Below are 72089 nucleotides of genomic sequence, written 5' to 3' on the forward strand. Positions count from 1 at the left end.
AACTGGGGACACCTGTAAGAGTATCAACAACAAATGTACACATGCTTCCTTTCCAGAACAGTGAATCTCTGAAAAAGATTCATTGTGAACACTCACTCCAGCCCTCAAACACTGGATCCCTTCTCAGCTACCTTCCATGAAGCTTTGGAGACAACATTCAAATATTCAAGTTTGATTATGTTATCTCTAAAATTAAGACATGAAATATAGATCACTTTTCATTATCAACAATAAGGAAATGATTTTTTTAAAAGATTCAAAATATTCTTCAATTGCCTTCAGCATTGATCCTCAATCTTTTGTATTATCTTTCTTTGATTTTGTTGTTATTTTAATAAATTTATTTTTTCTTTTGAGGAAAAATAAACCCAATCTTTCTATTGTCATGGAACAGGGGCATAGGCATATTTATAATTTTTGGCTATAATGCATATAAAATACATACAATTCCAGACCTTCTACTTACAACAAATCCAATCTCATAACTGATGAAAACACAACAGAGTTTTTTCACTTCCCTCAGGAGAGCATGTGATAGTAACATGCATTAGCATGGAATAAAAATTGAATTACTATCTGGCCTTAATCTTCCTATTCCAACTTATCTTCACACCCTTCAAATTCTCCATTTGACTTCTCCCTTGTTGCTTTTGTTTCAAAACTTTTTCATCTAGTCACACCGAATTTTGTTCTTATCTTTTAAACCTTTATCTCCTAGCCCAAGGTGCTCTTTATTTCAGAAATATCTTTACATCTTTTTTATTGTGTTAAGACACTTAGCATAACATCTATTCCCACAATAAGTTTTAAAAATTTTATTATAATAAGAACACAACATGAGATCTACCCTTTACTTTTTAATGTACAATACCGTGTTGTTCACTGGAAGGACAAGGTCACATAGAGGATACCTAGAACTTACCATCTGTAACTAAAACTTGAACAGCAACTTGTCACTTGTCATTTTTTTGATGATTAGCCATCCTAACTGATGTGAGATGATATATCATTGTGTTTTGATTTGCATTTCAATGGTGATTAGTAAAATTATGCCTTTGGAGAAATGTCTATTCAAGTCCTTAGTCCATTTTCCCTTCCCCCTGCTCCTAGCAACCACATTCCGCTAAACTTGTTCCTACAAGTTTAACTATCTTAGATTCTTCAAATAAGTGGAAATATACAGTTCTTGTTCTCTGACTGACTTATTTCACTTAGCATAATATCTCCTAGGTTCATCTATGTTGTTTATAACAACAGCTTCCTTCTGTTTTAAAGGCTGCATAATTGTCCATTGTATGTATACACCATATTTTCTTTATTCCTTCATCTGTTGATGGACATTTAGGTTGTTTCCACATCTTGGCTGTTGTAGATAGTGCTGTAATGAAATGGGAATGCAGATCTCAAGATCCTGATTTCCATTCTTTTGGGTAAATGTGAAGAACTGGATTGTTGATCATCTGTTTGTTCTGTTTTTCACTTTTTCATTGCCACCAATTATGTGAAAGGGTTCCAACTTCTCCACACCCTTGTCACTTGTCATTTTTTTTGATGATTAGTCATCCTAACCCATGTGAGATGATTTATCATTGTGTTTTGATTTGCATTTCAATGATGATTAGTAAAATTATGTCTTTGGAGAAATGTCTATTCAAGTCCTTAGTCCATTTAAATTTTTTTTTTCTATTTAGCTGTAGGTCTTTCTTATACATTTTGGAATTATTAACTCATTATCAGTAGTATAGTTCTAGATACTACCTTTAAATACTTAAATATTTTAATTAAGTTTTTGTATATGATGCAAGATAAGTGTCCTATTTCATTCTCTTGCATGTGGATATCCAGTTTTCTCTACATCATTTTTTGAATAGACTAACTTTTCCCCATTATGTGCTCTTGCCATCCTTCTGAGGATGGATATGCTGCACATGTGTGGATACATTTCTGATCTCTGTATTCTGCTCCCTTGGTGTATATATCTGATCTTTATCATAATGGTTTGGTACTCGAGTTTCGTAATGTCTTGAGATCAGAAAGTGACATGCCTAGAATTTTGTTCTTTTTCAAGTTTGTTTTGGATATTTAAGGTCCATTATGGTTCTATATGAATTTCAGGGTTTTTTTCTATTTTTTTTGTAAAATAACAATTTTGATGATGGTTACATTGACTCTATATTGCTTTGAGTAGTATGAACATTTTAAGAATGTGAAGTCTACCAAGTCATGAACATGAGATCTTTCTATTTGTTAATGATTTCGATTTCATTCATCAATGTTTTGTAGTTTTCAAGGTACAAGTCTTTCTCACCTTTTTAGTTAAGCTTATTCTTCTTTTATTCTTTTTGATGCTATTTTAAATGTGATCGTTTTCTTAATTTCCTTTTTATAGATATTTCTTTGTTCTTATAAAGAAATACAAATGGTTTTGGTACGCTGCTTTTATATCCTGCAACTTTACTGAATTTATTAAGTTCTTACAATTGTTTTTGTAGTTCTTTAGGGTTTTTTACTTATAAAGTCATGACCTCTGCCAACCGAGGCTACTTCTTCCTATCTGATATGAAGGCCTCTCATTTCTTTTCCTGCTTACTTGCTCTGACTAGGGCTTTAGTACTATATTTAATAGAATTGACCAGAGTGGGCATCCTGGTCTTGTTGCTAATGTTAGAGGAACATTTTTGAGTTTTCACCCTTGAGTATGGTGTGAAATGTGGGCTTGCCATATATGGTCTTATTTTAAGGTAATTTCCTTTAATCTCTGTTTAGAGTTTTTATCATGTTGAATTTTGTCAAATGCTTTTCTGCATCTAATGAAATGATCGTGTGATTTTTAAATTTCATTCTGTTAATATGGTGTATCACTTTTAGTTGATTTTCATGCGGAGTCATTCTTTCATCCTAGGGATAAATCACTCTTGGTCATGGTGAATGATCCTTTTGTCGTGCTGTTGAATTCTTCCTCCTGTGTTTTGTTAAGGACTTTTGCATCTGATTTTATCTGGGATAAAGGAGAGTAGTTTTTCTTTCTTGTGATATCTTTATCTTGCTTTGGTTCTAGGATATTGACCTCACAAAGTATGCTTGCAAATGTTTCCTCCTCTCCAATATTTGGAAGAGTTTGAAAGTAATTGGCTTTAATTCTTAAAAGTCTCCAGCACTTTCTTTTTATATGAAAATGTGTGTTTCCATCATTCTAACAGAATTCAGTAACTGTGCATAATGAAAAAGGTGGGTCAGCTGGTTGCCTTTCATAAAGCAATAGCACCTCCAAGGCTTCAAAATACTTGCTTTATAAACTACCCTCAGACTGTCACTTACAATTTCTGTTTTCATTATAAATAAGCAGCAAAATGTGCAGACTGTCTGTGTTGCAGTAAAACACAGCTGTTTCCATTTGCTCTCCCATCAGTTTCATTTTCACATCATTCTGCAGTGGAATTGAATTGAATCATTTCATCTCTGGTACAATGAGTATTCTGCAGCTTAGTAGCAGGAACCCTTAATCCTTCATTTCACTTCCTTATGTGTTTCCCAACAGCCTAGAAATGGGACTTCAGTTTCCAGCTGTGGTATTTTTAGTGTAGAATATGTAGTCTTGGACACAAATAAACACCTGACCCTGACTCACTCCCATACAATATTAAAAGAACCTTTGCCAAACTCCGAGTATCAAAATGTAGCAAGATTCTTTCAATTTCGGTTAATTATAGAAAGGAATGTGTTTCCATGACTAGGAAAAAAAGTGACTTGTATGTGTATTACACAAGTTAGGAAAGACAAAAGTTAGATGTGAATTGTGTTTGTATCACAATAAAGTAAGAGTTGGTATTATTTAATAACTACCATGTGAATAAGGCATACTTTTCAAATGTTGACAATATTATATTAATACTTCTTTGACTTAGGTAAGCAATTATTATTAACCTTGTAAATGATGAAAGTGAATATTAGAGAGATTAGTAATATCAGTTCAAAATCATATATACTATGGCTGGAACTATAAATATGTTTTTTGAATGAATGAATAAGTAGAAGCATCAATTATTAAGTTTGGGGGCTGGGATTTCAATCCAGGTACAGTTCCTTACCCATAGTTATACCACCCATTTTTAGTTATTTTCTGCTCCATGCAGAATTGGTTATGTTCTGTGAGTTCTCACCTAGGTCCTGTGCTGTTTCTTTACCTGGTATCTGTATTCTCATAGACAGTAACAAGTGCTCTAGCATTCTCAGGTATACTCCCACCAAAAGATATGGACCCTGTCACTGATTACTCATGGATGCCATTGACCTTACACTTGCCTTTATACTTACCAGAGCATAGGGTCTCAGGGGTTGGTGGATAGTTACAGAGTAAGGCTGTGTGACATAAGTCTCAGTTGCGGGGGAGCTAATAATTGGGTGAGAGCCCTGGGTAGTGTGGTTACTCTGGTTTACATATTGAACAAAGGTCTGGTTAGAACTTTGATTTTAATACCTCTTAGGATTTCAAAATATTGCTGAACATGGGAATATTTTAGCATTCTTACTCAACCCGACTTAGGTAAAGATGTCTTGCTATATTGGGCAATCTTCTCGCTCAGAAACCTTTTTTTTCTTTTTGGTTTCCTTCACTGTCTTTCTACCTGTATGCCCTGGCTTCTTGCCCACATTATTCCTTATACTGAAGATTTATTGCACTATTCAAAACATTTTTTGCCACAGTAACTTAAAGGTATAGCAGCAAAAGACCAATTGCCCATTAAAACCAACATCCAAGTAATAACAGAAAATTCAGAACCCCTTTTTGAGATTAGAGATGGGAAAGGCTTCCTAAACTCTGAAAGAAGATCCATGGCTATGTCTGTCTCAGAGAAAAATAAAAATCTCGTCCTACCAATGAATGGGCCAAATGATGCTTTCTAATATAACAATTGAAAAAAATAAACACATATTTTTATAAAAGTCTAACATTTTTAGTTTACTAAGCTGGTCACAACATTTTTACAGAATTTTTAAAAAATGCATGTTATTTTTAGAGAAGATTTAGGTACAGAGTAAAATTGAGTGGAAAGCACAGAGAGCTTCCATATATCCCCTGCTCCCCGCTCCCCACTGTCAACATCCTCCATCAGAATGGTACATTTATTACAATCCGTGAATCTTCACGGACTTACCATTGTCATTCAAAGTCCATAGAGTTTCCATGGGGGTCACTCTTGGTGTTGTACAGGGTGGGACAAAAGTAGGTTTACAGTTGTGAGTACAGAAAACACAGTTTATTCTTGTATGATTATTTATTAATTATTGTATTCGTTTTCATGCAAACAACTATAAACCCACTATACTGCACTCTGTGTATTTTATGAGTTCTGACCAATATTTAATGGCATATATTCACCATTACAGTGACATACAGAATACTTTCACTGCCTTAAAGATATTTCTTGCTTTGCGTATTCACTCCTCCTTTTCCCTAATCTCTGCCAGCCACTGACTTTTCTACTGTCTGCATAGTTTCACCTTCTCTAGAATGTCATGGGGTTGGAATTGTAGGCAACAATCTGTAGCATCAGATTGCCTTCTTTCGCTTAGTACTATGCATTAAAGTTTCTTTGTATTTTTCATTGGCTTCATAACTCACTGCTTTTTAAGACTCTATAATATTCCACGCTCTCAATGGGCCACAGTTTATTTATACATTCACAAACTGAAGGATATCTTGGTGGATTGTGAGTCTTGGTAAGTATAAACAAAGGTGCTATAAACATTTGCATGTAGGTTTTTGTGTGGACATACATTTTCATCTCATTTGGATAATTCCCAAGAAGTGTGACTGCTGTATTGTTTGGTAAGAGTATGTTTCCTTTTGTAGGAAACTACCAAACTGCCTTCCGAAATGGCTATACTGTTTTGTATTCCAATGAGTAGTGAATGAGAGTTCTTGTTCCACATCCTCATCTGTAATTGTTGTTTTCATTGTTTTGTATTTTGGCCATTCTGCTATGTGTGTAGTAGTATTTAATTATTTTTTTAATTTTCAATTTTTGTTGATATATGATGTGATCATTTTTCCCTTCCTTGTGTGTCCCCACACATGGTGTCTGGCACAGATAATACCCTTTTTATTACAAAATCATTAGATATAATTCTGTAACATAACAATATCACACCCAAGCACACCATATGACATTTTAGGTGAAATCATCAAATTAAAATTATAAATTATTATACCCATATCATTACCCTACCAACCACACTCAGGCAGGTGTTACTTCTGCTGGACCCTGTGTGCAATGATGTGCACAGTTTCTTTGAGCAGATCTAACTGTTGATCTTATATAAGGATTCAGGGAAGCATGGTGTTGAGAGATTTGCTAACTTTACTTCTAAAGGTATAACCAGGTAGGCATAATCTGTGATCATATGATGTGATATATGATGGGATATATGATGTGATATATGTTGATATATGACCTTGATTCACATGATTTGCTTGTTTTAAAATTGTTATTGTAAAGATTTCTTTGTTCTTTATAGCTAGGTCTCTTGCAAATATTTTTCTCAGTCTATTGTCTTATCTTTTCATTTTCTTGACAGTGTCTTTTGCAGAACAGAAGGTCTTAATTTTAATAAAGTTCACCTATCAATTATTTATTTCAAAGATTGTGCCTTTGATGTGGTATCTAAGAATTCATTGCCAAAACCAAGGCCATCTATATATTTTTGTTATCTTGTAAGGTTCTTATAGTTTTGATTTTTACATTTAGGTGTACAATCCATTTTGAGTTGATTTTATGAAAGGTCTGTGTCTAGATTTATTTATATTCTTTGCATGTTCATGTCCAGTTTTTTTAGCATCTTTTGTTGAAAAGGCTATCTTTTCTCCATTATATAGGGTGAAGCAAAAGTACATTTACAGTTGTGAGTATGGGAAACAAGGTTTATTCTCGCATTATTTCTTGATTATTATATTATTTTCCATATAAACAACTGTAATCCTACTTTTGCCCCACCTTGTGTTGCTCTTACTTCATTGCTAAAGATCAGGTAACTATACTATAAGGGTCTATATTGAGGCTTTTTACTCTGTTCCATTGACCTTTTTCCAGGAATTTTATGCTTATCTCATGCAATTCTAATAGCCCTCATCATATTCATTTTGCAGATGAGAAAATGTTGGCTTTTAGGGGATAATTACGCCTGGTATTGAGCTAAACTATGTTTAAATTCAGCTTTGTGCTGTCCCATAGTTTCTGTTCATTCCACTAAGCCAAATCCAACACTTACATAAAAGATTTTGGGTAGAGGACACACACACACACACACACACACACACAAAGGATAAACAGAATGAGTTCAATGTTACTTTAATAACAAGTACAGTTGTTCTTCCTTTCTCTATTAATCTATTGTGCTCTTTTATGCTCTCTTATTTTAAATATTTATCCGGTTCTGGACCAGAGGAATAGGTGATTAAAATTTTCCATTTATACCCTGAGTATTTAAATCATAAAAGTGGCCACACCTGAAATTTTTCCATTTTTTAGGGTAAAAATTGTGTGAATAACTTCTCACATTAGCACACTTTCCCACCTCCTTCCTTAGGAGTGAGCCCAAAGAAGGGACTAATGCTCTTAAGAAATTCAAAAAGTATAAGACTAATTATTCACTTTTATAAAGCTCTTTAAAAGCCACAAGATCAAGGGAGGAAGACAAGTTAGTTAATAGAAACTCAGTTTGCAAAAAAAAAAAAAAAGGTATTGCTTGTGCTTTGACTTCTGATCTATTTTAAAGTATTCAATGTACATGCTGTCATTGGGGATACTGTTTGACAGATGAATCTGTCACAAAGAAATAAGATAATCATGTTTTTTTTTAAACTATCCTAAGAGAAATCAGAAAACTCTTTCCAAGTAACGGGAATTTATCTGAAATAAGATCTAGTAGAGACCCATTAATGTTTTTTGAGATAAGTTCTTATTTCCTTATCCTAAATTACACAACAATAGAGGTTTAAAGGACATGCTATTTATTTTCAAATAGTATTTTTCCCAATGCCATGGGAGTAAGCTAACAGGAACATGGTTTCTGTGGCACAGAAAGTCAAATGGTAAGGTAGCTTTATTATTCACATGCTACATAATGTTAATTGAGACTATTATGATTGCAGATAAATTAAAACATTTAATAATTTAATTGGGCATTTAAAAAATTTGCCTCTTCTTTAGATACTAAATTAGTTTCTGTTTTGTGCTATTTGCAGGTCTATTCAATATACATATTCAGTAACATTACAAATGAACCAAAGACTAAATAGATCAAAATAAAACTGTTGACTCCTGAACTTGAATAGAATATTGATGAATCTTAATTGAAGTCATTTACCTTCTAAACACTTTAGTCTCCTTAAGTGTGATTGTGGTTTGAAAAGTGATTGTAAAATGGTGTACTAGAATTTTGTAGTGATTTTCTGAAGTGTCTCCCACATTATATACTTTCTTAGGAAGTAGGTGGATACATTTCTTTCATTGCCAAGTTGAAAATTCTGTTTGGAATTTAAAGCTATTTTGACAACCTTCTTAAGTAAGTTTATTTTTTAAAATGTTTATTCCTTTTCTTTCTCTCTTCTTGTTACTGTGAAAGGGAATGTTCTCAATGAATTTTCTGACAAAAGTAGGTATATAGTATTTTGCTTCACAAAAAGATATTTATGTGAGTGGCTATATGAGGAGACACCGATGGCCAAATATTTTCTGTGAATCCACTTAACCAGATGTACACTAGATTTTGTTTCAAATGAATTTCTTTTAAAAAGTCTTAAAATAGGTAAAGTTAAAATTTAATCATGTAAAAAAACAGAACATTTATGGGCAACTAATGAAGTAGGATGCAATCTAGGCAATATGAAGCTGCCTTGGGCTACCCATGCAGATGATAAGAACTGTCTGGATTTTGAAAATATTTTTATGTCTTGTGATGTTTCACTTTGTGTGTCCACTGGACTGGACTAAATAAAACATTATTTCTGGGTACGTCCATGAGGATATTTCTGGGAGGGATTAGCATTTGAATTGGTTGACTGGATAGAAAATAAGGGGGAGGGAGAACATTATTTGCTTTCCACATGAGCTGAGACATTGATCTTCTGCTCTGGGACATCATTGCTCCTGGTTGTTAGGTCTTCATCTTGAACCCAGGTCTTACACTATTGGGCTCCCCAGGTCCCCATGCCTTTGGACTCAGAATGAATTATACCACTAGATTTCCAGCTTCCATAGGGCAGATCATGGTACTTATTGACCTCCATAATGAACAGGCCTGAGCAGACTCTGAAGGCAAGTTAGTCACATGAAGAAGTGACCCAAATGTCCATGGTCCTCATCCTGCTTCTCTCTCCCAGCCTGTGCCTGTGATCTCATGGGAAATTCCCTCTGATCATTTGACAGAGGAAGAGAAGGCTGAGTTTGCAGATGGCTCTGCAGGATATGCAGGCTCCTCCTAAAAGTGGAAAAGTACAGCACTACCACCCCTCTCTGGACCATTCCTGAAGGACAGTGATGAAGGGAACTTCCCTCAGTGGACAGAACACCTGGTTGTTCACTTTTCTTAGAAGGTAAAATAGCCAGACATGCAATTAATTAATACTGATTCAGGCTGTAGCCAATTGTAGGGCTGATGGTCAGGGACTTGGATAGGGCATGAGTGGAAAATGATGATAGAGAAATTTGGGGAAGAGATATGTGCACAGAGCTCTCCGAATCGGTAAAAAAATGAAGATATCTGTGTCCTATGTCAATGCTTGCCAAAGGATAAGCTCCAAAGAGGTCCTTTGGAGAATGCAAACATCACAAAAGACACAAGTCATATTAGGGAAGATATCATTTGTATGATCAAGGGTTCATTACTCCCATTACTCTACCTTCAGGCTAGCATGTAGACCATTTATGGAGAGTAAACTGGAGATGAAAATGGAGACTAAGGGGAAGTAATGAGTGTGAAAGTAAGATATATCTTAGGAGATATAAACATTTATATTTATTTATATAAAAATAGCTATATCTTTGGCTCTGTTTCTCTGGAAATTCATAATGCATGTGTGTAGTGGGGTTTGAAGGATAATTCAATCACTACTCCATATCTGAAATAGAAAGGTAAAGCTGATGTTATTGTTCACTATAATAAGGGAGAGCTATGTGGGTCAGGCACAGTTTCTTTGAACAGATCTAACTATTGATCTTATATAAGGATTCAGGGAAGCATGGTGTTGAGAGATTTGCTAACTTTACTTCTAAAGGTATAACCAGGTAGGCATAATCTGTAGGGTTGTGGTTCTTAGAATGAGGCTGTTGTTGGCTAGTTGGCACTGAGAAGAGTATTTTTTTAGAGCTAGTTAATTGTTGATTTGCTGACTTTTGGAAGTGAGGGGCTGAAACCAATTGGATGGATTAAAAGTGTGTTTATTGAACAGGTTGTATGTGTTGGGGTTCAACAAGAGGAGCATAATCAGTATATATACACACATACACACACACAGTGTCTGGCACAGATAATACCCTTTTTATTACAAAATCATTAGATGTAATTCTGTAACATAACAATATCTCACCCAAGCACACCATATGACATTTTAGGTGAAATCATCAAATTAAAATTATAAATTATTATACCCATATCATTACCCTACCAACCACGCTCCTGCAGGTGTTACTTCTGCTGGACCCTGTGTGCATGTGTGTGTGTGTGTGTAATCAATATATATTGACTATATATATAATCAGTGCTGCTTCATAAATTGGAGCCTCTTTCTCTTCCTAGGGAATGCCAACTATCCTCTTTTAAGCACTACTTAGTAAGTCATGCACACATGCCCAATCAGAGTAATCTGTCAAATTTAATGTCAATTGATACTAGATTTTATTAGAACTGCAAAATTCCTTAACAGCAACACCCAGATTAGTGTTTGATTGCATAAGGGGGAAAACATGAGTGTATGATATAAAATATCTGCTTCTTCCTTTCCTTCCTCTAACTATTGTGAGGCAATCTCTCCTGTATTTAAGTCTTTCCAGAAACACACAAGGAAGGGAATTCCGGGGGAAGAAGTCTGATCCATCCAAGGTGACACAAAGTTGTCACAAGTTTTCTCTGGCCATACACACACAAAAATCAGTGGGAACTGTTGCTAGTCTCATTGTCATTTCCTCTATTTCTCTTATTTTTCCCTTTCCTCATACCTCACAGCTTTTGCTATTCTGCACTTAATGCATCAGGATGACTGTGGCATAGCAGAAAGGAAGAGGACAATGTTTTGTTCCTGGCTTTTTCTTTCCAAGTACCTTTGGGGAATGAAAAGCTTTAGAGAAGACACAGGTAATATTAGAGAAGGTACCAAAGCTTCATTTCTGTCCCTTGCCTTACCTCTATGTTCAGGCTAGAACATAATCATTTGTTAGATGTAAACAAGAGATGGGAATAGAGACTAAGTAGATGTGATGAGCGTGTATGCAAGGTAACTGCAAGACAGAAGGTATTCTGGGAATCGTGGCGAAGAATTGGCCTAACTCCATATAAATTTAAGGTGAAAGGGGCATTCTGCCTTCAATGTAAATAATGCTGTGCAAATGAACGGAAACATTTGGGATGGCAAAGCACTCTATTTTGTTTTGTATCTAGGTACACATGGTTTCTTAGAATTGAAGATATTCCCTATGCTTGATCTGAGGATAAGTAGATGAATCCCATGCACCTCAACAGCACAGAAGCAGCAGAAGTGATTCTTGGACCTAAGGAGTATCTCTGGTGGGACCTATATGGACAAAGGCCTAGGTTTGGTGGACTGAAGATATCTTAGTGGAAGCTTAAGAGATTGCTGCCTTTGAGAATTATATCCAACTCTACCTCCAAGTCAAGTTAAAAAACATAAACTTAGATACAATCTCCTGGAAAAGTGTGGAGATGACTCTCAAAATAATTAATACTGATTTTCTTCTCTGATTGAAAGGTGGCTCAAATGCAATTTAAAATTTGTAGAAAATAAACAAATTAACTAAAATTCAATGAATAAAATCAATTTTATTTTTATACAAAACAATGATCAAATTCTAAATTGCACTATTATCATTCCAGTATTTTAAATACTTTGTATTGATACTTGGATTGTGACTTTGTTCATAATCTCTCACTTCTTGGCTGTAATACAGTTGTTAGGTTCTAAGAAAGCTACCTAAAACAGTCCCCTTGCTCCCAATTTTTCAAGAATTTAGTTCTTACAGATATGAGAACAAGAATTTAGAACTTTAAATCCTTCCACATTCTGCTAGTCAATGAATATGTACTATAGTATATAATAATACCTACACCATTCTTTCACTGTGAACTCAATCCAATTCTATTATTTGATTTCCAAAATGAATTTTGAACATGGGCCTGGTTGACTAATCAGATGATCATTTTCCTACTTTTTTCTATTTAAATGCTGAGTGGCAGAGCTGTATTTGGGAGGGCAATGATTCCATTACACCAATAGAGGGAACTGCCATTCCAGCAAAATAACAAGAGCCAAGTTGGCTAAGGGAAAATGTTTCCTATCACACTGAGGGAACCACAAGAGAAATACTGACAAAATGTCACCTCAAACACAATGACTACAGGATTACAGAAATCTAATTAGCCATTTCATTAACTGAGTCCTGTCTGTGGGCATGGCAAACAATAGGAGCTTGGAAGCACCTATTCATCAGAAATACATGAGACTGTCCAGGAGAATGTTCAATAATTTGTTCCCTGTATTTCTTCAGGTAGTGAAGGTGGGGCTAGGGAGGTTGAGGGACTTATTAAAAGGGTGCATTTCAGCACATTTTAAGAACTGATGGCACTTTCAGGGAACTAAATCCACTATTATGGATAGACCGACAATAATGCTTTCAAAATTTCACTTCATTTTTTATCTGACATAAGCTAATTTGGTAAGTTTATAAACATGCTGTATGAAGGGTCACACCTGACAGAGATCGTCAAAAAGATGCTATTTGGCACAATTGCATTTTCATGTAGCACTTACACTGTCTATGGATTACTTTGATTATATTAAAACTCTTTGCTGGCAGGTGCCTCATTTGACTAATGGTTATATCCAAAGGTTTTCAACTCTGAGACATTTTTAAATATAACAAATGAGTGTATAAAACAATTTTTAAAAACAACAAAATGTTTTTAACTTCAAAATAATAAAGGAGTATGAATCCAAGAGAAATGGAAGGCAATTGATGGCACTGTTGCAATTTACGATTTACTGACACAAATGTTAAGAGACGCCACTGAAATTTGGTGGGGATATTATTGCAATAAACAGCACTGAAATACACAATAGCTGAGCTTCTATAATGATACCTTTTCTCTTGGGTGCCGATGAATATATCCTCAATGGTTAACACACATTAGTAAAACACATGGTATGATCAGGCCAGTTGACACTTCTCTGGAACCAGCTGGTGGCGGCCGCTTCGTGACTTGACCTCTCCCACTTCCTAGGTCATAATTATACGTGGGTTTATGGTGAGATGTTATGACTTTACCCAGCTGCCTTGTGGCTCTCAATGGTTCAGTGGAGGAGAGAGATGTATTGTTGACATGGAGAAACACAGGGAAAAGTGAGGGAACATTCTTTGTTTTAAAAACAAACAAAAAAAATCTGATTGTTAGGTGAAGGAGATGGAGGACAGGACAAAAGGCCAGAATTCTCACCAACAAAGAAGCATTTACCTCTCTGAACTGTCACTTTCCATAAATTAAAAACACTGACATTCAAACAGTTCACCTGCAGAAAAACTAAGAGTACATGTGAGCACTACCCACCCCTAAGACTCCCCCTCCAGCGCTCCACCCAGACCCCTTTCCCAGAGTGCTCTGCGCGCGAAGAAGTGGTTCTTGTGCTATGGACGTTTGGTGTTGGTTGGAACCGGAGTAACGACAGGGGAGTAACGAGACTGCAGCATCGGTGGTAACAAGGGTCCCTCCAGGCCACAGGTGGCGGTGGTGGCAGCAAGATATTACTGCTCCAACTCACCACACCCACCCTGTGACAGCCGAAAACAAGTGGCCCAGCCTGGGAATGGCAAGAACCGCTCACAAACTGCGGCCTGGCAAAAAGAAACAAGACTGAGTCTCAGCACTCAGGTCCCCTTGGAGGGTCTGTGCTCTGTGACTCCAAAAAGCCATTTGTTTTCCATTTCTTGCCACAACTGGCTCTGCAGACCAGCCGAGTGGCCTTGACCCTTAGACACGTGTTGGGCTTGGCCCCAGCCTCGTGTCTTCTTTGTCTCCCAGGATGCAGGGCAGTGGCAGGACCAAGGCCAGAGTCATTGTTGAAGAGAAGCAAAAACTCATTCAGAAGATTGGGTCTGGCTTCTTCCCAGACACGTATCTGGTAATCAGCATCACCGATGGTGAGGAAGTGACCGTGAAGCTAGAATCTGAGGAGGCCAGGCGTCCCTGGCTCCTCTACCAGAGCAAAGTCTCTGAGTCTTCAGGCTGGCATTGGCATCCCCCGCATCTGGTGGTATGGGCAAGAAACAGAGCACAGTGTATTAGTCCTGGATCTTCTTGGACCCAGCTTCGAAGACCTCTTTGATTTCTGTTCCAGAAGTTTCACAATGAAAACTGTTCTTAGGTTAGCTGAGCAGACGATCAGTAGAATTGAAGCTATGCATACAGAGAATTGTACACACAGAGACATTAAACCAGATAACTTCCTAATGGGTATTGGGCATAGCAGTGATAACTTATTCCTTATTGATTTTGGTTTGGCCAAAAAGTACAGAGACAACAGGACAAAGCAACACATACCACACGGAGAAGATAAAAATCTCACTGGTACTACCTGCTATGCTAGCATCAATGCACATCTCGGTATTGAACAGTCCTAGAGATGACATGGAATCATTAGGATATGTTTTGATGTATTTTGATAGAACCAGCCCTGGCCATGGCAAGGAGTAAAGGCTGCAACAAAGAAACAGAAATGTGGAAAGATTAGTGAAAAGATGTCCATTTCTGCTGAAGTTTTACAGAAGGGGTTTCCTATGGAATTTGCCTTGTACTTAAACTCTTGTCCTGGGCTGCCCTTTCAGGGAGCCCCCAATTCCATGCATCTGAGGCAACTATTCCGCCTTCTTCTCAGGACCCTGAATCACCAAGTGACTGCACACTTAACATGGATGCAACCATGTTAAGGCAGAAAGCAGCACAAGTCAACCTCTTCCAGTGCTCAGGGTCAGCAGGCCCCAAACCCCACAGGTTTCTAAGCATGAATCAATGAACGAAAGAAGCAGTACAGGTGATAGGATTGGCATTTGTTTCTCCCCAAATCTAAAAACGTTAGTTCATATGTGCACTAGCTAGTGGTATGGACAACCATTTACTTGGTGTAAAGAGCTTAATTTCAGTATATGCTGGCTCTGAGCGGCCTTGGTAATGCTGTGTCCCAAGTAGGAGCTGCTGTAAATATGAACATTAGCAGTGAAACATGGTATTCAGTTTTCTGCTGCATTTCTTTCAGGTGGAAGAGTTAGCTGAATGCTTGACACACATAAATTAGTCCAGCAGCCTCCTGGACTCAGACCTGATCTGGACTCTTGGAATTCGAGTTCATTATCCCCCAATTCTCTCATGTGACATTGTTAGTGATAGCTTTGGAGTGTTGTCATTACTGAATGCTTGTTACTGATTGAGGTTGAACCTGCACCAACAGAAGATGAGTGAGAAACATAGTCACCCTTGTGACAAGGTTGTCTATAGGGTTGGTGGCTATATAGGTGGCCCAGCACCTCCAGTCTGTGACAAAGGCTGGAGGCTGACTTAGAGGAAATATTATAGCTTGGATAGTCATAAGGCTAGAGTGTTGCTTGGGACAGGTAGCCAACATGTAACTTGCCATAAATACACAGCATGCCGTGAGCATCAGTCAGGTTCTTTTCTAGGAGAGCTTGTATTTGCCAACCAGTTGATGAGAGTTTGGTTACAAGACTCTCAGGTAATATAGAAAAGCATATGATTTTAAGGGTAATCATTACCAAATTCATTATCAATTCCCTCTAGCATTTTCGAACGTTTTAAAGGATATTATTAGCCCCATTTTACAGCGTAAGAAATTGAGACTACACTTTGGTGGAAAAAATAGTTCTTATAACTATTAGTTCTTATGACTAATAGTTCTTAAAGTTCTTATAACTTTAGTTCTTATAACTAGGATTTAGTTTTCAAAAATGTCTTAGTCTCATATGAGAATTGGAATTCTGCAAAAAAATAGTGTCCTAGGTCTGTTTTAAGGAAGAAATATATTTTCATTTATAAACTCACTACCTCTTACTGATTAACATGAATGAGAGTGAAATATCCAGGAGACATCAATTCAAACTAACGAACAACTGTACTTAACTGAAGGAGGTCATTGTCAATGCCCGTCAATGAAGTGGCAAATAGACAATCCCTTTTTGAAGATGCCAACTCAAATTCAGTTTTCAAAATGGCATTTTCTCCTGAAAATCTATAAAGATCAAAAAAGAAACCTTTAAAAAATATTTTTCTTTACTTTTAAATTTAAAGCAACAGATTCTGTTATCCAAAGTTTTTTTAAATGTAGTCTTCTCCTATACAATTAATTACTTCATTAATCTCATTGTTTGCTATTCTAAACCAATATATTATTATTAGGTTTGTTCATTTGGTCTGGTACCTGTGCTAGGTAGAAATTTCATTTTTGAAAAAATTCAATATATCTGGAGAAAAATTCAGTGTCCTACATTACCATTGTGTTCTTTTTTCAGGTTCTTAACTAACTCGTAAACAAAAAAGATCCTATTTCAAAATAACAAAATCCCAGATCACACAAATGTTTACAGTGATTACATTTATTTAAGTAGCATGCATATGTGTTCTAAGATGTTAACTAAATTTCTGTTACAAATATGCTTTTTAAAAAAATAACAAGAGCACTATAGAGTTAGTTAAGCTAATCTAGTAGTCACTAAGTTTTCCTTAAGTCTTCACTTTTGATGCTGTTATTTCTAGCACAGGTAAGCAGGTAGAGTCTTTCATATGCTCAAACGCCTGAATATTTGGTTGCTACCACATCAGCTGACTTGCAAATAAGAAGCCAATCATTTTAAGAATGTTTTCAGTGAACAATTTGCAAACCCCAAAGAGAGCTAAACCTTAAGAATGCCCAATTGTGAGCATTTATAACCATAACAACTGGCTGAAGACTGTTCATGCCATCCTTCTGAAATGAGATCTCAAAGCAGCATAGTGCAAAGTCAAAGATTTTGATTAAACAATGGCATAGGCACAGTTTCTCCACCCGTCTCTTGTAAGGCAGAGTCTGTAGGGCTTCTGAGTCAGCGAGAGTAGGGGGTGTTGGATCAGCGGTGTCTCACTGTCTCTCCTGGCCCTCCCAGCTGTCTGTTCGAATGCCTTTGCTTTTGTACTCTTCTTTGTCGCAGAGTCATGTTGTTGAGCACAGTCTTTTGTAAACATGTTTTCCTCAGTTCCAATAAGCATGTGTGTCAGCAGTTCCCACAAGCATATATCGTTTGTGTCAGCTTGGATAAACACAGGTTGTTTCAGACATTTCTGGTGCACATGTTTTGACTACTCCATCCTGCTGTGTCATGTGGTTTACCACACCAGAATCGAGTGATCATGCCCATTGACCAGGTTGGAGTGTGCATGATCTAAACACGGCGTTGGTCCTGCTCTCCATGCCACCCGTGATTCTCAAAGTGGGGTCTAGGAGCTCTAGATATCCTTAACATACTTTTTGGGTATCTGTGAAGTCAACCTATCTTCTTAATAGTACCAAGACAAAATTGGCCCTCGAACACAGTGTTGGTATACTGATGCTCCAAAAGCAACTACAGAAAAATTGTTAATAACACAGAATAAAGGCAGTGACACCAAAATGTGTGAATTAGTCATTGTATTCTTCACCACCACACACCAACAATAAAAACAATGCCAGTTACACACAAGAATGTCCATATTAACTTTATTAAATGTCAACCCTTTAGTACACTTTCATTTTATTTAGTATTCTGTGTTGCAAAATGGGGAGTGCTTCTGCTACAAATCATAGAGAATAGTTATACTTAGACTTGTATGTTTATTTGAATTTTGCTCAATCTGCTGCTTTTTGCAGGCAATACCATTTCTCTATTTGAAAAAGTATATAACAAGAACTGTGAGTATTAAGACAGGCTTTTGTGAACTTCTCCCTGAAAAGAAACAAAGCAGGCTTATCACTGCAAGAAAAACAGTCGACAATTTGTTTCCAATGATTTAATTCAATACTTCAGGCAAGAATTAGAATTTTGAAAAACCCGTATCAGCCACATGAAAAGTGACAACTTCTCAGTACTTACAAGTGTCTGATGATATCTGTGGGATTTTAAATATGTTCAATTTTTGATGTCATGAATCTATCCATATTTGGAAGTTCTGCATAACTCAGTGTTTAGGTACTACATCTTTTACCCACTCTTCTCTCCATCCTCCCTCTGGTATACCTGATTAAGCAAAATATTTTTCATCACTGTGGATAATTGACCACCAGAACTTGGGTTAATAATGGAGGAGGGTTATTGAGAAATGGGTTGCTGTCTTCTGGTGTTCCTGAGACTCTAGAGAGTTCAGTGAAAATAGCTTGTGGTCACTAACAGACTCCCAAGTAAGAAAGAGTTTTCTTTGCTGATTGCCTTGAGCTGGGACATTAGTCTTTTCCTGTCTTTGGACTCAAACTGAAACATCAGCTCTTATTGGGTCTTGAGCCTGGCCGCTTTCCTATTGGGCATACACACTCAGCTCTCCTGGTTCTCTGGTTTTTGAGCTCAGCCTGGAAATGCACCAGCACCTTTCCTTGGTGTCCAGCATCCTGATGGAAGGTCTTAGGAGTTCTCAGCCTCATAATCACTTGAGACAATTTTTTGTCTATATGTAATTGTATACTGTTTGTCTGGGGAATGCTGGCTGATAGCATGGCCATGTCAAAATTGCTTTTGTTCTTTCAGTTATGCATTCTGAATCTCCAAAATATACCGGCTTAGTTATAAAACTTGCATGGTGCTTTTCTAAATATATATTCTTCATTTACATTCTCTATATAAATGTATATATTCTTTAGATAAACTATACACACACACATATATATAAGTATATATATGGGCAGGTATTAATGTATGTATTTGTAAAGGTATAAAACAGTCTGGCATTAAGTAGGTAATAAATAAATTTAAATTCATTAAGTAAATCATGCACATACATTTTTTCTGTGTTAACATTGTCCTTGATTATATCTTTTATATAAAAAATAAGGAATATTTCATCTTTGAAGTGATGGCAGCCAGTTCCTAAGGATAGCTAGATGGGTCCATCTTCATTGTAGAGATAAGGAAAAAGGTGATGCTTAGGTAACTGGCCCAAGGTCACAAGCCTATTGTGGGGTAGAGCCAAGATTAGTACCCAGATGGTCTCAGGTAGCTCTGTACCCTCTTTCATTACACTATGCTGTGTCTCAGTTTTACGAGTTCAAGATCTCTGAGGTTTTATATTTGCTTGTTTGTTTTGTTTCTATTTCAGTCACTATCATAGGATTTGGGGCCATGGCAACAGCTGCTACAGTGATGCTCCTTGCTTGCCAGTTCTCTGGGATGGCTGGCCATGTAAATGATGGTTGATTATCCTGTTGGCACAACTGTGTGCTTCTAACATCTCTGCCATATGGTTGTGTTTTCCCATTGGAAAAATCCAAGTAGTTTGTAAACTTTTTTTTCCTTAAGAGCAGAGACCGTGTCCCCTACTTCTTTGAAAAAATTATTTTGTGCTGAGTGTAGTACACGCAAGAGCAAGAGCTTGATAAACAAACATAACAGGGATTCAGGCCCCACCTCTTTTCTTTTTGTCTAGCTAGTCCATATGGTTCCTCCATCAGCTTTCTATTGCTGCCGTACTACACACTTAGTAGCTTAATACAATGCAAATATACTATCTTACAGTTCTGGAAGTCAGAAGGCTGACATGGACTTCACTAGGCTAAAACGAAGCCATCGGCAGGGCTGCATTCCTTTCTGGGAGCTCCAGGAGACAATCTATGTTTTTGCCTTTACCAGCTTCTGCAGGTTGTGCAGTTCCTTGATCCTTCCATCTTCAAAGCCAGCAATAGTAGGTTGAGTCTTTCTTACTTCACATCACTCTGACACTCTGTCTACAGCATTCACCCCCTACTCTCACTCACACTCTTCAGCCTCTGTCAATTATAAAGGACCTATTGATTACATTGGGCCTTCCTGGATAACCCAGGGCACTCTATTTTAAGGTCACCTAATTAGAAGTCTTAACTCTATCTGTAACTTTAGCTCATCCTTGCCATGTACTATAATATATTCACAAGTTCTAGGGAGAGTGTATAGACATCTTTGGGAGTGTGTTTTCACCTAGAAACCATGGTTTCTTTTTATCATTTGGTGATTATTTCTTTACATATACATCTCCATTATATAATTGTGGACTTTTGTAGCATAAATTCTATCCTATCCATTTTTATACATATCAATCTTATACATATACATAACATGGTTTCTATAGTATAGAAGAGTTTAATACAGATTTGATGAAGAAGTAGAAGCATGAAAACTATGCCAAATATATTTTACTTAGAAACAGAAATATGTACTTTATATGTGAATATTACTTTATTCATTCAACAAACATTCTGAGTTTTTACTATATACCAAGAACTGTTCCAGGCACTTAGGACAAAAGTAACAGAAATTTTTCAATATAGATTCTAGTGGTTGGTGAAAGTCAACAGATAAGTAATAGAATATGTAGAATATTTATGATATGTAAGAAAGCGATGGATATTGTTTAACTGGAGGATGGGAAAAATGATCATATATGTTTACTCAAAAACATGCACATGAATAGCATCATTGTTCATAGTAGCCAATAAGTGGAAACAACCCAAATGTCCACTAACCAGTGAATGGGTAAACAATGTATAATAAATCCATAAAAGGGAATACTATTCAGCAATAAAAAGGAAACGATCACTGAGATATGCTAAAAGGTGAATGAAATACAAAAACATCATGCTAAGTAAGAGAAGCCACACACACACAAATTTTAAGATTCTTTTCCTATCAAATGTCCAAAAAGATGAGTCTATAGGGACAGAAATAGGTTAATAGTTGCCTGGGACTGGTTTTGGTAATAGGAAATGACTATATGTGGGCATAAAGTTTCTTTTTGGGTTATAGAAATGTCTTCCAATTAGATAGTAATTATGGCTGCCCAAATATGCTAAAACCATTGAACTATAAACTTAGATGAATTTTATGTCCTTTAATTACATCTCAGTTAACCTATTAATTAAAAATTAAAGAAAATGAAATGTAAGATAATGGTGATCTGGGGGGCTGGTTGGGTGCAGGTGTAATTTCACTAAGGTGTTCACTTTGGGTCTCCTTAAAAAAAAAGATATTTGATCAGAGACTTTATGGAGGTGATCAGAGTGCAGGTATATACGGGGGATCTGGGTTCCAGTCTGAAACCAAAGTCTCTGAAATATCGATGATGCAGGTGTGTATGTGGGGTGTTGCACAAATGGCAAGGAAGCAAATGTAACAGAAGCAGAGTGAGTTGAGTAGGTGAAAATAAATTAGAGAGTTAAAGGGCTGTGCACAGAATGGGTGGCCACTGTAAGGAACTTGACTTGACCTTGAGTGAAATGAGAGAAAATGGAAGCTTTTAAGCATAGGAGTCAGATGTTTTCACTTACATCTTAAAATGATCTGTGGATGCTCCACAGGTAATTATTGTAGGAGAGTAAATGCAGACGCAGGAGAAACCGGAAGGTCAGGAAGGAGGCTTCTGCAGTAACCCTGTTAATAAAGGCTAATAGTTGGAACCTGGGGGTTTGGAGCGCATGTGGTCAGACGTGGTTTGAATTTGCGTATGTGTATATATAACTGCTTGAAAAGGAAATTTTCTTAGCTTTATAAAAGTAACATGGTATCAAATTCTTTTCATCTAAGAAATTAGATGAATTAGATATGATTTTGCCCGTCTGCTATAGACCTTCAGATATCCTAGTTTTGTCTGTCATTGGGACATTTCCTTACCTTGGATCGTTCTTGGTCCTATAAAATAGTAATGCTGCACATTTATGAAGCCAATGTAGCAAGAAAGATGTGAGGCAGATCTGAAAACATAAAATTTTATCAACCTTGATAAAATAGAATTCATTTCAGCTAGTAGATCGAACAAACGATGAACTGAGTTCTCAGGACATCTGCAGAAAAAACAACAACAACAAAACTTTCAAGTCTTAAATAATAAACACCCAAACTCAAGTGTGAGAAAAAGAAAAGTTAGTTTCTACTTAAAAGGGCTGTTTGCATTTGTATCTTATAATTATTTTAAATTATAAATTTATTGTAAAGCTCATTTAAACAAATGTCATTTTACTGTACTATTTTCATATTTGCAGTCAGCTGAAGCAAGAATAAGCAAGGATTTCAATGGACGAGGGGAACCTGTGAATAAAACATTAATATAGGCTGTGAACATTTGATATGTACAACAGCAGACCAATCCATTTGGGTAGACTGTTCGTGAATTTGCCTTAAAATGGGCTCCAGTTTGTAGCAAACTCTATCAAAACATTGTGGTTTTCGAATTAGCCTATCAAATGATCATGTTTCCTTACTTTATTCCACTCAAATTGTAATTACCTTTATTTTTCCCCTTTCCATTTGCCTATAAATTGACTTTCTACCCTTTGTATTTTAACAGAAATACTATTAAAATTATAATTTAATAGAAATGTGATACCCATGAGGTGAGAGGTACATTAAAAAGAAAAAAAAAAACAGGATGCCTTGGACTAAGGAGTAAATAATCAGAATTGTAAAGTGAGAGTCTAATGGCTATACCCTAGACTTTTCACAAACACAAAGTATATATAATTACAAGAGATATACTCTTGGCTTAAACACAAATGAATATGTCATTTGTCTTTTACTTATGGTGATCCTGTTCTGGTATATTATAATGTTCTTGAATTGAAGAACTGTTGGGAGAGACAAGTTAATTCTACTGTTAATTACTAATAAGCATACTTCATTCATTTTAAGTATACTCTCTTAACTTTATGAGACAAATAAAGTAGGAGAAAAGAGGTCGTGGCTTAATTTTCCATTTGCAGAATGTGGCTCCACTAAACATGACTTAATGAGCTAAATGTGAAGAATATATCAAATTGTACTGTTTGCAGAGAAAAGCAAGTACAATGATGTGCACCACAAAACACATGTTCTCTTTCACTAAGGGAACTTAAATATTTCTTAATAAACTGTCAAAGTACATGTTCTCTTTTTAGGTCCAAGGTTATTAATGTTTTATTTTCAGTGAATTTATTCAGATACAGTTGAAGCAAAATAAAATATATCCATTTTGACAGTGTTGACAGATTTATACAATTCTTTAACAACTTTCACACAGTAAGATACAAAACATTTCTTCCAGACCAAAAAGTTCATCTGAATTTCACACTCAATGCCGCTTCTCTCCCCGATTACCCTTCTATCCAGGCAGCCACTAATCTAATCTACTGTATGTCATTATACATTTGATTCATATTCTTCAGAGTTTTGAATAAAGAAAGCATACAGTTTTTACTATTTTGTCCCTGGCTCTTGTATGGACATACCATAGTATATTTAGCCATTCCTGTGTTGATGTTTCTAGATTTTGGTTATCATGAATAAAGTTGCTAAAACTTTTATGTACAAGTATTCATGTGAACATATGTTTTCATTTCTCTTGAGTAAACACTTAGGAATAGAATTGCTGGTAATTACCTGTCTAATTTTATAAGAAACTGTCAAACTGTTTTAAAAAGTGATGAACCATTTTCATTTTCACAGTAGTACACAAGAGATACAATTGTACTACATCTCCTCTCAGCTTTGGCATGCTTTTTAATTTTACCAATTCTAGTATTTGCTGGTATCACTTTGTGGTTTTAATTTGCATTTATTTGATGACTGATGTTGTTGAACACCTTTTTGATGTACTTATTTGCTTATTCTTTGTTGTAGTGTCTGTTCCAATCATTTTACCTATCTTTTATATAGTTATTTCTCTTATTATTGAGGTGCAAGGACTCCATTTAACATTCAAAATGTTTTTTGAAGGAGTTCCTCTCTCCCATTTTGTGGTTCAGATTTTCATGTGTTCAGTGTTCCTCAAAGTGTACAAGTTTCTAATTTGGATGAGATTCAATTCATATTATTTTTCTAGGTTTGATCTTTCTGTGCTCTAAGTAGTTTTGCCTACTCCAACATCATTAATATGCTCCATTAGTTTTTATTCTAGGTGCTTTTAGTTTAAACTTTGACATTTAGGTTTATGATACATTTCAATCCATTTAAATTTAGTGAAAAAATTAAGTTTTTATTTGCTTTGAGGAGAAAGGAGCATTGTTCATATGACACCATCTGCAAACACTATTGCTCTGCTATGAAATTTTTATTAAAAGATCTGTCCAAATAAATTGACTATATACATATATATTTTTTTGTTTTGACTATATTGTTAATTTCAGTAGGCATATTTTTTGTTTTAAATATGCATTATATTTTTCATCTCAAGATATTCTGTTTGAGCCTGCTTTAATAAATTCTATTTAGTTCCTAATTGTATTCACATTTTTCTTGAATATTTGGAATGTGTATGTATGTAATTTTAATGTCCATATTTGCTAGTTCCATAATTGCTACAGGATTTCTGGATGCATGTGAATTCTGGAATTTATTCATCTTATACCTTCCTCTGTAATTGTTATCTTTCATCTTTTTCTTATCCAGCTTGTGTGCTTTCTGACACACATGTGTATAGATTTTCAACCAAAGATACCTCTTTGAAATACTTGACCCATCCTGTCCACCCTGACCTACCTATGTCTCCTTATCATAGTAAGACTGCTGATCTCTTTGTGGCTTTCCCATGCTTTGCTGAATCTGGGAAATTCTTCCAGACAGTAAACTAGCTAAATCATAGGGTTCAACTCATTTGTTGATTTTCCCTTTGGATTTGTTTTCCTACACTGCCATTTATCCAATGTCCAAGAGCAGTTATTTGTTATAGTTTGTCCAATTCTCTATTTGTTAGAGGAGGAGGGCAGCTACGATGGCAGATTATTTTTCATGAATAGAAAAGGAAATCTCTCCATTTCAATTTAAATGCAATCAATTGGTGGAATGAAAATGATGTGCACTTTACCAATATGTTTCTAAGTCGTATAGTATATAGTAACTGTACCTACTAAAAGCAATATATAATAAGATGCTTAAACTATTAGCATAGACATATATGGAGACAAAACACTCTGAATTAGTTGTCAAATGTCACTGTGTAATATTATGATTTATAAGAAATATATATTTGGTCACTTAGAGGACTGAAATATATTTCACATGTATTTTGGTATTTGTCCACAATTACTGGCTTACAGCTCCAGAAATCTTGGAGTTTTTCAAGTGTTGAGAGTGATAAAGGTGTCTTTGGTCATACAAATTGAGGTGACTTGAAAGCACTAAGGATGGATGGAAGCCTGTTGCTAGGATACCCAACCATGTGGCTAGAGGGTTAGAACTTAAGTCCCATCATCTAGACTTCCCAGGAAGGGTGAGTAGCTGGATTGAATCTATCACAGTGGCCACTGTTTTAATTAATCTTATCTATATAATAAAGCCTCCATAACATGGACTTGAGATAGGCATTCTGAGTTGGAGGAGGTCCTTGCACTATCCAGTATGTGTCCAGTATGTGGTCAGTTTGTCAAAAGCACAGGTGGCCTGCACTTGGTCGGGCGTCTGAGGTGTGTGTGTGTGTTTGTAGGGGAATCATATAGGACTGAGCCCTTAAGCTGTGGCATATGATGCTACCTCTGGCTGGAGAGTGTCAGAACTGAGTTGAATTCTCAGACATTCTGCCAGTGTTTGTGGGTGTGAAGGGAACTCTCACCCCAGGGTGGAATGGGATACTAAGTCAAGATGACATGGGGTGGACTATAGCTAATCCAAAGTGATTATGTAACACAAAGGAGATAAAAACTTTAGCTGTTTTGCCCACAAACATTTAGTGGCCATTAGTTACTACAACATAATCTATTCTATCTTGTACATCATGCACATTTAATTGACTTAATAAGTTCTTTGACTTTAGATTTATCAATTTTAAAATTGAAATGCTACCTAAGATATACCACATAGAGTATTACTGAGATAAGTTAGTTCATGTATAGATAGATTCAAGCACAATTACTTATTATTGTCATGGAATAAATATGAAGAACATATCCCAAGACATATTTAGTTCTCAATTTTTGTAATATATATTTTTAAATTTTATTTATTTTTAGAGGAGGAAGGAGGGAGAAAGAGAGGGAGAGAAATATCAATATGCAAGAGATACATTGATTAGTTGCCTCTTGCACACCCCCAACTGGAGACCTGTCCTGCAACCCAGGCTGGTGTCCTGGCTGGGAATCAAACTGGCGACCTTTAGGTTCACAGGCCAGTACTCAGTCCACTGAGCCTCACCAGCCATGGCTAGTTCTTAAAATTTAGCATTTTAATCTGTGCTGTTAAATTTAGGAGAATATAGTTTAATTTTGAAAGATATTGTAGTTGTTTGGACTATAATTTCCACCAAGTAAGTGCCTTAAATTTTTGAGCAGTCTTTCCTTTCAAAATTATTTTTCTCAATATCTATCATAATTCAAACATTAAATGCACTGAATGATTAGGTATTCATTACCTACTTTTCATTTATCTATCTTATTTGTTGAAATTTCTATGCTTCAAAAACTGTAAACTCTATGAATAAGATTGTTCTGTTCTTTGATGTTTTATTCTCTAGCTATAGAGATTTGGCAGCTTTACATTGTAAAATAAATTCAGATTTAATGATTACTTTAAAAATAGAAATTTTAATTCACTTTAAACCACCAGCACATTTTGCAACCCTTAACAATATATTTTGCTTTCGTTTTAAAAAGAAAGATTTTAACATTTAATCCAAATCTTCCTTTTGAGAGACCTAAGAGGAATGGTTCTCTTAGGTAAATAGCCATATTCCAAAAAGTCTCATTTTCTAGCTATAACTAAAAAATTACCTCAACAAAGAGAAACAACTGAGATTTCAGGTCCTTAGTTTGATCTCCAATATCTTTTATCATAGTACCGTATATGTGTCAGTCCTTGGCTCACTCTTACAGCTGAAGGAAAGAGATTTTTGCATTGTATGTTCAAATCCATTTAAAGTTTATTTAGGCCTTCTTTTCTATTCTATCTCCATATGCTTTTACAATAAAAAAAGTGTGCGCTGGAACTGTGCTATGAAGAGAACATTATAAAAACATTTTATGAACTATATTCTTTTGGTTAATATCTTATACAATCTCTTAAATAGATATATTTACTATAAGATACTTTAGATTAAGAATTCAGTGCACCACCAAATTTTGTGATTCTTCAAATGAGCGGTACAGTATGCAGTATTTTCTGAAATCATTTGACCATGGTGCCATTTTATTTATTAAAATAAATAAATAAAGCAGAATGTTACTCCCTGGATTTTTCTTCTACAAATGCAGGACTAGATTAATGGCATGGTATTTCTAAAAGAAGAAAGTACCTGTTTACCATTGAAAAACTGAAGTTCTTTCTCACCTTATAGAGGAACATCCTTTTTTTTTAAAGATTTTATTTATTTATTTTTAGAGAGGGAAGGGAGGGATAAAGAGAGAGAGAGAGAGAAACATCAATGTGCAGTTGCTGGGGGTCAAGGCCTGCAACCCAGGCATGTACCCTGATTGGGAATCGAACCTGCAACACTTTGGTTTGCAGCCTGCGCTCAATCCATTGAGCTATTCCAGCCAGGGCAGAACATCCTTTTTAAAAGTGATTGCCAGTGCTATCTTATGTGTGATGTTTGATTGGAACTGACATTTGAAGGATGTGTAAGATCGATATAATATTTTAAGTCTGAACTCTAACAAGCCATTCAAAAGCTGTAGTTTTGTAGCTTGCCTTCATTAAAACAATTATTTTATTTACCCTTTTCATACAATGCAATCTCCACTTGATTCAGAAAGTATTTTCCTGCAATAGTGGTATTTATTTCACAAATAAGAATAATGTTTTCTTAAATCTTGGTTTAAAACCTGCTATCACATCAAAGTCTGTTTTTTTCAATGGCCAAATATAGTTTTCTTTCTATATGTAGACCTAGCCTCCAGTATTTTCATTTATTATGCATATCAGATAAACAAAAATGCTATTGATTTATAACTTCTGCCTAAAAAATCTCTGGCTTATCGAGCAATTGCGATACATGAGTTTCATTCTCTTTCTTCTGAGCTGGGTTGGTGGACATTTATAATATTGTCCTTCATTTCAGACACAATTCATTAATGAGGCATACTCAAGTCAGAATGCAACCACAACAAGTTTTTTCTAATTCTTTCTTTTATCTTTTCACTGGTTTATGTTATAAGCCAGTGTAATAATACTAATTTTGACTTTGGGAATTGAAGGTGTCTGATACAAAATATTTACTTGCTGTCTTTTTGCTTGACAAAGCCAACATTTAATGACTTTCTTGAAAGTGAGTGCAACATCAAAGCTCATGTGCATTTCCCAAATGCATTTGTGTTACGGAAAAGGCCTCGGAGTTTGTGAAGTGGGGTTTATTCACACATGTGGATCCAGAGGAGATAAATTCCAAATTCTGGACCCTGAGCTTAAGCTGGAGTTTGCTTATATTCTTGTTATAAGGCAAAAAAGGTGTGTGTGGGGGGGTGGAAACGACTGCTAAAAGCAAGCAAACAGAAGCAGAAAGCGAAGGTTAGTGTATGACCTTGAGATAACTGCTTATCTGGGAATGGCTGCTGGTCAGCTCCTACCTAAGAATGGCTACTGTTCAGCTATGTCCTGTCACATTTATATTCTGATAATTTTGGCCATTTTATAGAGTACCTGCTAGTAGCCACTAATGTCTTTTTAAAAATTTCATTTTTGCGGTTCCATCACTGTCTTCATTCTTCCCAAAGTTGTGTGTTTTGCACTTATTGTAATGTCGAAAAACAGTAGAAAAGGAAAATTGCTAAGCTTCCACAGAAAGTGGAAGCCTAAGGTCTGGCTCATATTAGATTACATTATTTTGACTTCTTGCCACATACACCAGTCCCCTTTGTACTTTTCATGACATCCTACAGTGACAGGAGTTATACTTACCTTTCTAACAACAACTATACAATTATCAACAGGTAGGAGGCAATTGTTTTCAAGGATGGGACCAAAGTTAATACTGAAATGTGATACTTGAGCAAAAAGAAATTCACACTTAAAGTGGATATCTGCCGAATGGAACTTGCTAAATGACAACATAAGGAAGTAAATTTCTAAGGAGAGATAGTGTTCTTGCTTAAGTAAAGAAGGACATACTGGAGTCTGAGCTGCTGCAGTGGGTAATATTTGTGAGGTAGTAGAGCAGAGAGGAATGTTCTATAACATCAGGATTAACAGAGCTCTGGTTGGGGTTTACCTATAGGAATTTGCCCAAGAGTATATTCACACTGGAGAGAACAACACTTTGCTAAGACAAGTAGAGAGCAGATGTTGTGAGGCTAAAAGCTCAAGAGAAATAGAGATCTCTAAAGCTTGTGCTTTGGTGATTCATCCTAAAAAAAAAAAAAAAAGACTTGTAAAGATCCATGAGTATTCAACTGACGATCCAGAAATGACAGAACTTCAAAGTAAAGATTATACCCTAGAGTGAGCTCAATATCAGAATACATTTTACTTAACACAGTGGGAAGCCAAGTCTGACAAGATCAAGAAAATTTGCCTCCAGTAATTCATATCTCTGCCATGCCAAATTCAATACACCTTAAAGGAAGAAAACATATTTTAAGCTCCTTATATCTTGTCTCCTACAATATCTAGCATTTACTAACAACACAACACAAAACAAAACATTAGGCTTACACTTAAAATCAAAGGATGGGAGAAGTATTCAATGGAAATTGAATGTAATATGCCACAGATGTTGCAGTTAGTAGACCAGGACTTAGTCAGCTATTATAAATATGTTCAAGGACATAAAAATAGAATGTGATGACTATACAAATTATAATAATATATCAAATTAAATTTAGAGAGTGAAAATTACAATAGCTAGAGTGAAAAATTACTAAAATAAGCTTAAGATCTATTTGGAAAGTAGATAAGAAAATATCAGTAGAAAAAAAGACAAATAGGATAAAAATTATGCATCCAAAAATTTATTTAGAAAGGGACTAAAAATAATTAAATACTGTGTCAGTCATTTGGGGATATAATAGCCTGACCTAAGTATAATTGGAGACTGATGAAGGGGGAAAATAGAGTTGTGAAGGAAAAAATATTTTAATAAATATCTTAAGTGACTTGAAAACATGTTTTTAAAAAAATTTATTTTGTAAAATAGAATACAAATCACAAAAACAAAAACAAAGCTAGAAACACCTAAATACCCATTTTAGAAAATGGCAAAATTCTACTTCATTTGAAAAAAAATCTATCATAGGTAATACTTCATTGCAGTCAATTTAGAAACATTTCCAAAGGATATTGCTGTGTTTAAAAATAAAATTAAGACTCTGATTTCAGGTCCAAAATGTAAAAAGCTTGGAAGTCATTCCTTCTGTTCTTACAACAACAAAAAGCTGGACACACTGAAAAAACAGATTTTTATGGAGCCATTGGAAATGAGGTTACTAGGCAAACTACTACGCTGAGGTCAGGAGATACAGATTCATTCAAAAACACAGCACCAAGGCCTTACATACCATAAACTTGAAGGAACACAATGCTAGTTTTGATAAATTTTTGGAGGCTGGTATAAATCAGCATGAGAATGAGAAACTCCTGAGAATAAGTGTTAGTGGGTTCTCCATAGTTCCATTAGCTTTATCTCTAGGAACCCATAGTGTTCTTACAGTTCCATCATATCCTGGAATCCATCATTCCAGAATGATGCCCATGCAGGTGTAGAAAAAAATTAATTATTCTGAAATAGCTCAAAACCTTCTCCATAGTGCTTGCCCTCTAAGAATGAGAACAAGGCAAGGGTATTCTGTCCCCCACTTCTATTCAACATCATACTAGAAGTCCCAGCTAATATAGTAAGATAAAAAATGGAAAGCAGATGAAAAGTATACATATTAGGATGGAAGAAATAAAACTGTCTTTGTTTAGAGATGGCATAATAGTCTATGGTAGAAATTCAAAATGTTGCAATCATTTTGTAGGATAGTTTGGTAGTTTTTTTACAAAGCTACATATAGCTTTACTTTGTGATCTAACAATCATGCTCCTAGCTCATGCTCAATTTACTTGAAAACTTATGTCCACACATCAAATTTATTCATAATTGCCAAAAACTTGTAAGCAACCTAGCCATTCTTCAGTGAGTTAATGAATAAATAAATTGTAATACATCTACACAATAGAACATTGTTTAGCACTAAAAAGAAGCATGGCATCAAGCCATGAAAGGACATGGACAGACCTTAAATCTATTTTGTTATATGAAAAAGGACAGTTTGAAAAGACTATCTACTGTATTATTCCATTTACATCATACCCAGAAAAAGCAACAATAAGAGCAGTAAACACATAACTGTACCCCCAGAGGTGTGGGGGTGTGGAATTTTAATATGTAAACCACAGAGGCTTTGGGGATACAGTGAAAATATTTTTTATAGTAACTTATGCTGTATGGATGGTACTATGCATGTGTCAAGACCCATAGAAATCCATAGTATACAAGTAAACATTCAAGTATACAAATTTAAAGAATGATAGAGGAAGCTGGGAAAATTCGGGGTAGAAGGCAGACTGTCACAAAACAATCTAATTATACATATTAAAAATATGTGATACAGTTTCACTGATGGGGTTGGAGGGAAAACTGCTGACCTATGTAACTTTGGAAATGAGACTAAAGACCAAGAGAACTGTGTTTTCACTGTTCTATAGTTGATGTTGTTTCCTGTGAGGTTACAGATAAGCCAAAGCGTCAAAGTCATCGAAACTGAAGTCTGAGAAACCATCACTGCTAAGAAAAGCTAAAGGAGACACAGCAAATAAACACAGCATTGTATTCTAGTATGGATCTTACTAGAATAAAGGGCATCAGATTAAAAACTAACGAAATATCAATATGTACACTAAGGAAATAGTACGTATGTATGAACTGTAGTTAATAACAGTGGATCGATATGGGTTCATGGACTGTGACAAATGTACCACAGTAATGTAAGAAGTTAATAAAGGAAACTAGGCTTAGGGTGTGCATAAACCCTCTCTGTACCATCTGTCCAATTTTTATGTAAATATACAATTATTCTAAAATACATATTTTGTTTAGATAAGCTCTTAGGAAAATATATATAGTATGTAATAGTTTATTTAGAAAGGTTATCACATAAAATCAGTCCTTCATTTTTCTATTACACCACTGGGCATGTGTATTTCTGTGCTCATAGGCTTGCATGTGCGCATGTTTAAACATGGAAGAAAATATTATGAAGGTATAGACAAAAAACATATATTTACTTTTATAGAAAATTTAGAAATGAGGGTATAGTTAAACTTTACCTTCAATAAAACCTTAATGACATCCATAACAGTCCCAAATGTATGGAAAATAATTCAGTGGATTACTTGATTGTTTCTTTTAAAAAAGAAGGGGGTGTTGTACTTAGAACCAAACTATGTGAGCCTAAACTTCCATTTCAGTCTTCATTAGCTGCATGGTTCTGAACAATTCTCAAATGCTTTTTTCTCCTCTGGAGAATGTAAACAATATTTCTGTTAATATTGCATCACTCTACCTGGCAATCCCCACCTCCTCCCAAGAAGCCCTCATATAACGACTTTCTCAGATTATACGGCTTTCACAGACTACTTTTTGATTGAGAGCTATAATGGAGTGAGTTCAAGGTGTTCAAGATCCCTGGTTGGAGGGTAGGTGGAGCTATTGAGATGAGAGACTGATGGAATACTTAAAGATCAACTGTAGATCCCAGAAAGTGTTTCTGAAAATTGATACTATTGTCTAGTGCATTTTTTGAGTCCTTAATCTGTAAGGTGAATTCTCTGAGTACATTACAAAAATAAGAAAACATGAGCCATTTTATAAGTTTTTTTCTATTCTTACATGCAAATATCCAGAGTATAGTGTAATTCAACATTATATACAAAAGTGCCTATTTTATGTTTATATTTTCATATACAAATTATCCATAAATGATAGACATCTAATCAGACATATTTCAATAGATTGGAAATGTATATATATCCTCAATAAACAGACCAAAGCATCAATCTCAGCAAGAGTTACATTTACAGAGGGACTTCCGGCCAAGATGGAGGCATAGGTAGGCACACTGTGCCTCCTCGCACAACCAAGACAGGGACAACAACAATTTAGAAACAGAATAACAACCAGAACCGACAGAAAATTGAACTGTATGAAAGTCGGACAACCAAGAAGTTTAAATAGACCTGTTCATCCAGACCGGTAGGAGAGGCAGAGTCAGGAAGCCGGGCACAGAGAGCAGAGAGCATTGGGACTGGGCACGTAAGTCATCCAGGACGCCCAAGACCGCAGTGGGCAGACCCTGAGCATGCAAGTGGCAGCTGGCAGACCCCAGCCACGGGGTGGCAACCAGCAGACCCAGCTAGGTGGTGACTGTGAAGCAAGGCACTGAACATAACCCAGGATCCCAGCACTGGGAAATAGAGCCTTGGGGCTCTGATTGAAAACACCTGTGGGCTGAGGCATAGGAAGAGACTCCCAGCCTCACAGGAGAGGTCCTTAGAAAATCCCATGGGGTGCACAAGCCCACCCACGTGGGAATTGGCACCAGAGGGGCCCAGTTTGCTCAGGGAAAGTGGCAGAAGGGACGGAGGTCTGACAGAGAGAGGAACAAATGCCATTGTTCCCTCTCGGACCCTGCCCCTGCACACAGCATCACAACCTAGTGACTGGTGTGCTCTTCCCTGGTGAACACCTAAGGCTCCACCCCTCATACGTAACAGGCACGACCAGACCGGGGGTGGGGGGTAGGTAGGGAGATGGCTCAAACAGAAGTGGAAGTCTCACAATCAATACTTTTAAGTGACCAAGAGATAACCAACCTATCAGATGCACAGTTCAAAGCACTGGTGATTGGGATGCTCACAGAATTGGTTGATTTTGGTCACAAATTAAATGAAAAAATGAAGGCTATGATAAGAGAAATGAAGGAAAATGTGCAGGGAACCAACAGTGAAGGGAAGGAAACTGGGACTCAAATCAATAGAGTGGACCAGAAGGAAGAAAGAAAGAACCAAACAAAAAAAAAAGGAAAAATAAGAATTCAAAAAAATGAAGAAAAGCTGAGGAAACTCAGGACATCTTTAAATGTTCCAATATCTGAATAATAGGAGTACCAGAAGGAGAAGAGGAAGAACAACAAGCGGAAAACTTATTTGAACAAATAATAAAAGAGAACTTCCCCATTCTGGCAAAGGAAATAGACTTCTAGGAAGTCCAGGAAGCTCAGAGAGCCCCAAAGAAGTTGGACCCAAGGAGGAACACACCAAGGCATATCTGAATTACATTAGCCAAGGTAAAAATGAAGGAGAGAATCCTAGAAGCAGTAAGAGATAAGGATACAGTCACCTACAAAAGAGTTCCCATCAGACTGTCAGCTGATTTCTCAAAAGGGACCTTACAGGCAAGAAGGGGCTGGAAAGAAGTATTCCAATTCATAAAAGGCAAGGACCTACATCCCAGATTGCTCTATCCAGCAAAGCTTTCATTTAGAATGGAAGGGCAGATAAAGTGCTTCTCAGATAAGGTCAAGTTAAAGGAGTTCATCATCACCAAGCCTTTATTTTATGAAATGTTAAAGAGACTTGTCTAAGACAAAGAAGATAAAAACATGTATAGTAAAATGATGGCAAATTCACAATTATTAACAACCACACCCAAAACAAAAACAAAAAGAAACTAAGCAAACAATTAGAACAGGAACAGAACCACAGAAATGGAGATCACATGGAGGGTTAGAAACAGGGGAGTGGGAGGAGGAGAGAGGGGGAAAAGGTATGGAGAATAAGTAGCATAGATGGTAGGGAGAAAATAGACAGGGGGAGGGCAAGAATAGTATGGGAAATGTAGAAGCTAAAGAACTTATGACACATGGATATGAACTAAAGGGGGGAATGTGGGTGGGAGAGGGTGTGCCGGGTGAAGGGGAATGAAGAGGGGGTAATGGGACAACTGTAATAGCATAATGAATAAAATATATTAAAAAAGAGTTGCATCTACAATTTTTATGAAATTACCACTTGTTTTCTTTTTGATTCCCTGCAAATTCTAAAACTGCTTCCAACAGATAGGCTACATAAACCCAATACTATCTCATAGGATTCTGAAAGTTTGTTACATAAACTAACCCATTTATTATAGGCTAGTAATGTTTCAAATTGTGGAGCTTCTCCTGGTCTTTCTCTTCCTTTAGTCTTCTGATGGCAGACTCGACTGTGACAGCAGAAGACGTGTTGTAGGTCCGGACACCACCAGCAGCTGTTTTTTCCCCACAGGAACCACAGTGCCAGATCCCCATAGTTCACCTCTTCATTTTGGTTGTGCCACAAAATGAGCGCATGTACTTGGCGTACTAGCTGATCTCAATTTTCTTCACCATTTTTCTGAGGGAGGTGCCAAAATAGGTGCCCTGTTTACCAAGGATTCTGACTTTCTTGGTGCCCTTAGTCATTTTGCCATTAAGTAGTCATTTATGATTTATTTTATATCTATATCATCAGAGGATAAGAATCGATCATGTTTATAAAACCTAAGTTTATGCATTCTCATTCTAATAAATACATAGTATATAGACAGTGCCAAAACAAAAAGGCAGTTTATCAAAAAAGCAATATTATCATTCCTCAGATCACATAAATGATTAGTTACAAAATGAAGCTGAAAACCCAAATTTACTTACTCCAAGTTTAGGGTTTTACCAAGCATGTTACATTTGGGAGTATTGTGACTTGACTCCTGGAAAAGGAAGTCCTGCTGTGATTTGTACATGTCACAGGATAATGCTTCCTGTTCTCCATGGAAGAGAAGCATTTGCACAGTGTCTGGCAGGCCATGTTATATATGACATACTTAGCAAGCAGAGCTGGACATTATGATTATCTTAAGGTTTCTGAGGTACAAATCATGTTGGCGGGAATGAAGCCTGTTGCATCCAATGTGGAAAGCAGTATGGAATTTTCTCAAAAAACTAAAAATGGAACTGACTTTTGACCCAGCAATCCCACTGCTGAGATTATACCCTAAGAATCCTGAAATACCAATTCAAAAGAACCTATGCACCCCAATGTTCATAGCAGCACAATTTACAATAGCCAAATGCTGGAGGCAACCTAAGTGCCCATCAGTAAATGAGTGGATCAAAAAACTGTGGTACATTTACACAATGGAATTTTATGCAGCAGAAAGAAAGAAGGAGCTCCTACCCTTTGTGACAGCATGGATGGAACTGGAGAGCATTGTGCTAAGTGAAATAAGTCAGGTGGTGAAAGACAAATACCATATGATCTCGCCTATAAGTGGAACCTAATCAATAAAACAAACAAGTGAGCAAAATAGAAACAGACATGGAAATAAAGAACAAATTAACAGTAACCAGAGGGGAGGAAAGAGGGGGATAATGGGGGGAAGAAGGGTAAAGGTCATCAACAAACATATATAAAGGGCCTGTGGAGAAAGCCAAAGTGGGGAAGGATTGAGGGTGGGAAGTGGGAGTGGGTGGGGAGGGGAAAAGTGGTCAGGAAAATAGAGACACAAACAACAATAAAAAAAAGTGAGGTCTGTCTGAAAAAAAAAAAACACACCCTAATTTTGAAACTTCCAAGTTGTGTAATAGTATAATATCAGAAGAAAATATAGGCCAGCATTAATTTCATGATAGACCAAGCATGAGATATATGAGTGATAAATACATACCAAAAGAATCAATTAATCTAATAAGGAGAAAATATGGAAATTTTGTAGGTAGGTAGATGTGGGAAGACCAAAAAAAGAAAACTCTCCTTGGTTAATTCTTACATCATTAGTAATACATAAGTGGTAGCATATACTAAAGTTTCTGTGCTTATTTTAGTATTCGAGCCTCTATATTCAGTATGCGTGAAACATACTGACTACTTGGAAGTAAATAGAGTGATACAATACACTCTATATGTTGTTAGGATACTGAATGCACCACCCTTGCTGAAAATGCTACGCAAGACATACAGATGAAATGAACATGACTGTATTTATATTCAAAACCAGCAATCTAATCCTTTATTTATCCCTTTATGGAATATCTGGATATCCATCCACTCTTTTGGGGATATCCACCCAAATATTGTTCAAAGCATGGATATTTCTTAAAACCACTTTAAATTATTTGAGTCTTTTCTCCAGAATTCTCTTCAAGCACAGGGAAATCAGGGTCTAATTTATAACTCTAAGTTCACTGGAGACTTAATACACAACAGTCTCAGCTCACTGGCTTCTGAATGAAAGCTCTTTTTTTATATTTTGAAAACAAACATTATATTACAGTCATGTTTAGCCCAGCTGGGGAAGCCTAATGTAGCTTGAAATAAATTTTTGTTATAAAGTAGTGACTCTTAAGTTGGAATGCCTAGTCTCGCTGTACAGGGGTGTTTACAGAATTTAGCGCCATCTTGGGAGCAGGTAGTTGGGATGAGGGCATGTGTTGGGAAGGGTTAGAAGTATAATTCAGCTGCAGTCACAGTGTTTGGGGTACTTTGTCTGAGGTTCTGTTTCTGTGCCACACTTTTCCTTCCTCCCGTTATTGCTAACTTGAGCTTCTTTGGTTTCCATAGTGATGCCTCTAGGGAATTTCTCTTCTACTTGTTGAGATCAGGATTTTTGGTCTTACTCTATGTCATAAACCCATTTTATGCTGAACAGCACTGAAAGATACTGGGGACTCTATTTGAAGACTCAGTTTGTAAAGTCTTTTATTCTAAAATAGGATAAAGCTTGAGTTCTAAAAAGTAGCAATTCTTGTAAAATGATGAAGATAAATTTTTAAGAGCGAACAGTCCTAGATACTTTCTAAACAGAAGCTTTAAAAATGGCTTTTAATCTGATATTTTTAAATTACTTCAAAGCAATAAAAATATATATCTATACATATGATTAGCTAAACTTTTTGCTTAGCGATAACTGACAAGCTCATTTTATAATTAAATACTAATTTTCTTTCTTTATATAAAACTAATAAATTTTAAAGGAAAAAATCATCATCAAGACTATTGGGCGAGGCACTATAGGGACAGCATGGAATGGGGTGAGAGGGATGAAATTTACCAGTCTGGGCTCTAGTCCTGAGATTTAATCAGAGCTTCCGACCTCCGACAAATCAGTACATCTTTCTGGGTTTACTTTATGTTCTCAGCACCATCTTAAAGTGTGTTCTAAACACACTACATGCATTCAATAGGCACTGTTATTTTTTCTATTTTAAAGGGGGAGATTGAGGCACAGAAAGTCTAAATAACACAGCCAAGATCACACAATTAATCCTATTAATCCTATCAATCAGCTTTCTAACAAGTCCGATACTAGAGTCTGCTTTCAAGACAGTGTATGTCATTTGTACTGAGTAAGGAACTGGTAGAGCAAGGTAGACTGAGGTTAAGTAGGTCACTAGAGATGTGTAGCTAGTTGGTGGCATCTTTTAGACTGGTAGCTCATTTTCTTTTCTCAAACACACAATGATACTATAACAATGTCTATATATTTTAATACTCAGCTATGTTCTGTTCTTTAAGAAAACGTAAAAAAAGCAAACACTAAATTTTTTCAAAGAAAAGTGAGTGCAATATTGGCAATGTATAATTAAGATTTCCTTAAACTGGAAAAAATCGAAGAGGAAATTTAATTTAAATGTTATTCTCAGTTTTTATTTTCAATAGTAAATAATTGTTCCTTTGGGGTAAAGAGTATGTATCAACCCTTTTCTTGGAAGAGTTAGTATGCTTCACTAAATGGTGATTTACATATTTACAAATGCGTTACACACCCCTTGTGCACCTCCCTGCCCCCCAAATTCTGCGCCACTTGTCTTTCACTCTGGCTATGTTTGTTGTGACCGGCTTCCTTCAGCCGTGACCCAGGTTTGCCTCGGCTGTACCTCCTTGCGCTGCCTCAGCTTGTTTCCGAGCTTTCTGGCTTTGTCTGGAAACAGCCAACATTCATGCCTCTGTCATTAAGAAATGCAGTATCTGAGGAGTTGGGGGTAATGTTCATCCGTGCTGAAATTACTTCACCAAATACCTGACATGCAGAAACCCAAGCAATGGCCTGAGATTAGAAGGTCCAGATGCTGTATTTTTGTGCACTCGCCCTTATTTCTACCTGTATGAGGCGGGCATGTACTCTTTGCAAAATTCGTACAGAGGCTCTTATCCTTAAATAGGTTTAAGTTGAGGTTCTTTTCAAATAATCATCTGAAAGGTATTATAGGGTAGAGCAAAATTAGGTTTATGGTTGTTCTTATGGAAAATCATACAGTAATTAATAAAGAATATACAAGAATAAACTGTTTAGCTTACTCACAGCTGTAAAGCTACTTTTGCTCCACTCTATATTTACAAAACTCCTCATATTTGATACTGTGCTTTGGACTAAAAAAATATACACACATACATTCTTCAAAATATAATGAACCAATTTTAAAATGTATCTATCTGTATATATATTATGTATATATTTGATATATAATAACATACATTAACATATGTACATGGAAATAATGTTTTATCATCTGTTAAACCTGCACTTTTAGACTCTATTACATCCAAATTATAGGATACATGAGCTAGAAGCCAGTTCCAGGGTTTTACAAACAGCTTCGGCCTCACTCAGTGCAGGGCTGAGCAATATCCAGAAACGATGGCCTCGCTTCCAGACGTTTGTGGGCTTTTTCATCAGCTGAATATTTGTGAGCCTCAGACCGGGCATCTCTCATCTGGTGACTAAGGGCAGATGACAAGAGCTCCGTGCTTGCTGACTGCCCAAAGCTAAGCTGTGAATGTTCAGAGCGAGAGGTGGTGGGAAAAGGCAGGCCATGATCTATCTAGCTTGATTGTTTTTCTCAAAGAAAAAAAAAAGTGAGGATCCTTGGTAACCTCCAAAAACAATTTTTCTTTTCTGAATTTTGGACATTGAAAGGCTGGTGTCTCCCTATTATTAAAGTATAAATGAGAATGTGAGTGATTTCTAAAGAAATGTGCTTAAAGTACAAGATATTTAGGTATTTCATGTTCACTGATTTTGAGGATAAGCAGCCTGTGTTGTTAGGCTTACACTAATTATTGTAAATCATTAACAGTATTAATAATAATTGTAAAAAATCTGATCTGAATATACCTATTAAGCATTTATGGAACATGGTACTGTGTATCAGGCATTTATATAAACTCTTAACACCTAGTTTCTAATTAGTTCTCACACATCCTTGGGTTAGATGTATTATCCTTGCATTAAACATCATAGTATGCTCTTGGCATTCTTATGAAATTCTGCTTTTGAACTTCTAGCAATTGCTCCCACACTGTGATAGGTATATTATTACCCTTCTTTTCCATGTGAGAAAAGTAAAGCACAGAAAGATTAAATTATATCCTTAAGGTCACATGGTAAGTAAAACATGGAGCTGTGCTGGAAGCTCAGTGGTGTGAATGCAGAGCCGGCAGCATCATGCATTGGGCTGTAGGACACAAGGCTGTCAACTAGCAAGAGTTCTGAGGCTACTTCTGTCATTTCATGCAAAATGTAGAGTGTTACACTGTGGGTTATGGAATGTTAGGCTGTAGGTAGAATTTTTTTTCTAACTCATCTCCCATAAAAATGTACACAAAATGAAGATAATAATAGAAATTTGTCATCATTTTCCTTTCACTTTGCTCTTTGCATTTCAAAATCTCTACAATGAACATGGCTTTTTTTCTTTTTAATCCTTAACTGAGGGCATTCTTGTTGATTTTAGAGAGGGGGAAAGGAAGGGAGACAAACATTGATGTGTGAGAGAAACTGACTAATTGCCTCTCATATGTGCCCTGGCTGAGGACTGAACCCACAACCCAGGGTTTTGGGTTTTTGAAATGTTCCCTGGCCTGGAATCAAACTCATGACTCTCTGCTCCATGGGACAATGCTCCAACCAAGTGAGCCACACTGGCCAAGGCAACATGTATAGCTTTGTAACAAAATTATCATTAAATTGTATTTAAGTGTTATAAAGTTATTGCATAAATCTACATGAATAAAATAAAAGTATAAAACATATCAAAGTTAAATTTTCTTTATATTTTAATTATTTTAAATTTTATAAGTTGTTAATACATAGCATATATACATATATATTATATCTAATCATATATATCTCAATGGAATATTAAAATACTGAACTTAAATATTTAATGTTCTTTCATTGAATTTTATTATTACTTTTGACATCAATCTTTTGCTATCTTTTTGTCATAACTGATCTCATGTTGTAAAAGTTATCAATAAAAATATTTATATTTTATGCTATAAATATATATGCAAGTTACTTATACACCTGATATAAAATTTCTTACTATAGCTGATAATTTATAGTCAATCTCTCTTGACATTATGTTCCGTATAAATAAATGTAGTATATTTATATCTTAAGACCACATTGTAATCTTAATAATTATTAAAAGATAGCGTGTCCATAATTTTCTCCCATCACAAAACCCTAGGGTTATCTGTCCCTTATTCCATTTCCCCTCTAATTATTTATGCATAGGTAAAAATCTCAAGGTACAAATTCATTCAGTTTAACTAATAAAATTGCTTTAATTTTTTGCTAATAAGTTAATTTCTATACAGTGTCCCCATGTCAATGTGTGCCAAGGTTTACATGTCAATTCACTTAGTATTCTCTTCACCATTCTTGGGTTCTATCTCTATTGCATTAACCAGTGTTGGGACAGGAATATGACTTTTAGTCCATTAGCTTTTTTGTCAAAATATTATTATTTTATGTCCATCTCTCTGACCTGCATGTGTCTCCAGAGACTCATACATTTCTCTTTGGCTACTGGAAACTCAGTGGTGTTATCTGGGGGCTTTACCATACTTGTTCTCTCTTTGGACACATGAGAAATTATTCAACCACAATAATATTTTGCTTAACATTTTTATAGCCTTTTGGAAACTGTGACTATAAGTGAAATGGCAATAACAAAATAGATTTTACCACAGGCTGATTGATATAAACAACAGGTGAGTTCCCATGGCATATTTCTAGTCACAAACAAAGACCTCAAAACACTTAATATTAAACACTGAAATTAATGTGAGCTGTACATACACTTCAGAAAAATTAATAGCCTTAACTTGTGTGGCTCTAGGTTGTGGGTTCAGCTCCTGGTTGGTGCATCTACACGAGGCAACCGATGAATGTTTTTCTCTCACACATCAATGTTTCTCTCCCTCTCTCTTTCCCTCCCTTCCATTCTCATTAAAATCAATAAGCCTGTCCTCAGGGGAATTGATTTTTTTCCCCTCACTGACATTATTAAAAAAAATCATTGAACAAAACCACATTATTCAAGGACCTGCTGTACTTCCTGGTAATTATCCAGACAAGACGAATTTCCATGAGCTTCATTTTCAAGTCAATCGCCTGAGCATATCACTAAGCCATTTTATTTGGCCCTATGATATACTGCACTAAGAAAATGTGGACCTTTGTTTTTATGGTTTGGGGCCACACAAAAGCAGAGAGCTCTGATCTCCATTGCTTTTAATTCCCACAATCCAACCTCCTGGTCATGTGGACCAGTAGAAGTAATCATTTATATGCACCGTGAGTTATCACTGGAATAAAGCAGCATATACATGAAATGAATGGAATTTTTACTCAACATATAGACACTATTTTATTCATATTCCTTCCCATTTAACAAAATCTAGTAATCTTTCATTTTTAAATGCTTTGTAATATAACATCATCAAAAGGATAGTACTGATGCAACTTAAATTTCTTTGAGATGATGTAGATAAGGTGAAATCACATGAAAATATATTTTCTTGGTCCAATAATCTCTACATTTATAATTTCTTTTGAATCAATATATTAACATAATATACCAATCTTAAAATTGCAGTTGTTTTTTTATAGATAACTGTTTCTTCTCATTGTATCACAGAATAGTGACCATGTTTCTAATAGATGCTTGAGTCCCTCAAGTATGAGAGAGTGAAATTCCAAGATGTTTGATATTAAAAGGCCAGAATAATTTACCATTACATAAAAAAGAAGAATGGCAATTAAAATTCTGTGTGTAAAGTAGAAGGATTTAATTTATGTTTATAAAATAATAGCTTTTGCACTTAGTTATAACACACAAAGAGAACTAAGAGCTGTGCGAGCCACTCTAGATAAGGCTGGTCATCAGATATTGGGTAGCATGCATTTTGTATCCACACACATTATGTGTGTGCACCTAGACTTCTGCATTGTGTTTCATTTGCAGTGAAAAATGGTGAACAAACAAAACAAAGCAAAAAAAAAGCAAAACAAAACTCATAGACAAGGACAGACAACAGTATGGTGATTACTGGAGGAAAAGAGGGGTGGGGGAGGTAGAAGTGGTTGTTGTTCCATCACAAATTGTGATGGAAGAAGATTTGAATTGGGATGGAGATCACCCAATACAATATACAGATGATATCTTATAGAAACGTACACCTGAAATGTGCATAATTTATTAAACTATGTCAACTCAGTAAATTCAATAATAAAGAAAAAAGGTTAAACTGAAATAGGGAATTCATCACTTATATCTCTACAGATGAAAACTGAAAGGGGATATGATCACAGTGGAAAAGAGTGGATGAATGTTAAATGCACGCCAATTCCTAACCATTAATGTATGAGATAACTTCTTGAGGCAGTGTAAAAATGAAGACAGATTAAAGTAAAATAAAATAAAATTAGTCTTCTAAATCACAAAAGATGGAGCGAGAGTGAACAAAAAATCAATTAAATTTAAGCTGTATTTGAAGTGTGCATTCAAGAAATGAGCTGTTTTATATTGTATGAGAAGATGCAGATGCTTAAAGTTATAGTTATCTGTCTAACTGAACTGTATATCTAAATCTACACATATACACACATTTCATTTACACATTTACATGTAATTTAATTACTATAATTACTAATAATTTTCAGTTTATATATACCATATTATTATTCATTCTGTGTAGGTTTTAACTGTTTTCTCTTTCATTTTGCTGTATGCTATATTTAGATTAATCAAACACTTCTATGATTCCTTCTGTTCCGTTTATTAGTAAAAAGTTATACACTTTTTACTAGACTTTTACTGGTTACTCTGAAGATTAGTATACGCATTCTTTATTTATTAATATCGGAAACAAATAATTTAGTTTTTCATTTCTAGCCTGCTTAATTATTAGAAAGTTTAAATTTCCACAGCCTTTTGCTTCATATTGCCATGCATTTGAATTTTATATACATAATTTAAATTTCACAGGATATTACAATAATTGTTTTGTACAGACAATAGTTTATATGTATACATAGATTTAACTTTTATATTGATCTTTATTTCCTTGTCAATGACCATGTTCCATTGAAATCATTTCTCTCTTGTATTGTAGAGCTACTGGCAACAGATTCCCTCAATCTTAGTTTATCTTAAAATATCTTTATTTTACCTATCTTTTTTGAGGATATATTCTCTAGGTATGCAATTCTAGGTTTGCAGTTATGTTCTTTTAGCACTTTAAAAAGTTATTACTTTTCCTTCTGTCTTTCCTCATTTCTATTGAAGTGTCAGCTTCCGATCTTGGTTTTGCTTCATTGAAAGCAATGTGCTTTGTTTTCTGTATTGGCTTTTAAATTTTTCCCCTTGTTTTTGGTTTCTAACATTTATACTGTAATGTGTTTGAGAGGTTACCTTTGGGTTTATGCTGTTTGTAGTTTGCTATGTTCATCAGATCTATAAATTGATATTTTCTTTTTCCTTCTAGAAATATCTTTCACATATCTCTTAAACTTTTACTGTTTTTCATTACATTTATATTTCTGTCTCTCTCTCTCCCCCAACTCTCTGTATTTCTATGTCTTTTTCTCTATATATCCATGTTTCATTTTGTATACTTTCTATTAACCTGTGTTTAATTTCATTAATTCATTGTTCTTCTTTGTCCAATATAGTGTCAAATACGTAAACTTTCTCATGTCCTATATTCATGAAAGGCGGTGTTCCTACTAAATAAAACAGGGTACCCAGTGAAGTTAGTTAGGTTCCTGCCCAACCCCCCACACCCCACCACCAAAAACTGGAGTATAAAGTTTCTATCTTCTTTGATGAACATTTCAAAGAATGGCCCTCAGTCCCTCGAGAAAAAGAGTCCTGTTGTAAAACTAGCAAAGGCCTTTAAAAATATTTATATGTGAATGTGGCAGAGAAAGAATTTGCATTTCCAAGTTTCCTAAAGTAAATGTTTTATGGAAATGAAGGTGAGGGACTCAGAGGCAGGGGGAAGACTATTAAACTTTGTTCCAGATGAGGGAAACACGAAGACCCTCTGTCACTATCTTAGTGAAACTGGGATATTAGACTATGGAGCCACAAATAATGAACATAATAATTAATATGTTCTTTTGTTGAATCTATAATTAATCTTTCTATTTATTGCTGTTCAGTTATAGCTGTCCCACCTTTTCCCCCATTGCTCTCCCCTACTCTGTCCCCTCCACTCCCACAGCCAATCTCCCCATTGTCCATTCATAAGAGTTCTATATTCATGTTCCTTTGCTTGCCCCTCTCCTTCTTTCCCTCATTATCACCCTCCCATCTCCCCTCTGGTCACTGTTAGTTTGTTCTATATTTCCAAGTCTCTGGTTCTATTTTGCTCATTTGCTTGTTTTGTTGATTAGGTTCTACTTATAGGTGAGATCAAATGGTATTTTTCTTTCACCAGCCAGCTGATTTCCTTTAGTATAATGTTCTTCAGTTCCATCCACAACATGCTGTTATGAAGCGCAGGAGTTCCTTCTTTCTTTCTGCTTCATAGAATTCCATTGTGTAAATGTACCACAGTTTTTTGATCCACCCATTTACTGATGGGCACTTAGGCTGTTTCCAGAACTTCACTATTGTAAATAACACTGCTATGAATATTGGGATGCATAGGTTCTTTTGAATTGGTAATTCAGGAGAATTTATAATTAATATTAATCTCTATTGCTACTAAATATTTTTATTATGTATTGGTAGCATCTTTTGTTGAACAGTTCCTTGCTACTGGAGAATTTTCTTCATCTTTCTCTTTTCTATTTTTCATCTGGAGCAGAAACATATATTGAATTTAACACATCTTTTAAGTTCATCGAATAATGATGACTATCTCAAATATATCTAATTCTGTTGTTTTGTTCAAATTTCTTTTAGAGAGGAGGTTGGAAGCAATTGTTAAACTCATTGGAAAAATAAAAACAATACATTTCCAGGTTAATCAGCTGGAACATAATGTAAAATATAGGCTCCCAGGCATATAATGTCATAAGTAGGTCTCAAGTTTTTTATTGCAGTTAAAAATATTCATAAAGTGAAATGGTCCTCTATCACTCTTATTCTTGAAAGTGGAGTTTGTCATGGTTTTTATTTTGGGAATGGGAAGAGCACCTTAAAAGAACATTGTCTAATTCATAGTGAGAGACTCTGGCAGCTTGTAGTGATTAGTTGTGCCTTACTTACTCTCCTTTCACTAATTTAACAGTGTGTTTCAAGTGAAGTGTACTTTCAAACTGGTGGACTGTCAGGCAGGTTTGAAAATAACTGTCATTAGCACAGGCAGCTCAAGCTGGTCAGCAGGTGTTGTTATCAGTGTCCCTTAATTTTCTCATGTTTATTGCATTATTATTGGGAGGTGGGACTAAACAAATAAACAGTGCAAATTTCCATGTCTCATTGCAAAGCACTTAATTGAAAAAGGTCTGGAGGTTCATAGCAATAAATATGCTATTGCTAATAATCTCACAATATACTCATTAGTGTTCTAGGAATATAAATTCTATCTGATATATGCTTGTTCTCCATGACAGTTAATAGCTGATTAGAAAATTGCATTTGGATCACGAAAAGCAAACTGTCTAAAATCTATAGTTTAAGCAAAAACAGAAAAAGGACTCGTGGACATGGGACAGCAATGTGGTGATTGCTCCTGGGAGAGGGATATAAGGGGGCTAAATAGTAATGGAAAAAAATATAATAAAGGTTAAATTAAAAAAAATAAAATCTACAGTTTCACAGTCTTGCAATGGGAAATATGTCCCAAACTCAAGATCAGAACAGAAATCAATTAATTGAGGTACTAGTTATTGATTCTAAAGTGATTTCTGTTTGTTTTTTAACTGACTTTTCTAATGACTTGACAATGCATACCAAATCACTGAATGAATCACTTTAGCAAATATCTCCATTTATTGTTCTTCATAACAAGCCTTCCTTATTGAAAAAACTCCAGCATATTGAGGTTAGCATTAGGAACAAGGAAATGTTTTTAACATACTAGAAGTCATAACCACTTCTAAAAAAGATTGATTTTCTAAATCATTCGGTGTCATTTTTTCCACTTATATTTAATAACATGAAGACATTGTTCCTATCATTTTTCTAAAGAAACTGAAATGTAAGTAAAGAATTGGAGCCTGTTTGAAATACACTACGTAGAGAAGGCTATCATTTACAAAGTTTAAAGACTGTAGGGTTAGGCAAAGTACAATTCCAAGGTGATGACTAGAAGTTCCAGGTATTTAAAAGGTTGAGATTGGATTTCTAAAAGTGTGAAGAAATCTCACTGAATACTACGGGCATTGATTAGGGACCAGGGTCATAATAGTTTTGCACTGGAGCTATCATGACATAAGATAACAACTACCTAGGACATACTTTATGATGTTTTAAAATGGAGTATTGAAAGAATCAAGACAATCCAAAAATAATTTAACTCAGGAAATCAAATGCAACTTTCTTCAAAGAAAGATAACAAAACCCAGACACAGAATGATGCAGCACCTATGCTGTCAAAATATTGTTTAAATTATGAGACATGGGAAAGGGAAGGAAATTATGATTCACAACCAGGTGAACATTTAATCACAAGAAAGACACATAAATAATACAGAGATGATAAAGTAATCCCAAAAGGACTTTAAAGAACTTTATTATTATGTGTAAGGATCCAAAATGAATAATGAGGGAGCAGATGGTGAATATGAATACAGAAATAGAAGTAATGAAAAAGAGTAATTGAACATTTACAGAATAAAAACACATCTAAAATGTAAATCTATAAATTGCTGGAAGCTTTTAATAACATATTAGCTATAGCAAAATCAGTGAGCTTGAACAGAGTGCTATGGAAATTACCCAAACTACATAACACCCTATATACCAGTAATGAACAAGTATAATTTGAAATTGAAAACATGTACTATTTACATTAGCATCCCCCAAATATCTAGATATAAATATAAGAAAACATGGATGTTAATAATGGGGGAAGCTTTGCATGTGTGGGGGCAGAGAATATTTGAGAAATTTCTATGTCTTCTCATTTTTTCTGTGAACCTAAAACTACTATAAAAATAAAGTCAAGTTGATAGATCATAGATAGATAGATAGATAGATAGATATTTGAATATGTATTTGAATCCCCAATTCTCCATGGGCACCTGCAGGTCAGGAGATCCATTGCTCTTATGTCTGAATCACCGGTGTTCCCTGGCATAGTGTTTGGCATGTAGCTAGCTAGCATCGTGGAAGAACTGATTCAATCAATTATATGTTCTGTGATCTGGAGAATACAGAACATATTCTGTATAGGAGAATGCTGAAGTGCAGACAGCAGTGTGGAATGGATTTCAGGGAGACATGCACACAGGGAGTAAGTCTTGAGCTAGATTATGAATGTAATTAGATCAATATGTCCCCAGATCTTATTTCACCTCAGAAGAATGGCATAGTATAAAAATATTCTATTCCACATGATTCTTTGACACCACACTTCCCTGATCTTTTTTACCATAATTATGACCATTTCTTCTTAGTTATTTTAACTTTCTCATACTTTTCTTTAGGCTTTTAATATTTAGATTTTCAGTGCTCATTCCTAGGCCTTCTTTTTTCACTTTCTTCACTGGAAGTTCTCTTCAGCTGTGGCCAAGGTTTCATTATTTTTGTTGTTGTTTATCCTCACCTGAGGACATGTTTATTGATTTTAGAGCTAGAGGAAGACAGGGACAGAGAGAGGGAGAGAAACACTGATGTGAGAGGGAAACATTGATCAGTTGCCTCTCATACTCACTCTACCCAGGGACCAAACCTGCAAACTAGTCATGTGCCCTACTGGGAGTGGAACCCGCTGACCTTTTGGTTTCCAGGACCACTCTCCAACCAACTGAGCCACACCTGCCAGGACCCAGGATTTCATTATCAGTGAGTGCCCCTGCCTCCTCCCTAGCCACTAAACTATTCTTTGTACTTCAGCCAGAAGCAATCTTCTCAAGTCTCAGCTCTGGTTATATGATATTCCTATACTCATTTAAAAATATTTTACCACCTTCTATTTGCCCTTTGTATCAAGATTATGGTAGTGACAATTATCAGAACAGTCTTGCATAATCTGTCTCTTAAGCTTAATTATATTTCACTCCCTACTTTTCTGCCAACACTTCCTATTTTGTTCTTGTAGCTTTTCCTGTTACAATTTAAATCCCTATAAATTTCCTTTGTAGAATGCATTACAGGCTGATATTTTAAAAAATAGGATGGATATTTAGTTTTTTTTAAAAAAAACAAACCTTCTTTGACTAGGACTTGACAATTATAAATGCAAAAATATTCATGTAATTTGGGTCTTTAAGAAAAAAATACATTGATAGGTTTTTCCAGGTAAACCTTTTGGGATATTATAAAAGGAACTAAAATGAGGGTACTCCTTTATCTCATTAAATTATTCCACAACCAGGAATTTTTTTGAGGTACATAATGAGATCTCTGTGTGAGTCAACAGGAGACCCTTTAATTGGCTTTCAAGAATTGCAATAAATAGCCTTTAAAATATAACCAGAAACATTGAAATTAAGAACAAACAGACAGTAACCAGAGGGGAGATGGGAGGGGATAATGGGGGGGAAGGGTGAAGGGTTTTCAGGAACAACTATAAAGGACACATGGACAAAACCGAGGGGGGTGGAAACAGGGGAGAGAAGTGGGGATGGCTGAATTTGGGGGGGGGGGATTGGTGCGGGGGGAAGGCAACAACTGTGCTTGAACAACAATAAAAATGTTTGAAAAGGTGAAAAAAAATAAATAAAAGTGTTGCCATGGGGGGATATTTCAAATACAAAAAGAAAATGCTTAAGGCATTTAGATAAAGCTTTGAATTTAGCGAGAGTCTGATCTGTATTCCTCAGCTAAATAAAACCAGTAATATGCATTATGTTACAAAGTACCTGCAGAATCTGTTAACAAGGTATTTCCTTTTTTGGGGAGAGGTAATTAGGCAATTATCAAGTAATGCTGTGTAAGCAAACAACATAGAGCTGTGCTCAATTCATGTTAAAGTACAGCATGTACATTTTGTTCTCATTTCTCTTACATTCTGTCTTCATGGATCACGTTGGTGCTTTGCTTGATTTCAACATACCACTCATATTGGCTATTGCAAAAGGGGCATTATTGTCTCCTCCTCTCCAGCAAAAATGTCTTTCAGTACATTGCTGCTGCTACTCTCAACAGACCAAACAGAACCCCTCTTGATTACCACAGTTTTATATTAATTCGTCAAAGTAGTAGTGTTTTTCCTTCAATACTCATCTTTATTATTTTGTTGACTATTTTCTGTTCTTTGCAGTTCCATGTAAAACCTACAATGAACATATTAATGTCAACAAAACAGCCTGCTAGTATTTTGATTTGGATTGTATATAGATTATATATAGATCTATAGATTAAGTTAGGAAGTATTGTACTTTTCACAATATTGAATCTTTCAACCTATGAACACAGGATATCTCTCCATTTATTTTGATTTTTGATAACTTATATCTATGTTGTATATTTTTCTGCATTCAGGTCTTATGCTTACTTTATTACATTTATAGCTAAGAAGTTCATTTTTTGTTGTCATTGTAAATTATATTTCTGGACAATTAAATAGCTTTTTTACATAGATAATTATGTCATATGTAAAGAAAGACAGTTATTATTCATTATTTCATATTCCTGATATACATACATTTTTTCTTTCTTGTGTTATTGAAATAACACAAAACAATGCAGTACAATATTGAAAAAGAGTGCAAGAAGATGTCCTTGGAGTTGAAAGGGAAAGACTATTGTCTCTCGCTATTGGGTATTATATTAGCCAGGCTCTTAAAAATGTTTTTATAAAGTTGAGAAGTTTCCTTTTAATTTTTAGGGTTTTTTCCCCCATGAGTTGTAGTTGTATTTTGTCAAATGAGTTTTCTGCATTAATTGATCTAATCATATAATTTTTCTATTTAGCCTGTTATGTTAGATTATATTGATTGATTTTCAAATATTGAACCAGCCTTGTGTACCTGGAATACATTATTTTTAAAAATAGTTTATTATTTATTTATTTATTTATTTATTTATTTTATTTATAGAGAGGGGAGGGGAAGGAGAAAGAGAGGGAGAGAAACATCAATGTGTGGTTATCTCTTGCATGCCTCCTACTGGGGACCTGGCCCACAACCCAGGCATGTGCCCTAGATTGGGAATAGAACTGGAGACCCTTTGGTTTGCCAGTTGGCACTCAATCCACAGAGCCACACCAGCCAAAGCTGGAATAAATTTATTTTTAAGAGTTTGAAACTAACTGCATATTCTCACATTTATACTTATTAAATGTATTCTTCTTGACAACTAAATCTCTAAACCATCTTAGTTCTGTATACATTTTTTAATATCAAATGCATATCTCATGCAGCTTTGTGTGTATGTCGTCTACACCTTGTTACATTGAGTAAGGTAGAGACCAGGATAAACTTGGACCCTGTGCCTATATATATATATATATATCTTTTTCAGGGTGAAGCCAATTAGCAGGATTTTTTCTTTCCTTTACTTAGTGTATTTCTTGTCACTTTTTAGGTATGTGAACTTAGACAAGAATTTTACGCCCTCTAAACTTTAATACATATAAAAATACAGGGTCCCGCAGAAGTAACACCTGCTTGAGTGTGGTTGATAGTATAATAACGGAGTGTAATAATTTATACTTTTAATTTGAACATTTCACTGAAAATGTCATATGGTATTGTTGGGTGTGATAGTGTTATGTTACAGAATTACAGGCTTATGGTTTTGCAATAAAAGATTTTGTGGTAAAAAAGGGTGTTGTTTGTGCCGGGTTCTATATATCTGATACATATTAAGGGTTGTATTAATAGTAATTGCTAATGCTACTATTTATTAATAAATCATATTTTACTTTTCTAGTAGTTCTTGAAAACACCCCCCATACTCTGCTTTCTTCATTCCCTTTGGTACCTGAATGGAGCTTTACAATCACTGTGAATCTTTCTGGACTGTGCACCTTTGGTTCCCTATTTAATGTTTTCCAAACTATCTCTTTGGTAAACTAGGATTAAAGCTAAACACATCAGTCTAATGAGTTCAACATATCCTTTTATGGGAGGAAGTCTTATATGTACATATATTTCATGTTTTTGGTTGCTGACATTTTACTGAATCTGCTCTGATGAATCAAGTAGATAAAGAGATTTTTGTTATTAATAATATATGTGAGAGGGGCTATCTCAGATGCTAAGGACAAGAAATTAAAACATTTCTCTCTTTTAAATGTTTCAATTATTTTTTGCAGAGGAGTCATTGTTATTATCACTGATGTAACATTCAACAGATCATTGAAATTACTCAATGGGCAGATAGAGATACCCACATTTAACCTTTACTAATCTTTCCTCTTCTCTGTCCAATGAATGCTATTTTACTAGTGATTACTATCACTGTGATAGCTTGTATTTTATTTCAGACTGATGCTCAAAAAATTAACTGGATATTTCTTTTTTTACTTTGTATTTCCATGGCACAGATGGGATGCTTTTTCTTTTTTGGTTCCCACTCCACTAACACTTGGTGACCCAGGCCAGACCTTTGCCACTAGCGTCCACTTCAGACTGCACTAAAGACAACACAGTATATTTTGATTTTTTAATCCAAAATGGTCATGCTAGTAACATGGCACTGCTTTGCTTGCCAGTAAGCTATCTGCAGTTTAAACCACAGGGCCTGGAAGACAAGAAAAGCCCAAGAACAATGAGTTAAAACGGTGCCCATTCATAGCAGAAAGATTTGTGTGTCATTCTACTCATGTGGATTCCAATCTGTAATATTTTCAAGTTGACTGTGTATTACAAAATGAAATCAAGAAATTTGAACAACATTATATAATTGCATAAAATTTTTATATCAATAAAATATTGTTAACTATGCAATGGAATCTGCAAATGTCTCTAAATTCTACTAAAAATGCACATGCATATACATTATATATGAAGAAAAAGGAGATTTACTACTGTCTTATCAATTGCATGCTGAAATAATTTTCCTATTTTTTCACATTTTTGAAAGGAAATGCTCTAAAAAGAGGATTAAAAAGGTTACAAAATTTCCCTCACTGTGATCTCCTTGTAATGAGCCTTTTCCAGGGATGTAATGTAATATTTAATATTTATAGCTTAGAACTTTTTTTCATTCTGCCACTGTTTTGAGCACAGGCTAAGAAATGAAAGCATTTGAATGAAATTGTTTGTGTCTAACACTCCACATCTTTAAAAGTCCCATTTCTGTTTATTGAATATGCCCAGGCAGTCACTAGGCTGAACTTAGTATCTGCGAAATGCCATTTCTTGTCAATTTTGACTTCTTTGCCAGAGCAGAAATTACTATTTTTCTATCATAGAACTAGATGGTATTTTGACATATTTTAATGTAAATGCCATTTATCTACTCCTATATGCTTGAGAATAAGAAATTACAAAAGAAAGCCTCCTCAAACACCCTACTCCATCACACTCCTATTCCTAGCCTAACCATGTACTCTTTACTCAGCCAAAGGTTATCCTTTAAAACTAAATTTTAGTTTCATTTAACTCCTGTATGCAGCACTCTCTTCTTGTATGAGTGGCTTATTTACTTTTAGAATTTGGTGAAACCTGAAATTGCCATAATTGCTCTACATTTCTTCAGTCTACTCCTCCAAAATTTTCTTCTTCTTTGCTCGCCTGAGTTGCCATCTGGTGGTAACCCTGAACTATGATACTGTCAGAGTTTTCTTGTTGCTTGTATTTATTTATTTATTCATTAATTTTGAAAAATGGCTATAACCACATGGATCCATAAACAGATCTTCTACAACCTCTAGATTTACCAATAGCTATAGATTCATATGTTTAAATTCTCACATCTAGAATTTTAATTATTTTTCTTTCCAGTGTGTAGGGAGGATGCCAGGAAATTTGGGATACTTGAGCATACTGGTATTCATTTTCATTGACTGAGAGGAAAGGGAAACTGCTAATATAATCACCTGTTTAGATACATTATGTGGAAGAGGAAACTTTAATCTGCCCAATATAGAATTTCCTGTGATGTCATTCGTCACCATTTTAATTTCCTTTGTGTTCCAAGAATGGGACTAATTTTAATTTTTGAGATATTTTTATACTTTTTTGAAATATTATATTATTGATTTTTTGTTTCTTCTTATTTCCTTGGTGTTGATTTCGGAGTCCTTAAGACCATCCTTCCGTTTTGCGGTCACTAGGAAGGCTGGGAAGACTCAGCATACCATCATCATACTCTTCAGTATGATTTATAGCAGCAAAAGGTGCAAAGTAAAATCAGCCAAGGGAAACCCACATGGAATAAACTGCAGAAGAACAACTAAGTGCGAATTTCCAAGTGTCTTCTCCCATAAAGTCACACGGATGTACTTAATCCCTCCAGCATCAAACTGTGACAGTATGTGTGAAATGTTGTCTAACAGGGCAGTTCAGTGGAGACTAGTGTCCAGGGTTTACCCTCGGGGCTTGCCCCATAGGCACCCTCATCGTAGTATGTACAAAAATCCAGATGCCCAGAAGAAAAGCAGGTGTTCGGCATAAATCATGTTATTTGTCTTCTCTAGGCACCATGCGCCACTCTTCTCCTTGACTGGAAATAAATGATCAGTGTAGGAAACATTTTACTGTTTATGCTCTTAGTTACTAGCCAAGAGCCAACCTTGGAAGGAGGCTTGTGTGAGGATAGCAATCTCAGTCCTGCCTTGTTAACTTTTCTTTGCAGTGATGTTATACTGGATTTTTAAAAAGGTAATGTTCTATAATTTTTATTATAAATGCTAGTTATCTAATCTGTTTATAATGGCAGTTGCTTATGAGTTATGGTACTATTTTTACAATACTCACCTGAAAGTCAATCTTGTGTTGACAGACAACATGGATGATTGTCAATCACTGTCTTTTTCAGGCTATGATATAAGTACCAAGTTAAAAAAACATTTTCCTGGCATAGCCTTTTTTTCCTCTCGTACTTGTTTCTCCTTACCTGATAGTATTTCTCAAAATCTTCCTTGAAAACATCATCCCTCATTGATTGCTTTCTCTTTTGATTGCTTTTGCATTGTTGAATGTAAAAACGATTACCATTTTACTAGGAGGGCATCAGTTTTATGATTGCACCTTCAATTTAAAATCCACTAAAATCTGCTCTGTGTTTCTTAAGCATGTGTTATTTCTTAGTTTCCCTAACTAATGTGTGAATGTTTGATTAACTCAGTCACTTTCTATAATTCTATCATCCTATCACTATGCTTGGGTACTTAAGGAAACTTCAATTATTCCCTTGAATTCTAGGCTATGGACAAATAAAACACATACATTTACATATTACAAATAACACTAGAAGTTTCCTAACAACGCTTCCTTCTGTTACCTGAATCTCCTCCAGCCTAGCTGGATCTGTATCCCCCATACTTTGAGCATTCAAGATATTTAAGTGTGGGCCTCCATTAACTTTTAATTCTTAACTTCAAATGTCAGAGATCACATGGCTTAATTCCTTTTAACCCCTATAAACCCTAATCCTAAAGTAAATTAACTTCTTGTCAATAGAATAAACCAAATGTATTGTAGCTCTAATTTTCACATGATTGTTGACACCTGAGCTAGAGAACGAGCAAACATGAAAAGTCACCACTGACAAAAGATAATCCTTTGAGAGTTCCATTCAGTTATTTCAGGCTTGCTTAGTTGGCTTCAGTCTGAAGAATTTACAGCCTGAGGTATGTGGCTGGACTTAAAGGAGGTATTTCATCATTCTTCCACCCAGTTTCATTCTTTGACCTATTTAACAGCATAAAATCCAAAATCGACTATTGAGAAATAATTATGAATTTTGATCTCTGCAAGAGCTTTCTACTTGTTATTTTTCTTCTAATTTTGGATAAATTATTTATATGTTTCTTTAACGTATGAAGTTCATTCAACTCAACCATTAAGGCCACCCACAAGTTAATAAGTAATAAATTATTCATGTACACACATGCCCCAAAAAGTATTATATTCTTACCTTATAATTTTATCTTATTTACCTTTTTAATAGAGGCCTAAGAATTATTTCTAATCATTTAAATTAATTATATTAAATATAATAAAACTTTAAAATATTAATATCAATAAGTGCTGTTATATGAATTAAAAAATGGAAATATTAGCCCTAAGAATGCAGATCAATGCATTGATCTTTTTGATTGTAATATAAGAGGGCTACCTAAGGAAATGAGAGGCTGAAGATTTTCCTAGGACTTTATCTGTCCTGCTCAGTAATACCTAACCACTTCATTATAGCACAAAGAAAGACTTACCAGGACTCGAAAATAGCAATTTGAATTGTACAGGGCTGTTAAAATTCTAATGCCATAATTAGAATAAATGAATAAAGAAAGCTGTAGAAGGTACTTCAGTCACTATTAAATAGTTGGCAAATTTTATTACAGATGCCTTTAGGGAAATCAACAGAAATTTGAGTACTGATTATAGAAAACAAAATCAAACAGCTGTTGAATATTTCGCCTGTGGCTTAGGAAAGACAATGGACTTTCATCAATCATACTTATCTGTCTTCATAGTTCAAGAGAAGTGCGTGGAAAACAGTATAAACACCAACTAAACTGCAGTAAAGTCCCTGAGGTTTATATCAGTCATACACACTGAGGTGACTAAGAAGCCCAGCATAGAGCCAAGAAAGACAGATACAACTTTAAAAGACTCATATTTGTGATCTTACCTGTAAGTGGAACCTAATCAACAAAACAAACTAGCGAGCAAAATAGAACAAGAGACATAAAAATAAAGAACAAACTGACAGTAACCAGAAGGGAGGGGGAAAGGGAGGGGGAGGGTTGTTAAGGAACATGTGTAAAGGACCCATGGACAAAGACAGCAGGAGGCCAGAGGATTGAATGGGGGAGGTGTGGGTGGGTAGGGTGGGAAGAATAATGGGGGGAGACTGGGGACAACTGTAACTGAGCATTAAAAATGTATTAGATAAATTTAATGCTATCTTAAGTATGTTCATTGTATAAGGATAATTCATAAATAAATTCTTACTCTTGTATTATTTCTACAAAATGAAAAATAAAAAAACAAAAGACTCATGATAGTCTGTTAGTTTTTTTTAAAGATTTTATTTATTTATTTTTAGAGAGAGAAGGAAGGGAGGGAGAGAGAGAGAGGGAAACATCAATGTGCAGTTGCTGGGGGTTATGGCCTCCAACCCAGGAATGTACCCTGGCTGGGAATCGAACCTGGGACACTTTGGTTCCCAGCCCATGCTCAATCCACTGAGCTACGCCAGCCAGGGCTAATAGTCTGTTAGTTTTATGACAAGATGTCCTCTTTCTGACAATAAAATATTGATATAAATGGTACTGAAGGGAGAACTCCCCCTCTTGAGGGGCAGGGAATTACAAAATTTTAAAAAGAAATAGTCTGCCTGATTACTCTTTTTGTAAACTGAATGGACACTGATCTATATTACAAAAATTCATTAATGTACTTTTCACATCCACTAATTCATGGGACACATAAGTTGCTTCTTTGATTGAGTAAATACAGTTATATATCATATAATACAAATCTTAAAGTCATGACTAACCCTGTCCTGCCTATTGTATTACAGACATATAGTCTTTGCTTGTAAAATAGCCTTCAGTATGGACTGAATATTTCCTCTCTATTACATTTTCATTCAGTTTTACTAACTGGCTTCTTCTAATTGTCTTCTAATTTCTTACCCCCCTCTTCTGCTTTGTGTTTCTTCCCACTTTAAGAAATATTCTAGTAACTGTTTCAAAGAGAATCACTTGATTGATAGCTTTCTCAGATATTATACTACTGAAAACTCACTTTTATTAATTTCTTGCACATGATGTTATGTAACTCTTTTGCTGAAGCCATATGGAAAATGCACATGAATTGTAATTATGATAATGAGTATAGTGTAGATAACATGATAATTTAAATTTTCTATACCTTATACATCAGGACCTTTACCAAATGCTTTACATGGGTTATTTAACTTCATGATGAGCTAATACTCTGTACAATGGAAACTGTAGTAATACTGTAGTCATAGAGTTGTTGGAACACTCATACATTCATATGTGTGAAACATTTCTAGAGTACCTGGAACATATTATGATTTAATTATTTATGTTATTATTATATCTGTGTGCCATATTATAACAGATAAGAATTGTTACTTTAATTTTATTTATTTATTATTAATTATTTCTTTTTAAAAAGATTTTATTTATTTATTTTTAGAGAGGAAAGGGAAGGAGAAAGAGAGAGAGAGAAACATCAACGTGCAGTTGCTGGGGGCCGTGGCCTGCAACCCAGGAATGTGCCCTGACTGGGAATCAAACCTGTGACACTTTGGTTTGCAGTCCACGCTCAATCCACTGAGCTACACCAGCCAGGGCAAATTGTTACTTTAATTTTATTGATGAGACTCAGAGACCTTTAAGATTTTACCCCATGTTCCATAGTGAATAAACTGGAGAACAGTGACATAAATCTTTCTCATAAATCTAACCCCAAGTTTATGCTACTTTACTGTGCAACATGATCTCTTGATATTAGGAAGTGGGTACAAATGTGCTATTTGCATCTATCTACAAAGCTCATTTCCTCATTATTTCACATACATAGATTGGGCTATCCATACTCAGTTTCGTTTTCTGTGAAATGATGGGTTAGACAAGGAAGTGATACGTTCTTCCCTTGGCATAGAACACTACTTTTTCTTCAGCTAAATAATTCTAATTAGTCTGTGAAAGTTCATTCTATATGTACATTTTAAGCAGTTTAAAACTACCTCAATAAACAGGTGCTTTTTTTTTATCAAAGATCTTCATCGGATGCATCTGTCTTGCTTTGAGATATTGTGCAGCAGTGTAGGGAAAGGGAAATATAGCTCACTTCTCTGGGAATCACTAAAGTGACTTGTAATAGATGTACAAATTGGGTAATTTTCACCTCTTCAGTGTAAAGAAAGGACAAAATTAAGGAGGACTGTTGCCACTTGGCATTTCTTTCTTTCTTGAGCTGAGAGCAGTGAGAAAAAATTCTCACTCAATTCTTTTATATAGAACCCAAATTAGACTTAAAATGAAAGTGCTTCTTTCCTCTGTGGATAGCTCCTTGATTTTGTTAAGTTGGCACTTCTTCTCCCTTTTTCTATTAAGCCACTCATCAGTTGGTAAACTGGGGCTTATTACACACATATGAAGTGAGAGTACAAACCCAAAGACATTAGCTGTGAACCTAAACACACCAATGTATCAAGTGGCTTTGCTGAACCATGGTCCCACATGGCACAGAGAGGCTGGCTATAGAGCATATAGATAGCATTATAGTTCTGAATTTATCTTTCCTCTTTGCCTATTTTGAATAATATTCAAATACATTAAAACATCCTGATGTGAGAGCATACTTAGTAACCCATTTCTAATTTGAGAGAGAGAGAGGAAAGTAAGAGGTCACACTCTCAGGAGCTCTGACAATCTCCTGGCTGTGTACCAATCTATGGTATAAGAAAACATGTTTCTTATTGAATGGAAACTTGAATGATGCCTCTAACTTTCTGCAAATTTCTGTTAACATAATTTCCAAGCTGTTAAGTAGAAGTCAAAGATAGAGTTTTGGTAAGCCATGACAAGAGCAAGGGCTACCGCGCTGAAAGTTTGAGTCAGAGTGAATGCAAAAAAGGAGCATGGCTTCCTAATGCAAGCAATGCTTTTTATGGAAGTAGTGAGAGCCAAAACCATCCCTTCATACCAGACTAAGCTAGTATGAATTCATTCCAGCCTTTAATGACTATCCCTCCACATCTACTCTTCCTTCTTTTTCCAGATACACCTGTAACAGAACAAAAATGCCTGATATATTGACAGATGCCTTTTGACATTTGGGAAAAGAAAATATCAAATTGTAATCTAGGTTATGATTCTGGGCCCTAACTGCATTTATTTGTACAAGAAGTATTTTTGAACAGCTCTGTGATAGGCAGTGTTCTAAGTCCCACTATATGTTACTAAACAAAAGAAGTAAATATAATGATTATACTAGAACTTACAGAATAGCCTAAGGCTCATACATACAATAAACACAATAGGTAAATTATATAATATAATTGTAAGGGAAAACTGCCATAAGCAAAGTATAGCATGAAAAATAGAATTAGGCTATATGAGTGTATTGGTTGGGGGTAGGAGTGGGAGGGTGGAAAGCTAGAAAGTTCTCATTAATAAGGTACCATTCAAATACAGACTTGAAATACATGGAGAGTTAGGCAAGAAAAATCAGGGAAACATAAACTATTAAAGATAAAGGGCAATGGACACAAGATACAATAGGACATATCATGTTCATGGAACATCAAAGTATACGATAAAGAGAAAAACAATATAATAGGGGTGTGTCGCCATCATTTAACCTTGAAATAGGAAGCCCTTGTAGTATGTTGAGAAGTGAAATGACAATACTTGACCTACATTTTAAACAGGTCATTCTGGATGCCGGGGGAGGGGGGGGGGGCGGTGTGTGATTATGGGTGGTAATGGTGGGAGCTGGGAAACTAGCTAAGAAGCTACTGATAAAAGTCAAAATCAAAGTTTATTTAGAAGAAAGAGACAATAGGAGCCTCTCATACATTAGCTGTGAGGTATAAGAGAAGGATGGTCCAAGGCGTTGGTGGGAACAAATGCAAGGCTGAGTTGCCATTGGATGAATTGTCAAGAGTGAGGGTAGAGCAGGTTTTGAAGGGGGACATATTAAGAGCCAAAGATTAAATGAATTAAGTTTGAAATGCCTGTTTATTATCTTAGTGGGAAAATCAATCAGGCAGTTTGATATGTGACTTTGATATTTAGGAGAGAGCTGACATATATACTCAAGGATTTTAAAGCACATTAATGGGATTTTAATATGTGATAGTGAATTATGTCACCAGGAGAGTGAGTAAAGATGGTCAAGATACAACACACTAAGCTCTGAGGGGAAGAACAAAGGATATTGAGAATAAGTAGTCACGAAGTAAGAGGAAGACCAAAAGAGGTTGCTGACCTGCATGCCAAGGAAAGGAAGAAGACCAAATTAGAAGAGGTGATACAGTTACATCAGATGATGCTATAGGTCCATCAAGATAAGAACTGTGTATTGAGTAAACATCTAGGAAGATCTGCTCCTAGATAAAATATTTGCTTTGTATTGTTTGCTTGTTTATTTGAGTTTGTTTCAGAATGACAAAAGGGTGCACTTTTCTTGTTCATCTTTACATCTTGTAAGATCACTACCCTGCCTTGAACATAGAAGGGGTTTGATAAATATCGGTTAAATGAATCATTTCATCTATCAGTATTATCAGAAATTCTGCTAAGCCCACTCATTCCAAGTTCATAGACAAACCCAATTTCACATTCGGGTCATATAATTCATGTTGGGGATCACGTACAGGCCAGTGAGGAGCACTGTTGTCCATGGTGGTGGAGTTCTGGCATCAGGAACACCTGGGTGTGCCACTCTGGACTGTCGTTATATGAAATGCACACTAAGAGGAGGCAGTTTTAAATTGTGCTGGCGGGGCTGCACAGGGAAAAATTATACAGCCCATTACCAACCAGTTGCAAATGCTTGCTGAAGTTGTTTTCTTCTCTTTCTTTCCATAGCATCAGCGCACACTGACACTGCTATTAGCCCCTTTAAGGATCTCAGCAAACAAGTGTATGTTACCTTCTCTCTCAGCAGGGTTTTTTTCTTATCTGTACATAAGTATAGTATATTTTAAAATGTACATACGGATTATCTTAGAACCTGGACTTTGAGAATCAACATTCATTTGTAACTAATATTTTTTTCAGTGATATAAATAATACTTATTTTAATATGCTATAATGAAATCCAAGTATAAAGCCATGCTATTTAAGAATAACTAAAAAGTTTAAAGATTCAAATTTAAACACAAGGTATTATTTTCTACATACTGAGTGAACACCATTTTTATTTTTGAGAAAAAAAATCCTTATCTACTTTAAGAAAAAAAAAGACGGAAAGTAATTATATTAAAATACATGCTTTGTTTGGCCTTGAATAAAATAACTATAGTTATATTATCCACCTTTTTTAACTTATTTGTTTTCAATTATCCTATAATGAAAATGCATGACTTTCAAAGTTACTGCAAAATTGTGCTAATGTTGACATTAGAGGAATTTTTACTTTGAATTGTTTAAAATCTTGAAAAGGGTTTGTTAGTGATTTTAGGAGATCTCTGTTTTTTTCCTCCCAGTAGTAATTTTTAAGGAAAGTAGTTACATAGAAATAAAGTGATTCTACTGATAGAAAGCAAGGCATATTGTGTTCACTTTTCTTATATCTGTGGAGTAGTCAAGATTTGCTACAAACTTCAGAAATGCCTTGTCTCATTAGCTTCCTGAGACAACTGTCAATATTTATCTGTTAATAAACTAAGCAATCAACCTCAGTCAATAAAATATCAGATCCAAATATTGATACCTGTACCAGTTAATTGATTAAAGGTATGTGTAGGGATAGGATATAAGCATGAAAATTATGTCAAATATCCCACTTATGATATTTTCCTTCACAAAAATTAATAGATGGTAAAAGTGGCAGCATAATAATGCCAGTTCTGGTTTTACCCCCATTGTACAGCCACTGCATTGTTGATATCTAGAAGATGCTTAAGAGGAAGCAAATTTCAGAATGATCGGGCCTCCAGTTTATCAAAGTAAGGCAAAAGGTCAGTTGATGGTCACCAACTAAAGCAAAACTGTTACTCACAAGTATCACATTCTGTGGCCTTGGTAAAATTGACTCTGCTTGTGGATAGTTATTAGGTGGGTTACAGTGTCTAACAGCCTTCGACTTACCACTTGCATAGACTTGGGGAGGTTACTTAAACTCAACTCTTGAGCACATAGAAAGCATCTATAGAGGAGGATTATGGAATGCATTTCATATATAAGAGAAGTGCCATGAGAATTTTGAGATAAAATGTGCACATTATTCTGCATAATATCCAACACTATGTAGATTTTAATGTGTATCAGACCAGTTATATTTAGAGAAACTTATAGAAATGGAAGGCACTCAGTAAATAGCCAGGTCCTTAAAAGTGATAGTCCTTTTTGTATTCTACATGACAAGGATGATTTTGATACATTCTGAAAAGACCTCAATGTTTCAGGCAACCTGGAGGTACAAGCAGTTGTGAAGTTGTACATGTTTATTTTAACCCTGGCTATCCTCCTGGATGATATGAAGTTTCTGAAAGAGTTTTGTTTCTTCTCTTGAAAGGAAAAATATGAGAGGGGGATATAAAATACAGTAAAGTACAAAGGAAATAGCCTTAGAATAAATGATCTGTGATAAAATCCTATCTACAAGCTTATATTACTCTTTTGAATATCTAGATTTTATCTGAAAATTATTGATAATAAAATACACATATGCATAGGTTTTTAAACAATTTAGTGAGCTACTAGATGGGACTAGCATTTACCAAAGAGGAGGTTATTAATAAATTAATTGCATACTCTCTACTATAAAATAAAGTGGCTGTTCTACCTATAGTGTATTTTTCACAAGGTACAACAAAAATGTTTCTGATTGTTAAAGATGAAGCTTCTTTCTAATATACTAAATTATAAAATGGTTAATATAGAGAAAAGACTAACTTCAGTATCATGTTAAACAAATCAAGACTATTGGAATATTTTCCCTCCTTTTGCCTTGGTATTACTGATTGCATATGGATATGAGAAGTTAAAGGGAGAGCAAGATAATGTGAAACCTAGCTTTTTACAATGTGAGTCATAATGTATATAGGTAGCTATATGTTATTTGTAGCTGAAATAATCAGAGTAGCTAACCACAGAATAAAATGTTAACATTTTTTAAAAAGACACTTAAAACTTCCATTAATCAAAAGTGCATTAAAGAAAATGCAAAGATGAGCCATTGATTGGAGAAGATAGTTGCAGCTCATATAATTGATATAGATATAAATAGACAAAGGTATAGATTAATACTTACACAAATAAGTAAGACATATAAGCAAGTCAATAGAAAATGTATGCAGATATCAACAAGCCAATCACAAAAGAGAAAATATTCATGGCCTTTGAAGATATAAAGATATGTTTTACTTTATTAGCAGCCATTTTATATCCATTCAATTGGAAAACTTAAATGAGCCAATGCAAAATCTTAGTGATCATATGGATTTCTTAAAAAGTGATGGCTGGTATGGGCAATTCAGAAACAATTTGGCATTATCTGTTACATTTGAGTATTCAAATGTTCTTTCACCTTGTTATTCTGCTTTCCAAACATGTACTTAAAGAAATCCTGGCATTTGAGTATATATTATGAGAGGTATATAAAATATTCATAGCATTATTGCTTATAATAACAATAAATGTGAAAATGGCACAAAAGGCTATTCAGAGAAATAAGCAATAAATTGGGAAACATTTTCAATAGAATATTACACAGCAGTGAATATTATTGAATTAATGCTTCATGCTGAATATGAATGCATTTTAATGTCATAACAATATAAAAAAGCAAAAAAGTAAGTCACATTAGACTACACAAATTTAAGAAAAAGCAAAACCTAGAAATATATGGGTGTGATAAAAGTACATTTTAAAAAGCAAGTAAATGTTAGACAAATTAATGATACATATTACCATTTAGTGACAGGCAGATAAGAAAAGGGAGACATTCAGATCTAGAAGCAAACTATTGGTAATGTTTTAACTTGAGGCACAATAATTTCACCAATATTTATTATATTATTTAAAACAGCCATGTGAATAAACATATATGATAAATATTGGATTAATTATAAACATAAATTAAAAAGTTAAAAAGGTGCATATGTGCTTTAATTATGACACTGCATTACAATCAAAGGATAATAATTAATTGAATTCTGTGTACGTGATCCCTCTGTGAAGTATAAAAAAGCAAAAAACAAAACAAACACGTGGCAAATACAAAGGCCGTAGCTTCTGTGAATGCAAAAGTCGGATTCCAATCCTTGCATTATAGTCCCTGATCTTCATCACTGAAACATTTATGGTGAACTGTAAGTGACCTGCACGTTGAACATCAGTAGGAGCATGGTTACTAAGTTTCTGCAACTAATCTTTAAAGCAGCACGGGCTGCAAGACTGAGCGTGCACTTCCATGTAGGTCATCCCTTTTATGAAGCATCGCACTGCAGCATGGCTGAGACTTCCCTGGAGAGTAAAGTATAGTTTTATTTTATCAGTCAAGACTGTGCTCTTCATCCTGGTTGTTTGAACACCATGAATCTCCACATTGCTCTGCACAAATGCTTTTAGACACCAGTAAGTCATAATTATCCTCATAGATCTCAAACTTGTCAATGGTGCTATTGCTTTCTGACATGTTGGAAGAATGTACCAGAAAAGATTATAGCAGCATAAAAGTGGATGCCTTGCGTTAGTTCTATGTGTGACACATCCTGACGAGTAAATAACAGGGAAAAAGATGAATATTCAAATAGATAGTGACAATTTGATCAAAGAAAGAAAAAAGTGAGTCATGGCCAGCAGGTTTAATCAGGTTAATGAGAATCGGGGCTGCATCTTGGACCTGGGAATACTTATCAACAAGCTGTCATCTGAAGAAGAATTATCTTCACTTAGCCTAAGGAGCCTGGCAGGTGTGTCACATGTGGCTACATTGTCTCGCACCAGCTCTCTGGGGAGAAGCTCCCTCGCAGAGTGATAATTTAGCAGGCTGAAATATGTCTGGTTACCCTGTTATTCCAACGTCCAGACAGGCGTCACTGTCTGGTGGAAGTGTTGGTGCAGGTGTGTAGGAAGGAGGAGAAGTAATCAAGGAGAAAATGGGGAAAATAATGGGGGCAGGGAGGAGTCAATACAGAGGAAGGAATTGAGAGGAGAAATGAGGGGAGTTAGAAGAGGAATGTGAGAGAAGTTAAGAAAGGTAACAATGAAAGGGGAGACAGGATGGATTGTACAGGGACTTTATTCAAAATAAAAACAAACATATAAATAAACAACTAATGACTTTCAAATACAACACTAACCTTACTTTTGTGAAGGCAGTCTGTTGGGGCACTTTTTCTCTTGATGTGAGTGTATCCAAAATGTTGCCTTAGTTTCTTTTATTTCAACTTCTCCTTTGTCTTTTCCTTTTCCTTAACTTCCTTCTATTTCTCCCAATCTCCTCCTCCTCCTTAAATAAATAGGAGAACTATTTACACATAGTATCTTTGAACCAAAGCACTCTCCGAAGCTACAAAGACTGTGCATTTCAACTTGCCATAGACAAATGACACAAAAAACTAGATGGCATAAAATATACTGATTTCTTTGTAAATATCATGTATTACTTTGGAGGATAAAAGTTGGTTCACTTGCTTCTCTCTGCCTCATCTGGAGAGGCATGAGTATCAGGATGAAAGAAAATGTTGAAAGGAGACAAGAACCATATGATTTTACTCCTACATGGGATACAAAACTGACACTCATAGACAGGACAACAATGTGATAGTTACCAGAGGGAAGGAAGGTGGGAGAGTAGCAAAGGGTTAAAGGACCAATAATGTGGTGAAGGAAGATGATTTGACTTTGGGTGGTGGGCACACTGTGCAATGTACAGATGATGTATCATAGAAATGTACGTTTGAAACCTAAATAATCTTACTGATCAATGTCACACATAACTTATAAATAAAAATATCAATAAAAAAGGTAACAAGCAAAACATGTTTTAATTATATTGAGCACAGGAGGAGAAACAAGAAAAATAATCTTGCACCAATAGGTACTGAGGGTATTTTTCATTGTTGTAAATTTATAATATTGTCCTTCTTTGAATTCTTTCTTTCTCTTTCCTTCTTTCTTTCTTTCTTTCTTTCTTTCTTTCTTTCTTTCTTTCTTTCTTTCTTTCTTTCTTTCTTTCTCTCTCTCTCTCTCTCTCTCTCTCTTTCTTTCAAGATTTTATTTATTTATTTTCAGAGAGGGAAGGGAGGGAGAAAGAGAGAGAGAGAGAGAAATATCAATGTGCAGTTGTCGGGGGCTGTGGCCTGCAACCCAGGCATGTGCCCTAGCTGGGCATCGAACCTGCGACACTTTGGTTCGCAGCCCGCACTCAATCCACTGAGCTACGCCAGCCAGGGCTATTTTTTTCTTTCTACTTTTAATTTGGGTAGATACTTACATGCTTATTCTCTTCCACTACCACAAGGCACACTCAACACACACATACACACATACACCCTCTCTTAATACATTAGAAGGTTCATGGGGGAAAGCCTTAGTTCTTCTTTATCTTCAGTGTCCCATTTACATGGAACATAATAGATATCTACACATAGTAAATTCCAGTAATAAGTCTAATATACCTCAGCTTACTCTTAAAGTATAAAATTAATGTTCTGAACTGACATATAAAAATCTTTGAAGTCATAAACAATAGATACCTATTTTAAATTAAAACCCAATTGTTATAAAATAACGATTGTTATAAAATAGTGAAAATTAATCATTTTAATAGTAATTTATTTTACAAGCCCTTTAACAAATAAGTTATCCCTTTTCCTCCAATTCTGACACCTGCTTCATTCACATCTCTGTGCACCTTCTCTGAATGCTTTTAGAAGATTTTAAAAATCTTTGAGGTATAATATTTTTATATGATACCAACAATTTTATTTTTATATATGTTGCTTAAGTATATATTTACATATTTTTTAAGTTTGAGACATCTCTAAATGTCTTTATGTTTTTAAAATTTAATGGTTTTATTTCTTCCCCATATTCATTTTTATTCTCTCAAGGCTTTCCATATAGTTCTATTATATAATTTGAATATTCAGTATTTTAGTTAAATTTATTAAATGATATAATTTATTCAGTATTTTATTTGATTTATTAAAGTGACCATTTACAAGTGAGTGGGATAATATATTATGATTATGTCATTCCTTATGGCTCTACTAATTTAGTATTTGCCTTTTGTTACTTATATACTTATATATATTAGATCTCATTGGCAATTTATCCCTAAACTTTCTAATAAATCTGAAAAAAAATCTCAATATGGACAATCATACAATTGAATAGATAGCTTCCTATTTATTTCATTGAAACAATTCTTCATTGAATTTACAATTCTCCAGTTCCCATCTCCATGTTCATTTCAAAGACAAAAACAAGGGTATTTCACATATAAAATGAGAATGCAGAGTTATAACAAAAGGGAAACTTAGAGGATGTGAATGAATTTGCACAAGAGAGATATGAAGCATTCCGCAGAACAGTTGGAGCGTACATCATGTAAATCGTCACAGAAGAGGAAGAAAACCACACAGTTAAACATAGTAAGTAATCAAGGTGCACCTTTCTTAGACCAGGTGTTAAACATCTTTCTGGTTTGCCACTGCTGGCAGGCACTCCCAGAAACAACAGGATGGATGTAAAGAAACCCGTATTTTAATAAAATATAGCCTGAAATATTGCAGACTCAACGAGAAGCTTTAATTCTATATCTTTGTGGAAAAGGGTTGTCCTTCAGATTTCCAACAGCTTTCTTTTTTTCTCTATAGAACTACAATTCTTCATTGAGGTTGCAATTGAGTTTGGGAGACAGGCTAGTTTATTCAACTGTGTGAAATGCTGTGCTAGGTGGGTACACAGAGCGCTTTAGGGGCAGAAATGAAAATCAGCTATGCACAGTCAGAGAGTGTGGGTGGCTGTGGGTAGACAGAGAGGGCAGCTTCCTGAGTGGTCCGACCCCTATGCTAAGTTAAAATCTAAAGAATGAAGAGCACTTATGCTAATGGAACTCTGTGTGAGACTGTTTGTCTAGGTGGCTGTGCTGCCCTCAGAACTCCCACACCTCTGGCTGAATTTTAGTGGTGGACTGTGGGCCTCAGATGTGTTTGTGAAAACATGCTGGAACACCAGGAGGGCTCATGACAAGTTTGGACAATATAAAACTGTCACGTAATTGATAAAAATTGCTTATTTGTTGAATCTGACCAGATCCAGCAACGTGTGACTAATGTGATGCCGGGAGACTGGCAGGAAAATAAGACCTCCACCCTGGGAAAGGGGCGGGGAACGACTCCCCATCATTTTCAGAAATATGACATGCCTCCTCACGTCGCTGAATTCTCATTACCCACCTGACAGCCTTTCAGCACTAATGTACCTGATGGAAGAACGTGGAGGAGGACTTGTTCGAAGGACAAAGTAGTCTGACACTTATCAAAGAGAAGCTAAACAAATGGCCTGAAGCCATTAGAGAAGGCTGTGCATTTCTATTGCAAATACTTTCTGGAGACAGAGTGCACTTTCACAAAATGAGTATATACAGCAGAGGGCCTTAAATGTTTTATTTTACGATAGTAAAGGGCAAATAATTTTTTGTGTTAGGAAGCGTCGTGGAGACTGCAACATTTAATTTTTTATTTATTGATGAGAGAGAGGGAGATTTGCTTTTCTTCCTATTCTTGCATTCAGTGGTTGATTATTATATATGCTCTGGGGATCAAACCAGAACTTTGATTTCTGGAGACCACACTCCAAACTGAGCTCCCCTTTGTGGGTGAGACTGTAACAGGGTGCAGCCAAGGGGGGGGGGGGGCAAATAGGGATTTAGAATGGGGTCCAGAACTCAAGGTGTTCAGGAAATATTAGGAGGTCCTCGCCCCACCCCCATTCCACAGGTGTGGGTTGGGGGAAGGGACAAATGGAGCAAGGCCATTGAGAGCTGTTTGCATAGCAACAGCTTTGCAGCTAACCTCTGGTGTGGTCATTTAACATATCTATAACCTTTAACTGGTTGCACAGACCTGTTAAATAGCTGTAGCCATGCTCTGAGCCAGGGGAATGGAAGTAACTTCCCCCCAAGACGTAACTGGGGGGCAGGTCCCTTGAGTTACAGTGCCTGCGTGGGAGCTTGGAGATGATTGGCTCCATGACATGGGGCCAGGTCAGCCCAGACTCACAATGTCAGTCAGTAAAGCTGGAAGAATATGAGAGTGCTGGCAGGTGTAGCTGATTGTAGGAGGAGTCGGAAATGGGGCTGCAAAGGAGGATTGGCGGGGGATTTAAACCCAGACACGGCAGCCATTGGAGGGAAGACCATGTGGCTTTGGCAGAGTGGAGACTCCCGTGGTCCTTGTACAGAGATAGCCACACAGCTGTGGACATGTAAGGGAGAACCATGCGGTTCTGGCTGAGTGGGGACTCCTGCAGCCCTGGGAGAGAGAACCTTGTAGCTTTGCCAGACTGGGGACTCCCGCAGCTTTAGAAGGGAGAGCCACAACCTGGCTGTGGCATAGATTCTGGTAACGCAGCTGATGGTGCCGGGAACCGAGGGAGGCCTACCAGCCGAGACAGATTACTGAGAAGAACCGGGGGCTGCCTGAGCCACGGACTTCTATTTCTTTTCCTGAGATACGGTACCCCAGACTGGGCAAAGGGGGGAGGATGGACTGTGTGTGTTTGTGGGTGTTTTAAGGGACTTTGGCATTTTGATAAAGACATTAGGTCACTACTTTAAGTTTGTATACCATTAAATAAACATTTCCTTTCCTTTTCACAAATCTCTGGCATTGAGAGACGTCTTTCTTCTGGCGGTGGACATAATATACCTGGGGGGTTCCTTTTGGGTAATAGTATATCGTCCCAGGCCCCCCTTATTGTTCTGTAACAAGACTGCAACATTTTAATGTAGTGCCTACCTGCTCAGAACTTTGTAATATTACAAATATTGGCACAAAGGGTTAAATTGTAAGTGGAAAAATCTTCCACTACATTGTTTTGTACATTTACTATATATTTGCACTGAAGCATTGAATTAACCAGGATCTCAGGAATGGCATTTCACATCTTACTCGAAAATGAAAGCTAAGAAGTGCAAAAGTTATTCTTATTGTTAATTATCATTCTTGATTAAGAATGACTTTCAAGTGAGTTATAGACTTGACAGGATGAAAGGTGAATATTTGACCTACAGAGACATTAGAAATGTGGTCTAGAATAAACAAAAAAAAATCACAATGTCAATACACTGTCAATGTCCAATGTCAAAGAACTTCGTATTCAATACAAAGTGGGCACATAGGA

General features: G+C 35.6%; 2 pseudogenes; one reads left to right on the plus strand and one right to left on the minus strand.

Annotated features, from left to right (window-relative positions):
- The first annotated feature begins 14308 nt into the window (after window positions 1–14308).
- Window positions 14309–15212, plus strand: LOC114498992 (annotated as a pseudogene).
- A 20361-nt stretch (window positions 15213–35573) lies between these two features.
- LOC114498993 lies at window positions 35574–35919 on the minus strand (annotated as a pseudogene).
- Window positions 35920–72089: the final 36170 nt, after the last annotated feature.

Source organism: Phyllostomus discolor, chromosome 6 (genome assembly GCF_004126475.2).
Source record: "Phyllostomus discolor isolate MPI-MPIP mPhyDis1 chromosome 6, mPhyDis1.pri.v3, whole genome shotgun sequence".
Classification (NCBI taxonomy): Eukaryota; Metazoa; Chordata; class Mammalia; order Chiroptera; family Phyllostomidae; genus Phyllostomus; species Phyllostomus discolor.